General features: G+C 43.8%; 1 long non-coding RNA gene across 1 annotated transcript; it reads left to right on the top strand.

Annotated features, from left to right (window-relative positions):
- Window positions 1-29,271: 29,271 nt before the first annotated feature.
- LOC115080490 lies at window positions 29,272-44,479 on the top strand. The gene is made up of 4 exons (XR_003853577.1): window positions 29,272-29,370; window positions 32,953-33,049; window positions 35,395-35,585; window positions 43,987-44,479. It is a non-coding gene; the product is annotated as an uncharacterized LOC115080490 (long non-coding RNA).
- Window positions 44,480-72,089: the final 27,610 nt, after the last annotated feature.

Here is a 72,089-nt window from a genome sequence, read left to right on the forward strand (position 1 = left end):
TTTACGTAATAAAACGTAGAGCCTGCAATCATATCATTTTGCAACAGTATGAGCTTGTGAAAGAAGGGGATGAAAATGGGCTAGCGCTGGATTTGACCCATTTACTCCCCAAATCCTCTACACACCAAAGAGTAGCAGAGCAATAAGCCAGACAGCTCCATGTTATTAAAATCATATGCCAAAGTCTCTCTTTGTCAGCATGTGTTGAGTGTTTTCACAGATTTCTTTGCTTGATTTTTGAAATTTACAATAAAAATGTTGGGTCTTCTCTTCTACCATCCTTCCTCCCTTCTAGATTTCTTCTTCTTTTCTCTCCATCCCACATTTCCTCTCCTTTGCCACTTCTTGGGCTCTCTCTTCTGTCTTTGCCCTTCTCCCACCCTCTCCCACCCTCTTCCCCTGTTTTCTTCTGGCCTTCCCTAGCAGTTCTCTGCCTTCTCTGTCTTCTGCCCATCTCCTTCCATAAAACTCCCGTCTTCCCCTTTGTACCCCTGCCTGGAGCTCTGCCAACTCACCTGATCTCTTCCTAGCCTTTCTTCCTGCCTCTCTATTTATGATCTAAGATGACTTTATAGTTATATATGTCTACTATCTAATTGTGAAACTGTTGCAAAATGTTTTTAATTGTAATCTGAATTGTTCGAAAAAATTGAAAAATGTGGAGTATAAGCTTATATATAAACACATAAGTAAATACTGCCTCCTTCCCTACAATCCTCCCTGTCTCCCTCCTTAATTTCCTCTTTCTGTCCCTAGCTAGACTTTCATTTTCTTCTTTTCTTCTTTCTTCTTGGCTCCTCCCACTCATGCTTACTGTTGCTAACATTACAGTTTCTTAATCCTAAAAACAAGAGTCTATTACCATATTATATATGTTTTAACACATAATGGAGCCCAATCACTAAAGTTTATTGTGCATGCTAAAGCCATGTTACATGTATGCTAAGTACCATGCTATGCATTAATGTCCTAGAATGCATGCTAAAAAGGTTTCTGAGGACATTAGCAGGTACGCCCTAAAACTAGCACATACACCTTCATTCTCCTCTTTCAGATTCCTCCTCTAATAATCCCCTTTCTTCTCGCCATCCCCCTCCTTCCCTCTCATATTAGTCCCTTCTCGCATATTTTCCACAGTGTCTCTGCCAACACCACTTTCATAGTTTCCATGAGATTTCAGTGTCAATCTCTACCTCTCTTCCCTAGCAATCTCTCACCCACACTTCGCTTTCATTCAGTCTCAATTCCTCCTTCCCCACCAACCTTAATCTGTTCCTCTCCTTCCTCGTCCTCCCTCCTTCACTTCTCTTTGCCTTCTCTTCAATCTCTCCCCTTCTTTTTCTCCTTCTTCATTTCCCCTTCCCCAAAGGGGAAAGACTAAAGAGGTTAGGACTTTTCAGCTTGGAGAAGAGACGGCTGAGGGGGGATATGATAGAGGTGTTTAAAATCATGAGAGGTCTAGAACGGGTAGATGTGAATCGGTTATTTACTTTTTCGGATAGTAGAAAGACTAGGGGGCACTCCATGAAGTTACCATGTAGCACATTTAAAACTAATCAGAGAAAGTTCTTTTTTACTCAACGCACAATTAAACTCTGGAATTTGTTGCCAGAGGATGTGGTTAGTGCAGTTAGTATAGCTGTGTTTAAAAAAGGATTGGATAAGTTCTGGGAGGAGAAGTCCATTACCTGCTATTAAGTTCACTTAGAGAATAGCCACTGCCATTAGCAATGGTTACATGGAATAGACTTAGTTTTTGGGTACTTGCCAGGTTCTTATGGCCTGGATTGGCCACTGTTGGAAACAGGATGCTGGGCTTGATGGACCCTTGGTCTGACCCAGTATGGCATTTTCTTATGTTCTTATGTTCTTAAGTGACTCAGACATCTCTCCACTTCTCCTGGTTTTTCTACTCGAGCTCAAGTTTCAAACATGCAGAATGACAGTTCCCATGCTGGTTTCAGAATATCCACACTGTATGTACGGCTGATGAATTTTGAAACTGCAGATGCCAAGTAGGGGAACCAGGAGAGGTGAACAGTGTCTAGAAACACTCAGATTCGGGAAGTGGAGAAGAGGGTATTGGGGAGATCAAAGGCAGAGGAAGCAGCTGGTTGGGTTTCCGCTGCTCTGATCAGAAAAAAAAAAAAAGGAGCAAAAGTTCTAAGTGGAGGAAGTGGAGGAAGAGAAAGAGTAGGTGGCACCTTGTCAGCCATCACTGGGAGAGAGCAGCTCAAGGCAGGAAAAACATGGTGCATAGACATGAGGCCCCCCTAGGGCTGGAAGACCAAGTTAGTTGGTACAAGGAGACTGGTGGGCCAGGGCAATCCTCTCCAGCACCAGCTGCTGCCAGTTCAGAAATTGGGTCCGAGGCATAGTTCCCTATAAGCTGAGGGTGTGAGTGATTGCTCATACATTTCGGAGCATCGCTTCACAGGTTTTACATGCTTGCTCACACGCTTCTTTTCTTTGTGCTACATGCAGAAATGCAATACTAATACCGGCACTCACAAATTGTTGGTTTAAAAAAATTGTTGCTCACACAAAAATTAGTGTGCACCATCTTGCCAGTCCTTGGAGGGAACGCTGGTCCCAGGGCTAGCGTTCTAACAAGATTTTTACTATGTCTGGTTAATTTTGTAACCTAATTGCCTAATTGCCAGGCGGCCGGCGGGATCCGGGGGGCCGGTGGTCACGTGTTAAATCTAGGCCGCGGGCGGGTGGGCGCCTGTTCCGGGCGGCGGGGGGGGGGGGCGCGGGTGGACGCGCGTTAGTTTCAGACGGCTGCGTGGGTCCAGGCGGCCGGCGGCGGCAGGAGTCGGGTGGTCGCGTGTTAAATCTAGGCCGCGGGCGGGTGGGCGCCTGTTCCAGGCGGCGGCGGCAGCGGCGGCGGGGGGACACGCTTTAGTTCGAGACGGCCGGCGGGCGGTCGCGTGTTAAATCTAGGCCGGGTCCGCACAGGCGCGCATTCATTCACTGCCGGTGGGGGCTGCCGTGACGTCACGCCTTGAGCGCCGAATCGCAGGGGTCGCACAGGCGCACATTCATTCATTCACTGCCGGTGGGGGCTGCCGGAGAGGCAGCCCCCACCGGCAGTGAATGAATTCATTCATCCAGGCGGAGGAGCCGGCTGCTTTCGCCACCGGCTCCTCCGCCTGGATGAATGAATGCGCGCCTGTGCGACCCCTGCGATTCGGCGCTCAAGGCAGTCACATGCCGTGACGTCACGCCTTGAGCGCCGAATCGCAGGGGTCGCACAGGCGCGCATTCGCAGGGGTCGCACAGGCGCCGAATCGCAGGGGTCGCACAGGCGCGCATTCAGACGCGACCACCCGCCGCCCGCCGGCCGTCTCGAACTAACGCGTGTCCCCCCCGCCGCCGCTGCCGCCGCCGCCTGGAACAGGCGCCCACCCGCCCGCAGCCTAGATTTAACACGCGACCACCCGACTCCCGCCACCGCCGGCCGCCTGGACCCACGTGGTCCTCCGACAGGTATTTAAAATTTTTTATTTTTTCTTCTGACAGGTTTTATGTGTCCCACATCATTACATTTTCTCGATCATCTCTGTATCGCTTTTTTTTTAAATTGTGTTTTATTGTTTTTGAGTATCTTAAGCGGTGTCGATGGATTTGTTACTAGACTCACAGTCCTAACTCCTACTAGGGGGAGGCGGTAAACTAACACGTTACGGCCGCGGCAAAACAGTGCGTTACTAATGAGAGAACCTGAGTGCCCGTTACGGTATCGGAGGGGAATAGCTAATTCCTTCATTATACAGCTAATTCGTTCATTTACATGCCGGGTGCGGGAAGGGTTACGCGTCTGTTTTAAGAAGCGCTACGGACGCGCAAAACTGGAGACTGTATCGCTGGTTTGCCTTACGTGTCCGAATTGTGCGCAGCGAGCTCGTTACAGACGAGAAATCTTCAACTGAACTTTACTGTATCGAGCTGAAAGTGGGATAAAAATCCTTCAGGTGAAAATGAGATAGTTGATAACCCTACCTGTGAAAACTCCCTTTCCTGACTCCTCTCTCCCAATGAAGATTGAGCTTTTTGAAGTTAACAGGGAGGCTGGTCATTTTGTTTAGTAGTGATGTTACACATATAACATGCTTTATATTTTTGCTTCTTAAAATGCTCTGTTTTACTCATGAATTATATGTTGCAGGCATAAATAAGTAAAACTGATATTTTAATGGGCTCATACTGAGGTGAGACACAATGAATACAGTAAACAAAATGTTTCCTTGTGAGATTAATTGCATTCTGAAGTGATGCATAAAATTTGAGAACCGTGAAAGAAATGTTTTGTTTGCTAGTACTTTTGCACAAAATCACATGATCTCAGTTTGAGAAGAGAATACACTTTCTTTTAATACATTTGAATATTTCTGATGTTTCTGCTCCCAAATACTGCATGGTCTTCTGAACTTATAGCCAGTTCTATGTCTTCAGTGTGGGCACATGAGTATCCCCAAGAGCTCTGCCAGGTAAGCCTAAAACAAAATGACCTAGAAATACTAGAATGCACTGAAAATTGAGCACCCTGACCATGTCCTGTTAGAAGATAAAGTTGCATCTTCATGATAAACGATCAAATTATTATAATAAGTCCTTGGAACTTAAGTGGCAGGTAGTTGCACAGTAATTAAATGTACCTGTGGATGCTTTAGTAATTATGATTTTTTAGAGCTACAAAAACAAGTATCAAGTATGTCATTAAATACTTAATCCCCCAGAGAAGGTGTGAGTTAGCGAAGACAAGGTTTGTTTGTAAGAAGATGGAACAAAGGTGAGCTAATTGGAAGATGTAAGTAGAAAAGTAAAGCCAGAAGATGAGATCAACATCATTGACCTTTGTCATCCACAAGTTGTTTTTTTTTAAGTTATTTTAAAATACATGAGAAGACAGGTGGAAAAAGAATTAGGAAATAACAACTTATGTGAAGATAATGAACCAGGTTTCCTTCAAAGATGAAAGAACATTCCTTGTCACTTTTTTTTTTTTTAGAACAAAGCAGAATTTTGGGAGAGTTTTGCATTTCAGCCACATAAACAAAATGTTTTGGTCTTACAGAAGCCAATGTTCAGTGAAGTGGTGAGCAGGAAACTGAACACGGGAAAGTTATGCATGTAACTTGCGCTGCATCGTCAGGGGGACTTGCACGTACAAGCCTACCCTTGCAAATACTTGGATAAAGCTACACACAAAACTTTATGTGGGTAAGGTTAGGACTGTTTTTTTCTGACCAGACACTTGTGTGTAACTTTACCTGGGCAATGCTGAATATGCGTGCACCCTGGGTAAGATAAAGCCCTCCCCTGGAATTCCTTTATGTCCAGATAACATTTTGTGCTCATCTAATGTAGATGTTCAGCAGGGGGAAATATTAGAAAAAGCTTTTTTATACTTAACTCCTAAGTAGTGCACACAAAAGCTTTTGAATAATCATTATAGCTGATGTTAGAGGACAGAAGTAGAGTATATTCACCTTACAGCAGAATTCTCCCAGCTACTGTGCTCCTGTCCACAGATTCAGTGAAAACCTTCGTGCAGGTACGTTTTTGAGTTATGCACACAAAATCCAAGTGTTCAATATTTCTCCCGTTGATGGCAAAAGCTTTGTGCACACAAAATGTATGCAGACAAAAAGGGTGGGGGCTAAACTTTAGCTGGTGAGCACACATGTCAAGTGCGCTGCATGTAAAGTCACACACATAAGTCTGGTCAGAGAAATCACAATCCTAAATTTATCCAGGTTAGGTTATGCGCATCACCTTATCCATGGATATCTGGGAACAGTTATGTGTATAACATTACCCAAATACACTTGCTGCTTGCTGGCTTATTGAATATTGGACCTCTATGTATCTCGCTCAGGCTGTGCTGCCATCTATGGCCTTTCTCTCTCACATGCTGTGTTTTCATCCACAATCTCCACTTCAGAAATGCATGTGTGCCAGCGATGCATGTAAGCATTTCTCTCTAATCAAAAGAACTCTCTCATGGTCTCTGCTTCCTTCCACAGTCTCTGACCCGCTGAAAGTGCCCCTAGTGTCAGCCCCAAGTCCTGGAACACAGGATAATCCTACCATGAGTGTGGGTGGCATGGTGAAGGAAAGACAAAAGGGGTGGGGTAAAAGTTGTTTTGTTCATCTCAAAAACATCTGGCTTAGTTGTATGCAACGGTACCTATTGCAATATCCATGCAATTAAATAAAAATAATAAGCTTTCAAAAGTCAAGTATTTTTGGGAAAAAGAAAAAAATGTGAAACATCTTAAAATATTCTAATTATTAAAGATATTTTATGACATCTCTGAGTTCTTCCAAGCCTGATTTTTCATTGTTGGGTTTTCATAGAGTTATCTCTTGGGTGTTCAGATTTAATGAGCTGTGAAAAACTCTTTCATCATATGCAAAGCCAGGCAAACATACATTCTAGCAGCAGTTAACATAAGTATTTCATTCTTAACTCCTAGCTCTCTTTTCTAAGATGTGCCTGGAACATAATTTACATGTGTGATGGGCGCCCTGTGTCAGATTCTGGCAATTAGAAATTTGTTCCTGGAAGGAATGATCAGAGATGTCACTTAACCTCTACTTGTGGGTTAAGGTGATGAGTCTTTGTGGCAAAGGTTTATAAAGGGGATTTGGCATTTTCTGCTAAGTTATGGCGTGAGGGAAATCCTCTAGGAAGAGTGTTATTTGGGTTAGAACAAGGTGGTGGTTAGGGTGGGAATTGTGTTGTTATTGATAGTTCTTTCTGCAGGGTTTTCTTTAGGCGTGGGGAGCTCCACAGCTTCTTGGAGGGCAGCTGGTCTACTCGGTCCAGAAGGGCTAAGGCACGGGAGAACAGGAAGCATTGCTGGACTCATAGGTGGTGTCCAGTGGCAACCTATGAGGGATGTGGACCACAACAGCCTTGTGGAAACTCTATGAGAGGGGACTGAAATGTATTGATGGGATTATAACAGTGAAAAATTCTGTGTGGGAGGTGAATAGTAAACCCTTTGATAAAATGAGGAAAATAGAAAAAAACTGAAAAGTGCAGCTGCAGAGGTTAAAAGTATTCAATAGGCATGGACATTGTTTAAAAATACAATCCTAGAGGCATAGTCCATATGTATTCCACACATTAAGAAAGGTGGAAGGAAGGCAAAACGATTACCGTCATGGTTAAAAGATGAGGTGAAAGAGGCTAATGTAGCCAAAAAAACATCCTTCAAAAATTGGAAGAAGGATCCATCTGAAGAAAATAGGATAAAACATAAGCATTGTCAAGTTAAATGTAAAACATTGATAAGACAGGCGAAGAGAGAATTTGAATTGAAGTTGGCCATAGAGGCAAAACTCATAATAAAAACTTTTAAACATATATCCAAAGCAAGAAACCTGTGAGGGAGTCGGGTGGACCATTAGATGACAGAGGGGATAAATGGGCTCTTAGAGAAGATAAGGTCATTGCAGAAAGTCTAAATGAATTCTTTGCTTCTGTGTTTACTAATGAGGATGTTGGGGAGATACCAGTTCCGGAGATGGTTTTCAGGGGTGATGAGTCAGACGAACTAAATGAAATCACTGTGAACCTGGAAGATGTAGTAGGCCAGATTGACAAACTAAAGAGTAGCAAATCACCTGGACCTGATGGTATGCATCCTAGGGTACTGAAGGAACTAAAAAATGAAATTTCTGATCTAATAGTTAAAATTTGTAACCTATCATTTATTTATTTATTTATTTTTAACTTTTCTATACCGATGCTCCTGTACAGGATACATATCACACCGGTTTACATGGAACTGAAAACTGTCGCCGGAAGGCGTATACAATGAAACATAGGAACCAAGAACGTGCGGGGAAAATAAAACAGATATGTGAAAAACTTTAGCAACATAAGAGAATACACTATCATATAATGTGGTAGATATAACATAATATTAAAATGAGTAACTTTAATAATAATAAGAATGGGAACAAGGCCTAAGCCTCGGGGAAACGAGCCGGTAGGGGGGAAAGGGAGAGAGTTAAGGGAGAAAACCGCAATGAGCAATGGGATGTTTAGCATTGGAAGGATTCAAGGGGGAGAGAGAGCATGGGTGAGGGGATTATCTGTCTGAAAAGGCCTGTCTGAAGAGCCAGGTTTTCAGTTTCTTTTTGAAGACTAAAGGGCAGGGTTCTTGGCGGAGGTCTGGTGGGAGCGAGTTCCAGAGTGGAGGCCCAGCTGTGGAGAGGGCGCGCTTCCTTAAAGAGGTTTTAGCAGGTGGGGTATATAGCATGTCTTTGTATGCTCTTCTAGTGGGTCTGTTTGAGGTGTGTGGCCTTATTTGGAAGGTTAGATTGAGGGGAGAGATATTATGTAAAGTCTTGTGGATCATCATGAGGGTTTTAAAGAGGATCCTGAATTTGATTGGTAACCAGTGCAAGTTTTGAAGGATGGGAGTGATATGTTCTCTTCTGTTGGCATTAGTGAGGATCCTGGCTGTGGCGTTCTGGACCATCTGAAGAGGTTTGATTGAGTTGGCGGGTAGACCCAGCAGGAGGGATTTTTATCATTAAAATCATCCATTGAACCTGAAGACTGGAGGGTGGCCAATGTATCCCCAATATTTAAAAAAAGGCTCCAGGGGTGATCCGGGTAACTATAGACCAGTGAGCCTGACTTCAGTGCTGGGAAAAATAGTGGAAACTATTCTCAAGATTAAAATCGTAGAGCATATAGAAAGACATGGTTTAATGGAACACAGTCAACATGGATTTACCCAAGGGAAGTCTTGCCTAACAAATCTTCTTCATTTTTTTGAAGGGCTTAATAAACATGTGGATAAAGGTGAACCAGTCGATGTACTGTATTTGGATTTTCAGAAGGCATTTGACAAAGTCCCTCATGAGAGGCTTCTACGAAAACTAAAAAGTCATGGGATAGGAGTTGATGCTCTTTCGTGGATTACAAACTGGTTAAAAGACAGGAAACAGAGAGTAGGATTAAATGGTCAATTTTCTCAGTGGAAAAGGGTAAACAGTGGAGTGCCTCAGGGATCTGTACTTGGACCGGTGCTTTTCAATATATATATAAATGATCTGGAAACGAATACGATGAGTGAGGTTATCAAATTTGCGGATGATACAAAATTATTCAGAGTAGTTAAAACACAAGAGGATTGTGATACATTACAGGAGGATCTTGCAAGACTGGAAGATTGGGCATCCAAATGGCAGATGAAATTTAATATGGACAAATGCAAGGTGTTGCATATAGGGAAAAATAACCCTTGCTGTAGTTACATGATGTTAGGGTCCATATTAGGAGCTATCACCCAGGAAAAAGATATAGGCATCATAGTGGATAATACTTTAAAATCATTGGCTCAGTGTGCTGCAGCAGGCAAAAAAGCAAACAGAATGTTAGGAATTATTAGGAAGGGAATGGTTAATAAAACGGAAAATGTCATAATGCCTCTGTATCGCTCCATGGTGAGACCGCACTTGGAATACTGTGTACAATTTTGGTCACCGCATTTCAAAAAAGATATAGTTGCGATAGAGAAGGTACAGAGAAGGGCAACCAAAATGATAAAGGGGATGGAACAGCTCCCCTATGAGGAAAGGCTGAAGAGGTTAAGGCTGTTCAGCTTGGAAAAGAGACAGCTGAGGTGGATTATGATAGAGGTCTTTAAGATCATGAGAGGTCTTGAATGAATAGATGTGAATCGGTTATTTACACTTTCGAATAATAGAAGGACTAGGGGGCATTCCATGAAGTTAGCAAGTAGCACATTTAAAACTAATTGGAGAAAATTCTTTTTCACTCAACGCACAATAAAGCTCTGGAATTTGTTGCCAGAGGATGTGGTTAGTGCAGTTAGTGTAGCTGGGTTCAAAAAAGGTTTGGATAAGTTCCTGGAGGAGAAGTCCATTAATGGCTATTAATCAAGTTTACTTAGGGAATAGCCACTGCTATTAATTGCATCAGTGGCATGGGATCTTCTTAGTGTTTGGGTAATTGCCAGGTTCTTGTGGCCTGGTTTGGCCTCTGTTGGAAACAGGATGCTGGGCTTGATAGACCCTTGGTCTGACCCAGCATGGCAATTTCTTATGTTCTTATGTTCTTAAATGTTTTTTGTTGTTGATGTTGCTGCTAATCGATGCTGTGAACCTGTGAACTCTGATTAGATCAGTGAATTTAATGCTGTTTATCCCTGACTACTGGAAACCCCAGAAAAAAAAACAAACAAAAAAAACTTTTGTTTTGCTGAAGATACCTTATGCGTGAGAACCCTCCATTAGTCCAAGGTGGGGATTTGAAAGAAGCATCTGTTAGTCCATGGAAGAAGGTGGGGTAGAATCAGAGGTGTCAAAAAGGGAAATGAGTGCTTTACGGAGGTTTTCCTATGCAGCTTGAGGCAAACATTCCTTGCCTCTGTGCCAAGCCCACGGAACCCGTCTGCTTGACCATTTTCGGTTTTGTGTGATCCCACAAGAGACTGGGGCTTAGCTCATAAACAGGCATCAGACACTCTCATTTTCTGTGCCCCAAGAGGAGGTTACACATGTAATCTGCCATCTCTAAAACAAAAACAAACAAAAACCCCCCGGAGAAACCCTTTTATTCATGGTCTTACAATAATTTCCAAATAAAGAGAACTGCAAAGATAGCTGTGAATTCAGCATACTTCAAGTGACCGGCCTACAAACATTCCAGCAACACGGGCACAGCCACAAATATGTGAACCAAACTCAAGAATTGGAAAGGGTCTTCATACAAGCTAAAGCATGCTTTAAGGGGGGGGGGGGGAGGTGTCAAATTACCCCCAGGGACTGTAAGTGTAGACTCACAAGTGGAAATAATTTCACATGTGCTTTTACAAGTACTTGAAAGCGGTGCTCTCAGGAATGGAATTGGAGGAGCACACACTTGGTTTTTTATTTTATTTATTTAACAGTTTTTCTATACCGACATTAAAGTACACATCATATCGGTTTACATGGTAACGAAAGGTGGAAAGTACAAATAACAGGGGGAGGGGAGGTGGAGAACTAAGAGAAACTGTGGGTCGGAGAGGGACCCCAACAAATTAGAGAAGGAAGGAGTGAAACGATAGGAACGGTAACACATGGTTAAATATGATTCAAGTGTACAAGCTATATATGGTTAAGTAACATATATGGTGCAAAGGTACAAATTATACAGGGGTGCATGGGTAGAGAAAGATAAAGGTACAGTAAAGTGAAACGATAGGAACGGTAACACATGGTTAGATATGATTCAAGTGTACAAGCTATATATGGTTAAATGAGGTGCAACGGTACAAAATATACAGGTTAAAAATGTTCAAGTGTACAAACTATATATGGTTAAGTAATCTATATGGTGCAAGGGTACAAATTATACAGGGGGTGCACGGGTAGAGAAAGATAAGGTACAAAAGAAAAAGGTTAAATAAGGGGCGGGGGTACAAGATATACAGGATATACAGGAATAAGGTTAAAAAGGAGCGAGGGTACAAGATATACAAGAGGAGTACGAGTACAGAACGGTGGGTTGAGATGGCAATTAAAGAATATGCAAGGGTTATGAAGATTAAAGGGGGGTAAAGAGAAGAGCCGGGGTGGTGAGGATGTTAATCAGGGAAGGCTTGATGAAAGAGCCACGTTTTTAGCTGTTTTCTAAATTTGATCCCAATCTCAACATCACCACAGCCCAACCCTTCATAAGGGACCTTGGAGTTTTTAAAGCATGCGTGTAAATTATTTTATTTATTTATTTAGAAACTTTTATATATCGGTATTAGTAGGGACATCATACCGGTTCACATTTGAACAGCAGGTTTGAAAGTACCTATTAACAGGGAGAAGGAACTGGGAGGGGGATAACACAGGAGCAGCGTAGAAATGTAGCTTAACAACAGGCGAACATAGAGCTTAACAACAGGCGAACATAGAGATCCTTAATATAAGGAAAATAGGATTGTCTATATGGGAGATAATATAGCATCGTAGGAGGGGAGGGGGGAGGGCTAATCCGGATAGGCTTGTTTAAATAACCATGTTTTTACCTTCTTTTTAAATTTGATGGCGCATGGTTCAAGGCGTAAGTTTAGAGGGAGGGAGTTCCAGAGTGAAGGGCCAGCAATTGAGAGGGCACGGTCGCGTGTGGAGGAGAGGTGGGCTGTTTTAAGGGAGGGTACTAGTAGGGTGCCTTTTAGGGGTGTGCATTCGTTTTGAACTTAAATGTAAAACGCAACTTATTTTTTTTTTTAACTTAAAAAAGTGATGAGGCGAAAACGATCGGATTTCCAACGTATTCAACATAGCTATGTTGAATACGTTGGAAATCGCGATTGTTGATCCTAAATAAAAATTTAAACCCCTCACCCTCCTTAATCCCCCCCCCCCAAGACTTACCACAACTCCCTGGTGATCCAGCGGGGAGTCAGGACGCCATTTCTGAACTCCTTTGCGAGGAGCACGTGACGTCGGCGCCACGTCGGAGTGACGCGGCGTCACGTGATTCCCCGCGGGTTCGCTCCGGGACCCTCGTTGGGCCCAAAAGGAGTAAGTTAACCCGTATAAGTTATGCACTCTGAAGAGGAGGTGTATCACTTTACATGAGTTTATCTACACTTGTGCCAGGCCAATTACCAGAGCATGTCAAAGTGAACTTATGTCCAATTGTCCATAAGCTTGCTTTGAAAATGCCAGCTAAAGTCTGCATGTGCATATCACACCCACACTTTAGCCCTACCTGCACAGTTGTAAAATTACCCTCTCCCAGCTTCCATTAAACAGAGGTGTTTTAAATGAAATGTTCTTAATCTGAGGTACTCATTAACGAGAACAAAAATATATGACCAGAGTATGCACACTTCAGTAATAACTTTCACTTTTGGCCCTCATCAACAAAAAAATTAGGTGAGTCCAAATACATCTGGAGGTTAAAAGAAGATAGTATTTCAATGTGAGTGCTTTAGACGTGCTTTGTAGCTGATTTGTCACACAGGATGACAAAGATTGTGTACCTCTATTGTACCCTAAATATTAGAAAGTCATCACTACATCACGTCAAAAGTTCTCAAGCTGCATTTTAACTGGTTGGATTGCAAGATGTCACAATACTGCTTTAGTGCCATAAAACCTATACTACTTATAGAAATTTGTGGTAACATAGACATTGGTAGCTTGTCTAGCCCTCTTTCTCCTTATTACCTATGCCCTTTCCCCCCACCTTCTTTCTCACATCAGATTTACAAGGAAGGGGTTGTCTCTGATGAAATTCTCCCATGCAAATCTATCACAATATCTCTATACAAGAAAGGCTTGCTTCAGTCTGAGGTCACTAGGTGCGGATCGAACAGTGGGAGGTACACTGTGCAAGTACAATATGCTTTGGGGCCGATGCAATAAATTTGCGTAGCAAGCGAGCACTGAACAGTCAGCGCCCACTTTCTTAACGCACCCCAGGCGCCCCCAAGGGGGGGCACCATGCAATATTTAAATTAGGGGGCCGGTTTTCCTAAACGCTGCACAGCCAGGGGGTTCAGGAAACAGACTCATTCAAGTGTCTGTTTCCTGCACCTGACTGCCAGTGGGGTTTTTTTTTTTTGTTCTTTAACTTTCTTTAAGTTTGTTTTTCCTCCTACTTAATATCGCAAGAATATGAAGTAGAGGCAGTACAAAAAAGCAGTTTTTTTCTACTTTTCTGTACTGGTTTAAGGAGCGTTCAGCAATTAACGCCTGTTCCAGCTCTAGATGGGCGTCCTAGCCGCATATTTGTTTTAAAATATATAGCAGAGAGACTGGTGAGGATTTCAATACTTCTATAGCTCTTTTGGCCATGTGGGTAGAGATGTGAATCGTGTCCTCGATCGTCTTAACGATCGATTTCGGCTGGGAGGGGGAGGGAATCGTATTGTTGCCGTTTGGGGGGGGTAAAATATCGTGATAAATCGTTAAAATCGTTAAAACCCGCTAAAATCGTTAAAACCCGCTAAAACCCACCCCCGACCCTTTAAATTAAATCCCCCACCAAATAACTTAAATTACCTGGTGGTCCAGCGGCGGTCCGGAACGGCAGCGGTCCGGAACGGGCTCCTGCTATTGAATCTTGTTGTCTTCAGCCGGCGCCATGTTCCAAAATGGCGCCGAAAAATGGCGGCGGCCATAGACCAACAGGATTCGACGGCAGGAGGTCCTTCCGGACCCCCGCTGGACTTTTGGCAAGTCTTGTGGGGGTCAGGAGGCCCCCCCCAAGCTGGCCAAAAGTTCCTGGAGGTCCAGCGGGGGTCAGGGAGCGATTTCCCGCCGCGAATCGTTTTCCGTACGGAAAATGGCGCCGGCCATACGCGTATGGCCGGTGCCATTTTCCGTACGGAAAATGGCGCCGGCAGGAGATCGACTGCAGGAGGTCGTTCAGCGAGGCGCCGGAACCCTCGCTGAACGACCTCCTGCAGTCGATCTCCTGCCGGCGCCATTTTCCGTACGGAAAACGATTCGCGGCGGGAAATCGCTCCCTGACCCCCGCTGGACCTCCAGGAACTTTTGGCCAGCTTGGGGGGGGGTCTCCTGACCCCCACAAGACTTGCTAAAAGTCCAGCGGGGGTCCGGAAGGACCTCCTGCCGTCGAATCCTGTTGGTCTATGGCCGCCGCCATTTTTCGGCGCCATTTTGGAAAATGGCGCCGGCTGAAGACAACAAGATTCAATAGCAGGAGCCCGTTCCGGACCGCTGCCGTTCCGGACCGCCGCTGGACCACCAGGTAATTTAAGTTATTTGGGGGTGGGGGATTTAATTTAAAGGGTTGGGGGTGGGTTTTAGCGGGTTTTAGTGTGCCGGCTCACGATTCTAACGATTTATAACGATAAATCGTTAGAATCTCTATTGTATTGTGTTTCATAACTGTTTAAGACGATATTAAAATTATCGGACGATAATTTTAATCGTCGTAAAACGATTCACATCCCTACATGTGGGTCCTCTTCATGTCTGCATTGCCTGCTCCATGTCCGCATGCCTTGGGCTTTAAATTGTAATGAGGTGCTGAAAGATATCCAGCGGATAAAAAGAGATATATACACATGGAGGAAAATAACATGATAAAGAAATGAGAGGAAGACCAGAGAAGTTTTAAAATAAACTATGATATGAAGAATAATCTTGTAAATTTTTGTTAAAATGCATAAAGAAAAAAAAAAAAAAAAAAGATATGAGGAGGCAGCGAGGAAACTTGTTGAAGATTTCTGTGCTAGCTGGGCAGGGGGGCAGGTGGTATCAGCCCTTTTCTTACAGCTCTGCGGTCACCAGGGTAAATAAGATTTTATACTAGAAGGAGGAGTAGGTTGTGGTCACAGATGGATTTAGAATTTTGCTGCCCCTAGAAAGGTTTGGTGCTTTCATTCCCCCTCCCCCCACCTCCTGTCCGGGTCTGTTACAGGGGTTAGTTCTCTGCTGACTGAGGTTCAATACAGCTGGAAGGCAGCAAATCTTACCCAGCCTGCTGCTCGTAAATGTTTGCCACCCTAGTAGGCACAGGCATAATGGGTTCCTATTGACAAATCCAGGGCTGGCTATGGTGGCTTGAAATATCATTGGCTCAAAATCTTTCTCTTAAAATTTGACAGCTCCAGTATCTAGATGGGGAATTGAGATGAACATTGTTTCCCTTGTTCAAAAAAGTAAATAAAACATTCCCTTTTATATCCCACAGGAGACAGCAGTTCTCTCTGGGGTTTCCAGATGGAAGGCAGGAAATGCGACTGTGGCCCTGGAGCTGGGGACATACTGACTGCTGAGTTGCTAGGGATCAGGGCATGCAGGTGGTGGAGTGTCTTATGTGGATTCTGGCCTGGAATCTGTGAGTGCTGGGAGGCAGGAGCAATTCCAGAAAAAAAAAAAAAAAGTGCCCCGGGGGGAGTGCAGCAGTGGCGTAGCGAGGGGTGGGCGGCCGCCCCGGGCGCCGGGTCTAAGGGGGCGCCAAAAAGCTATTTAAATAAAAAAAGAAATTAGTATTTTAAGCCCAGATGTAAGTGTTGTTGAATACTGGCAGATGGTCTTTTTTTTTTTTGTTTTGTTATGAGAGATTTATAGTAATGGTCAGGGGCTGATTGACCTATCGGGGGATCGGGCATCCCCTGGTGGGCCGGTCTACCTGGTCATGTGGTCTTGACCGCGTGGCTCTTCTTCAGCCCAGCCTCAACGCCTTCGCCAAGCCGGCAGGGGCCGAAGAAATACAAATCGAGGCCGGCGAGGGCCGAAGAAAAGAAGATCAGCCAGCGGCGCGCGGGCCGAAGAAATGAAGATGGGAACCTCCCAGCCAGCCCCCGCTGGAGAAATTAAAATTGAGGCCGGCGGCGGCTGAAGAAAAGAAGATTGGCGCCTCCCAGCCAGCCTCAAGCGGGGGCTGGCTGGGAGGCACCCATCTTCTTTTCTTCGGCCTCCGCCGGCTTTGATTTTAATTTCTTCGGCCTCCGCCGGAGACAGCCGACCCCCGAAGGCCGGCAGGGGCCGAATAAATTAAAATCGAGGCTGACGGCGGCGGAGGCCGAAGCAAAGAAGATGGGCGCCTCCCAGCCAGCCTCAAGCGGGGGCCGACTGGGCGGCACCCATCTTCTTTGCTTCGGCCCCCGCCGGCCTCGATTTTAATGTCTTCAGCCCCCGCCGGAGACCAAGAGGGCCGAAGACATTAAAATCAAGGCCGGCGGGGGCTGAAGAAAAGAAGATGGGCGCCTCCCAGCCAGCCTCAAGCGGGGGCTGGCTGGGAGGCACCCATCTTCTTTTCTTTGGCCTCCGCCGGCTTTGATTTTAATTTCTTCGGCCTCCGCCGGAGACAGCCGACCCCCGAAGGCCAGCGGGGGCCGAATAAATTAAAATTGAGGCCGGCGGTGGCGGAGGCCGAAGCAAAGAAGATGGGCACCTCCCAGCCAGCCTCAAGCGGGGGCCAACTGGGCGGCACCCATCTTCTTTTCTTCGGCCCCCGCCGGCCTCGATTTTAATGTCTTCGGCCCTCGCCGGAGACCAAGAGGGCCGAAGACATTAAAATCGAGGCCGGCGGGGGCCGATGACATTAAAATCGAGGCCGGCGGGGGCCGAGGAAGTGAACACCGGTCTGCTAACCACCGCCGGAGACCAGCTGTTCAACCTTGGATCGGAAGGGTGCTTCTGTGTGTATGTGAGAAAGGATGCTACCGTCAATTTTTACGCAAGATGCAAATCATTGATGGAGGGAGGGGGCGCCGAAGAAGTCTCTTGCCCCGGGCACCAAATTGTCTAGCTACGCCACTGGAGTGCAGGTCAGGGAAGTGGAGCCTGTGGCGAAGAGGGAATCATAAATTGAAAGTTGAGCTGAGCCCGCCAATGAAGGGAACGCCTAGCATGCTGAGGAGGAGTAGGAATCAATGAAGGGATGGGTGAGCCAAGCCTGCAGAGGAGGGCAGCTGGCCAAGGAGGTGTGAGAAAAAACCTGCTGAGGAGTGGAAGAATGGGAAGAGGAAATGGGATGGGAAGAGAGGGGGGCAGATTAGTGGAAATGGGTAGCAGAGCAGGTTAAGGGGGAAATAGGGAATGGCACGCAAAGAAGGGGCTATTAAACCCCCTCCCAAAAATATAAAATTCAAAGTATTCCCATGCAGGAGGTGGAGAATTAAGAGTGCAGAAGGAGTAAATGAGGGAAGGGAGAAAAGAAGAAAAGATGGGGAGAGGGAGCAGATTAGGAGAATGAGAGAAAAAAGGGGGGGGGGGGTTGAGAGATAGTGGTGGTGACAGGAGAGGGTGGGGGAAGAGACTGTATTGTGGTTGGATCATTGGGGAGAGGGGGGGATGGAGAAAGAAGTAGGAGACTGATGGGGATGAGCTGGGGATAGGGAGAAGAATGACTAGTGGGAAGCTGAGTGCTTCCCTAGCTTTTGTTTTGGCCACATGAGTCTTTTCCATATCCATTTTACCTACTCCTCTCTTGACAATATAGGCTGGTCAGTCACACTCATTGTGTTCTGTGTTTTTTTCTTTTTCTTTTTCTTTTGCTGGGGGCTCTGTAATTTGTATTTAGCTCAGCACCCCTAATCATTTTCAGAAGTTGGCTCCTATGATAATTTGTATCAGCTTTGGTAAATACAGAAAAGAAAACATGCCTTCAAATAGAAGAATCTTGTATTCTGGACATTTGCTGGTAACTATTCCCTGGGTTTCGGAAAAGATAAGACTGTGAAAGGTAGTGGCACTCATTTGCAAATCTTGCAGGAAAACATGGGATGGGTCAACAGGGAAGAATGTGCTTGAGTGGAAATATTTACCTTATGCTTAATAATTTATTGTTTCCCCTTGCAATGAGTTCAACAACTTTTATAAGATGGGGATGAAGAAGTCTGAAATCTATAGGTCAGCTGGCAGCACACGGGGAATTAAAAGATTTATGAAGGAGCATTGTAGACTACTATTATAGAATGTATGTGTACATGCAAATGATGTATTGCATTACACAATGGAAAGTTAGCTCATTGTTGAGGGAACGAAAAGCCTCTTTTGAATCATCAGGCTTTAATAGTCAGCCTACTCCCTGTCTGGTTTCTATTATACAGAATGGAACAAGAACATATTAACGTGATGCAAAGGTCTGTGAAGGACTGGAAAGTGGATTTCATTGTTCTTTGACCGAGGAACAATTGCATTATGCTATATTAAATATAAATGACCTATATGCACCTTGAGATGTGAACGGGTATATATAAATCAATCAATCAATCAATAAATAAATCAATAAATATCACCAACCTGCTAGAGGGATTGTGGGGACCTGTCCTAAAATTGAACAGTACTGAAGCAATGTGCAATAGGAAATTAAACACATTATAGGTAATGATTTACCTTGGGATCCTAAAGTATTCTTTTTTGCAGTTCTCTGTAAACAATACACAAGTACTTAAAAAATGCAGTCATTACACAATTGAAAGTGGGAGCTTGCTATGCTGTAGCAGTTAAATGGGGAAAAAAGCCCATGAGTCACCCTCCAGAGATGACTGGCTTGTTGAAGTATAGGGTTTCATGCTAACAGAGAAGGTTATGGACAAACGGCAGGAATGGAGATTTATCTCTCACAAGGTGTGCTTCTCCTTCTTGCAATTCACTGTAAACCCCAACACGCCTTAAGGATTCTGCTCAATGGCGTTGCTTATTTCCAGTTTGGTATATTTCTATTAGTTGTCAATAATTTTTGTTGTTGAATTATTAATTTGAGATTTCTGTAGCTTATTTGGAAATATTGCATGTAATGACTTACAAATAGCTAGATCTTCTGAGAAGAACTATATATAAACAAACAGAAGCAAACGTTTTAGCAAAAACGTTTTTTTGTGATAAATAATAAATTAGGTGTGGGGGGACTGTGGTTTGTTCATGATTAAAAATAATAACAAGGATTACCTGGATGGTTCCTTGGAAAGTTTATGAAACAACCACTTTCCTCTTAATTAATTTTTTGTGAAAAGGGATTCTTGGTTGCAATGAAGAATTAATGAATTGACTACCTGTTTTTTTTGGGGATTCTTCAATGTTTTAAGACATACAAAGAAAAAAGAAATAAAGAGAAATAATATTTGATGTGGGTTGGTTGATGTGACTTTGGGTTAGTTACCCCATCTGTGGATTTTTGGATTGGTGATTTAATGTATTAAAGCAACAGGGAACTTTAGCAGTTTTCTTGGATGCAAAAGTTAAAGGTATCATCAACAGGAAAGAAGAGGTCATATTGTTGTTAAAAAGGGCACTAGTGAGGCCCCTTCCCCCCTTGAATAACATGTTCAGTTCTGGGGACTTATAAGTACATTGAGAGGATGGAAATGGTTTAGAGAAGATATAAAACAAATACAGAACCTGCAATGCTAACCATAGAGAGAAAGACTTAAGACACATTTGCACCAACTGGACATTTTATTATATCTTCCAATCCTCCACCATGACATTCTTTCCTGCTCCCTTCTTTCACCTTTTCATTCCTCCAACATTCTTCCCTTCCTCTTTTCTCTGCCCCTTGTAGGGTCATATCCCCAAGATGTTGCCTTCTGTACTCCCAGCCTCCTCCTCCTGCAGCCTCGTGGGAACTTTTTTTTTTGGCTATTGTTCAGCACCATAGGGTCCAGGATGGTTACAAAGAGAGTGACGCTGTGAAATGGAATGGAAGAGAGAGAAATCTAGTAGCCAAGGAGTGGGATCTATAAAATAGAGAATGGTATGATGGTGATGCAGCTATGGGTGTATGGAAGGGAGGGATGTATGGAGGTGCAGCAGCCAGGACAAGAATAGAAGAGAAAAGGGAGGAGAGGGGGCTGCGTGTTAGAGGAAAGTGTGGTGGAATGGTGAGGTGAAAGGTGGGTAAAGAAGAAGTACATTAGTGGATAGGATGAAAAGCGTATATGCCAGCCTTGTGGGAAAAGGGGAAGGACAGAGAGAGAGAGACTGGGTCTAGTGTGGAGAGGAGGGGGAAGTGAGTCCAGAAGTCTGGTGCTGACTGGGGAGGAGGGAGAGAGAGTCTAGCTCTAGCAGCATGGGAGTAATGGTTGTTGTTAGATGCAGTGATGATCGGCACCAGCAAGGCTCCTGGTTTTCTGCAATTCTGCAGTGAGTAGCAAATTCTATGGCAGTTGTTGCAGCATTACGGGCAACTAGTGGCTTCCAGTGCATGTATGGTGAGCACATAACTCCATGTCAAGAGGGACAAGCTGAGCCAGGTTTTACCCCATTGCATGCAGAGGGATGTAGTCCTTTTATTTATGGAACACAAAAGGGAACTCAGTACTACATCTTGTGCATGCAATGAGATAAAATCAGGACGGGCTCAATTTGTGTTGCTTATCATGAAGCAGTATGGTTGCCACCCTGTGTATAGCTAACTGTTCATTATACCACATCAAAGAGAGAGAGACAGTTGATTACTGTTTGATCCCTCTTTTTTATATTATGGGGGCAATAATTAAACTGCCAGCATTGCCATAAACACTGCGGCCTCTTTTAACCAGCAGGGTTTGCACCAATAATCAAAGCAAAATTATATGTCATACGTTTGCATTGATTATTGCAGTGGAAAAAAATACCTGCATGAATTTGCGCCTGCTTTTTCTGCAGGCATTTTTTCTGGGGGAAAATAACATGCAGTTTTGAAAATCTCAAATCTCAAACTGGGTTCATTGTTGCCTCCCCTATTGCCTTTTCTTTATGCAGGTAAAAGAAAGCATGTTGTAGAACAACATGTGTAATTTTACCTGTGGAAATTGCTTTGATTATTGATAGAGTACAGGCATCTTTTCAGTTTCATTTTGTTTTGTTTTCGTTTTGTTGTTATATTTTGTGTCTTTAAGACAAGAAAAAACAAACAAAATTAAACAAAGCCAAATACCAAAAACAAAACTAGTCTAAAAAATGTTGAGTCCACAGCCAAAAAACCTCCTACCACTCCCAGGCCCTCCCGTGTTTCTTCACACTGCTGCCATTAGGGATAATGTCACCAGCAGACTGAAGCCCATACCATTGTTAATCTTTGCCATTTTGTCTGCTGGTGTCATTTCCAATAGTGGCAGGGCAGGAGTGACCAGGGATTGCTCCTGCCCCATGAAGAAAATTTCAACCTTGCTTTCCCTGCCAGACCCCGGAGCCAAGCCATCCTCTCTTGCGGTGATGAGAAGATGCCGCTGCTATCCTCCTGGCTGGCCGGCATACCTCCAAATCCGGCCAGGCTGGACGTGACCTAGGCGTGTATCCCACATTGGCTCTTAAAGGAACTGCGGCGGGAAAAGTTCCCATGGTTCCTCCCTGACATCATCCAGCAGGGACTATTTAAACCTAGCCCCTTCTCTTCAGCCTTGCCTCTGCTACAGGTCTCCTGAAGGTGCTGGCTGCGTGATCAATCCTCATCCTGTTTCCTGCTCCTCTCCGTTCCTGCCCTGCTCCCTTACTTCTGGATTGTCTCCTGGCCTCGGACCTCGGATTGTCATCGGATTCTGTTGTCTGCTGCCTGCCTCTGACCTTGGATTGTTATCAGACTCTGCCATTTGCTGCCTGCCTCGAACCTTGGATTGTTACTGGACTCTTCTGCTCGCTGCCTGCTTTGACCCTTGGATTGTTACTGGACTATGCTGCTTGCTGCCTGCCTTGAACCTTGGATTGTTACTGGACTCTGCTGCTCGCTGCCTGCTTTGACCCTTGGATTGTTACTGGACTATGCTGCTTGCTGCCTGCCTCAACCCTTGGATTGTTACTGGACTATGCTGCTTGCTGCCTGCCTCGACCCTTGGATTGTTACTGGACTTGTTGTTCGCTGCCTGCCTCGACTGTTGGAATGTGTACTGGATCCCATTGCTGACTGCTGCCTGAACTGATACTGAGATCTGCCTCCCCAATGACGAGAGCCAGGGATGTCTCTCAGATAGGCCTTGCTCGTTTCGGCTCAGGGGTCCACTATTGCAACAGTAAGTAGGTCTGGGGGTGGAGGGAGGTACAAGGGAGGGCCCGAGAGTGGGGTAGGGGGTGTTGGCAGTGGAGGCAGGTCTTAGTCTTCATTTTAAAAAACAATATGAAGGAAAACAAAATTTTGTTTTTCTTTCATTTTTTGTTTTAAAAAATGAATTGAGATGAAATGGGAAATTTCATTAAAATATCCTGTTTCATTTCAACAAATGCACATCCCTAATTATTGCCCTCCCCATAAACCAGTGTTGAAATAAAGGTTGAACTAAACCATATTCAACCTTCTACTGGTGAATATAAATGGGAAGACCTAGAAAAATAGGAAAAGATTTGTAGGCTCTTCTATCTAGTTAATTAAAGCAGGTAAAAAAGGAGTAATAATTTTAATGTTAAGCTTGAAATATTGATGATTTATATCCAAATGCTGAGTATACCCACAGCTGAATGAAATTTTACTAGAGTAATAGTGGTTTATGTTTTTTCTGTGGTGTTATAAAGATATGAGTAATAGGTATCTCTGTAAGCCTGATTGTAATACACATGTTGAAAGATGTATAGATTGAGATTAATTTTAAGACCTGCATGCATGCGCAAGTATGCACAATTTCCAGCTTGTGCAAATGGATGTGGCAATTTTATAACATATGGGGGCAGATTTTATAAAACTACGCGTGCACGTACTTTTGTTCGCCCACCAGGCGCAAACAAAAGTATGCCGGATTTCAATAGATACACGAGTAGCCGCGCAAATCTGTTAAAATCCGGGGTCGGTGCAAGCAAGGCTGCCTAGAATCGGCAGCCTGCGTGCGCCGAGCCGCGCAGCCTGCCTCCGTTCCCTCCGAGGCCACTCCGAAATCGAAGCGGCCTCAGAGGGAACTTTCCTTCCACCCTCTCGCACCTTCCCCTCCCTTCCTCTCCCTAACCCACCCCCCAGCCCTATCTAACCCCCCCTACCTTTGTTGCACAAGTTATGCCTGCCCGAGGCACGCGTAACTTGTGCGCGCTGGGCCAGCTGCCGGCGCGCCATAGTCTGGTCCGGGGGCTGGTCCGGAGGCCACGTCCACGCCCCTAGAATGCCCCTGATGACGTGCTGGCCATGACACACCCCCGACATGCCCCCGACGCTTCCCCGATGATGCGCCGGCCGCGACACGCCCCCGACAGGCCCCCCAAGAAAGCCCTGGGACTTATGCATGTCCCAGGGCTTTGCACGCACCGGCAGCCTATGCAAGATAGGCTCGGTGTGCGCAGGGGGGGTTTGGGGTAGGTTTTCGGGGGTTACACGCTTAACCTACGCGCATAACCCTTTGAAAATCTACCTCACAGTGTATACATGTGCCTGTTATAAAATTGTCTATATGTGTGTATATGTGTGCACGACTTTACATTGGTGTGCACATGTGCATGCAATTGCTGCCTCCATCGTGTAAGAGGGGGGGATTTTAGTAGATATGCGCACCAACACAATTACCTGTTTCCCAATTTGTCCCTAGTTCACCCCAGTAAATGAGAGGACTTCCTAAACCTCCTAACTTGCCTCCCTTTAAACCTATTAGCCCTGACCATTAAAACCTTGCAGACTATCAACGTTTTTGTTATTTTGTTAATTACATGCTGTCCATAGCAGAAGTAAAGTTACACAGTAGGGGACACTGGCATGTGCTTCTGCACATAAATACTTATACACAGAATTCATGTTACAGACTCAGCCCACCCATGACCTGCCCATGTCCCATCCGTGCCCTGCCCCTTTTTTGAACTTTATGATTTGTGCGCATACCAGAAGATACGCACGTATGTGCATGGTTTTTAAAATCCGCACAGCACACACCAAGAGAAGTCATGTGTGTCAAGATGGCCACCAATTGAGATGGACACCAAGAAGCTCCATGAAGAATTTCCTCTGTTGCCAATTTTTCCTACAAACAGATGCTGCATACTAAACAAAAAGCCAGATTAAGGGAAATTGCTTCTAGTTCTCCCTTATCTGGCTCAATTCATCTAAAATACCAGAGTTTTTGGCATGACACTAGTTCAAAATCCTAAGGCGATGGCCACAGTAGAAAGTGACGCTGGGCGAAGCCCCTCCTTACTGGCCGATGAGATCTCCCTCAGCTCGGGAGCACCATAACACCCTCACCTCTAAAGTTAGGAACTTTGACTTCCAAAATTCCTTTGGTTGATGTCCACGGGAACCTGATAGCTTTGTGTGAGCAACAGGACACTGCAGGGAGAACAGAGGCTGCATCTGAGTCTGAGACTGCGGCCTTGGTGCAGATTACGGAAGGGGCCTTAGGTTCTGCGGGCCATGGTGAGATCACCTCCGTCCCTGCTGATACGGAGCAGATGCCGGCTGCTGAGCTCGATAGGCTCCCTAGTTGGACCGATGGTGAGGCTACAATTGCATGGGTTGGTAACCTAAAATTTTTTAGGCCAGCGGTGATTACCTTAGATGCACTATGGTACGCTTTGGTTAATTTGGAGACCGATATCTTCTCTTACTTCTGTGGTGTTGGAAACAAATAATACCCTGAAGCAGAATTCACATAAACTATAAGCTCAAGAAGTCAAGATTACAAATATAGAATCTAGAGTGGCAACTGTTGAATAAGTACAACAACAGCTAGTACAATCTGCTTTAATTTTTTCAATAAAGATTGAGAATATTGAAAATACCCTACATTTTCTAAATTTGAGGATCATTAATTTTTCTATAATAAAAGACTACACTTCAGTGGAACTTTTTAGGAACTACCTCTTCCAGATTCTCAAAATTCCGGAGACAGCTATGCCAGTGATAGTAAAGGCTTATCTAATGCCAAAACCACAGACAGAGGAAACTCAAGATAGTTTACCCTCTGGGATTCCATTGGATCTATCAGATTTTCTGCAGAACTCTCAAGAGCTTGAAATTAATCAGAGAGGAACATTACTTGTTAAATTCGCATTTCCTGTGGTAACCGCTCCAAATTACTAAGTGGTCAGAAAATTTGGGTATACCCTGATCTATCTAGGTTTACCCAAATTCGGAGGAAAATATTTTTGGAAATGCGTCCTGAAGTACAATCTAAGGGGGGGCTATTTCCTACTTTGTTATCCATGTAAATGTTTGGTCAAATATAACAATGTTAATTATATATTTTTTGAGCCTTCCCAACTACGGGCATTGTTAAACTCCCCATTGTAATCGAACCAATAAACATGATGTAACTGATGGCTCTCACATTTTCTTTTTTCTTGTATTCTAAGATTCCACCTTTCTTTTTTCCCCTTGCTCCTTCCTATTTCCTTTTAAAAATAAGGAGTTGGATATGTATTTTCAACTGTAAAGATTACTTATTTATCTTTTTTCTGTACAATCTCCTTTTTTCAAATCAAGGGGTTTCTTGTAATAGTTATTAAAAGTGTATACAAATAAAATTAAAAAACTAAAAAAAAAAAAAAGAAGAAGTCAGGTGTGTATCTCCCAGCTTTGGCTTGTATAGAGCTTTTAAAATCCACCAGTGAGTACTTACAGTCAATAAAACATGAAAAGTTGCAAAAATAACTAGACTTTTCACATTTAAAGAAAAATCTGAGAAAGATTAGCTTTCTGTTAATTTTTTCACTATACATCTTAATAAGACATTTTTGAGGATAAAGGAAAAACATTTTCTTTCACTATGTAAGCATATTCACAAACATGATGGGGTGAGGGACTGAAGTGCACAGATTGAGAGAGTCCTCAATGTGATAGTGTCTGATGACCTGAAGGTGGTGAAGCAATGTGACAAGGTGATGACTAGGGCCAGATAGGGCTGCATAGAGAGAGGGAAAACCAGCAGGAAAAAAGAAGGTGATTATACCTCTGTATAGGTCATTGATGAGGCCTCACTGGGAATACTGTATTCAGTTCTGGAGACCTCACTATATCTCAAAAAGCATAGAAATAAGATAGAAGCAGTCCAGAGAAAGGCAACCAAAATGGTGAGGGATCTGTACAAAAAGCCATATGAGATGAGACTGAAGTACCTATACAGGTGTACCATAGAGAAGAGGAAGGATAGGGGTGATAAACTGATACATTTAAATACTTGAAAGGCATTAATGGTACATAAGAAGCAAATCCTTTTCAACATAAGGGACGTAGTAGAGCTTGGGGTCATTTGTTATGACCCTGATTGGAATGTGGACACTTGGCCTGTGTTGAGATTGACACTATCTGGGAGGCAGGCCTGCTGCAGGTTCCCAACAACAGGAGGCGAGGATGATGGAAGACAGGGGCCAGCTGGAGCTTCACCAATACCAATCCCATTTCCCGCGGGTTGAGCCTTTGGATGCCGGGACTGGCTGGACTTAGATGGACCCCTGGGATGATGGAAGGCGAGAAGGAAATGATGATAGCCGGTCCAAGGTCAGGAAGCCAGACGAAGAAATGATAGCCAGTCCGAGGTCGGGAAGCCAGAAGAAGATACGATAGCTGGTCTGAGGTCAGGAAGCCAGGAGATCTGTCCGAAGGGAGAAGACCGGGAGAGGAGCAGGCAAGCAGGATCCGGAGCAGGAAAGCAGGAGCTGAAATGGAACAGGAAGCAGGAATGCTGGAATGAAGACCGAAGCAGGAACGCTACGAGAAGAAGACCTGTAGCCAAGTCGTCAGAGGAGTGTTGGTTACAGGTATATATACTGCTGGGGCCTGACATCACCCAGAAGGGCCGGCAGCAATTTTCTGCCGCGGGCCTTTTAAAAGTTCCCCGGAGGTGTGCGCACGCGCCTAAGAGGAAAGCCGGGGGCGTGCTGTGCCGGCAGTGTCCTGCAAGCGGGGAGGCCTCGGGATGGCCCTGGCAGCGTGGGGGGCCCGCCGCCTGTGTCGGCCAGGGCCGGGAGGTGCAAGCTGCACCGGGAGAGTGTCGGAGCCCGAAGAGCTGGCAAGGCCGGCCAGGACGGGCCGCGGCCGTTGAGTCTAACATCATAACATTTTTATTTATTTATCGTTAAGTTAAATAACCATCACAAAGGTTTACAGAAGGGCATGATAAAGAGAAATATGGGTGGTATAGATTACAAATTACTCATGTGCCATCATAGTACGGTAACAATTTAAAATAATAAACTAAGTGTGTAAGTTAATCCTGATTGTTAGGAACAAATTAGGTGGTTTGATTTTAACATTAATATGCTTTTGTAGGTTACTAATAACTTCTAGCTTGGTGCATCCTTATCTATCAACATGAAGCTTTGAGGAAAGGAACAAAGTCAGGAAGTATTTTTTCATAGAAAGGATGGTAGATGCTTGAAATGCTTTTCTTGAGGAGGTGGTGGAGACAAAAACAATGGCAGCATTCAGAAGGTCAGGGGATAAACACAGAGGATCCATAGTGGCTGGGGGAAGGAAATGAAGAACTGAGATAACAGGAGGTAATGTTCATGTAACATTTCTGCACATGGGAAGCCTTCATGGAGTGGCAGTGGAGTGGCAGTGGAGTGGCAGTTACAACCCTAAACAGAAGACATGGGGTAACCTGCACAGAGCAGCAGTTGCAACTCTAAAGAGAAGGCTCAAGTGTAACCTGCCCAGAGCGGCAGTTATAATCTGAAATACCATATAAACGTTCTTTCTTTCTGAAGTTTTAGAATGGATAATTTTTGCCATTTTCCACATCTCCCACTAATAGTTTTGTGGATGAGTTAATTTTAAGGAATATTTGTGAAACTATGCACAGACTGAAGTTGTTAATTAATAGACGTTCTTTATAGGTAGTGTTGCCAATTCCATCCATATCTTTTCTCAACTTCAATGCCTAATTTTCTGTTCCCAGGAATGTTAAGGTGAAACTTTGTGGCATTGGAAGAATAGGCACCTATGCCTACTATATGAGACGCAGCAAGATGACATCTATTTCCACATGTAAGTTCATGTAAGTGCGTATTTTTCATATGCTATGGAACTTATGCATGCAAAGTTTTGAATGTAAATATAAAAAAAAGTCCAACACAAATTGGCAAGTTCATAAACCCTCACAAATACACACATAATCTATTCTCAAAAATACAGTACACTGCCTCCATGTCTCACACACACACACACACACACACACACACACATACACACACATTCACTTTATATGATATACATCACCACACAGATATCCTTTATTTCACACACTCAAACAAGAGCATTTTTGTCACAACACACACAAACACACAAATGCAAATTCAAGCTATCGCTGAAAGCCTCAGTTTCTTATACACATAGAGCTTCCCTCTTTCATACAAGGCCTCTTGTGTACAAATAAGCCCTTAAGACTTTTGCCTCTCTATCACTCACACAAACATACAAAATCAACCTCTCTCTGTCAGACACACATTTTGGAAATTTGTGCTCAATGTAAAGAATGTCTTTGGAAATTTCAGGTACTCCATGGAGTACACTTTTCCAATCTTGTTGTGTATCCATGGTGCCACATATTATTTATAAATAGTTATGACATTCTATTCAGATCAAAGTATTTTTTGGGTAGTGACTGATGACAGTATATAACAGTGTCTCTCCCCTACTTCTAATTTGCATTCCTCACATGTGAAATCATTGTAAAAGTGCCACTTGTTTTTAAAAAAGAAAAAACCCCCAAATATTTTGTTTATAAACTATGGCACATTGGTGATCTTAATAGATTAGGTTTAGTTATATGTCATAGCAACAAAACAAACAAAGCACCAGCCTGCTTTGTTTTATTGCATCGGAATTATCTTGCAAGCTCTGTTTATGACATAAGAGGCTGACAGCCCTGTTGCCTGAAGCACTGACTTGGTGTTCTGCTTCTTCTTGTGTCACAATTACAGACATGAGCTACAGATCTCCACCTGTGCTATAAGACGGATGCATGTTGAACAATTCCTAGGGGAAATCAAGAAAAAGCCAGGAAGACTGGCAACATAAAAAGTGTAAGTGTAAGGACATGCTCATAGTCTTAAAGCAACGAGTGAAGGGGACAAGAATTCTTATTTGATTTATGGCACAGACGTGATTTAAAGTTTAAAAAAACTTCAAATTCATTTTCACTTGAAAAGAGACTAATAGAATGACAAAGAGATATATTGGACACAAAAGATCATACTAAACTAACAATATTTGAGGAATAACCTGCATTTCCTTATTTTTCCCAAGTATTTTTCATGACTCTTTTGCTATGAATTTGAAGGCATTGGTGTATCACATTGCAATAACTGAGTTTTGTTTACAGTTTTAGAAAGTTGGTGAAGATGAGTAGGATGAGTCAAGTTGATTGCTTCAATTTGCATATCTCTGCTGCTGCACAAAGGAGGAAGATGAAATCAAACAAAGCTTGCAAAGGTGATCCAATAAATGTAAATATTTTGAATAACACATATAAGTTACTTAAATTGCTGTTCATATGCTGAGTATAAATGGAACTTCATAGCTGATGCCTTTGTTTGATTTTCAATTTTTCTCTTTGGGTCCTTAGCAAAGATATGTAAATTGATGAAATACGAGTGGCCAGTTCTGCTGAGTCAATTTCTAATGGCCTACAGCTGAGGGTATTTTAAATTTCAATTTACATATCTTTGCTAGGGATGTGAATGCAACATAATTTGGTTTGGTCGGGTTGCCATTTTCTGACATTTTGTTTATTTCATTTCTCAAGTTTGTTATTTTGTTTAATTTGTTTCCATTAATGCCAATGGACGAAATAGTGTATTCTGTTTTGGACTCTTAACATTAGGGTTTTCTATCCAACTTTAATGAAACTTGCAGGCAGGCATCAGCAGCAGAGGGAACAGCTGTCCAAGACAATAAGGCCCGGATTTTGAAAGCCCTACGCGTGTAAATCCAGAGGATTTACGCGTGTAGGTCGGGTTACGCACGCTGGGCCTATTTTAGAAAGGCCCGGCAATGCGCGTAAAGCCCCGGGACGTGCAGGGAGGGGGTGGGGAGGGAGTGGGCGGTCCAGGGGGTGGGGCGGGGCCAGAGACCTCTGGCACAGCAACCATTTGCCGCTGTGTTGGAGGATCGCGTGCCGGCAGGCTGCCGGTGTGCGCAAGAGGTAAAATAAAGGTCAGTGGGGGTTTTAGGATAGGGCTAGGGGGTGGGAGGGTTAGGGGAAGGGGAAGGGAGGTTAGGTTAGGAAGTTCTCTCCAAGGCTGCTCCGAAATCGGAGCGGCCTGGGAGGGAACGGGGGAAAGCCATGGGCGTCGGTACACGCAAGGTGCACATGTTATAAAATCGGTCGTCCATGTGCACGAGCGGTGTAGCGCACGCACATGGACGCCCGCGCGTATGTTTTAAAATCTACTCCTAAGCGTGGACAATGTGGCACCAACAGTGGCAGGAACACTTCAAGGGTAGATGAGTAATATAAGGCAGCATCAACAGTGGCATGAACTGTAATGCCCCAAGGCCTCTTGAGAGGGGAAAACATCCCAGAGCCTTGGGATGTTCCTTGGGATGCAGGAACATCCCAAGGCTCTGGGAAAGGGGCAAAGCAGCTTAGACAGAGTCATGAACCTTTAAGGCACTAAAAGAGGGGCAAGGGCACTAATAATAGTGGCATGAACAGACCAGGACATCATGAGAAGGGCAAAGTGAACCAACAACAGTGGCTTAGTGGCTGTTCATCCAGAGAAATAAGGTTTTGAATTATTTAATAAAGAACAGAATATTTCAAGGTTTCAAGGTTTATCGTATGAATTTGGACCGAAGACTTGAAAAACGTTTTTTGTAGAAGATATCCTACAAGGTTTTGCATACAGGATCTTCATGTGAGATAAATAAAAACTTTTTGTAGAATGGTTTTGGACAATTAGTCTTATTGCACAAAAAATATCAAAAATAGTAAACTGAAGTGTGATTAAAATCTTGGTGAGACACGGCCTAATATACTAAATATAGTGCTGTGTATATTGAGCCTGGTATGGACTACTGTGAGTCTAGTAACCATTTAGCTCATTTCTAATTCACTATTTATGACACCAGTTTTCTAGGATATTGTTCGGTTTTTAAGGTGGTTTTGTTGTATTATTTTTTCCAGGGATATGTATTCTTTGAAAGTCACTGTTCTTTTTCTTTAATGCATTATTTCTTTGAACCAGTGGATGGGTTCTTTTGTGGGTTATTAAATAGTTTTTCAAGAAATACAAAGACTAGGGGACATGCAATGAAGTTGCTATTTAATAAATTTAAGAAGAAAATATTTTTATACTCAATGCATAATTAAACTTTAGAATTTGTTGCAAGAAGATGTGGAAAAAGCCTTTAGTATAGCTGGGTTTAAAAAAAGTCTGGAAGAAAAGCTCATAGACCATTATTAAGGTGGACTTGCGGAAATCCACTGCTTATCCCTGGGACAAGCAGCATGGAATCTATCATCCTTTTGGGGTACATTTTAAAAAAAAGTGCGAGCACGTACTTTTGTTCGCGCTCCAGGCGCAAACAAAAGTACACCAGATTTCAATAGATATGCACGTAGCCGCGCGTATCTTTTAAAATCCGGGGTTGGCGCGCACAAGGGGGTGCACATTTGTGCACCTTGCGTGCGCCGAGTCCTGCGTGCACTGCCTGTTCCCTCTGCCTCCCCCCAACTTCCCCTCCCTTCCCCTATCTAACCCACCCCCCAGCCCTACCTAAATACCCCTCCTAACCTTTATCCAGGAAGTTACGCCTGCCTCCGGGCAGTTGTAACTTGCGCGCGCCGAATGTCTGCTGGCGCGGTAGGTCCCGACACAGGCCGCTGTGTCGGGGCACTCGGCCACGCCCCGAGTGCCGCCCCTTTTGCAAGTCCTGGGACATACCGAACTGCCGTCACGCCCCCGAACACGCCCCCGAGCCAACACCATGCCCCCTGGCCATGCCCCTGAACCGCCCCTTTTGCAAGTCCTGGGACATACGCACGACCCGGGGCTTGTGCGCGCCGCCGAGCCTATGCAAAATAGGCTCGGCGTATGCAGGGGCAGATTTCCTCAGGTTACGCGCGTATGTTACATGCGTAGCCTTTGAAAATCTGCCCAATTTTGTTTTGTTAGATTTTAGTTTTTTTATTTCATTTTGTTTCTTTTTTATTTCATTTTTTTAGTGCATGCTCTTTGCAAACATTGCAAAATAAATACATCTAGTGCATCCTCTTTGCAAATAACATGGGTAAACTGAACAGAACAAAACCCCCAAAAAGTTTGTTTATTTTTTCTGTCATTTTGTTGCAAAATGACACCACATTCCCGTATGTCATAGATCAAACACTGACATTTCTCATAAGGTATACAGTACAACCTTTCCTGAACGCAAAAGAAATAGAGCAAGTGTTCAACTCTACTGGACAGCATTTTAGTAGAAAAAAAGACAGATATGAACTTATTTAGTAATTGAAAAGCAGGAAGAAATGGACCTTATTTTGTAGACTGGACATTTTTACCAACAAAATATCTTCTTTTATTCATTATTTAGTTATATTCTAGTGTTACAGCCTAAGTTCAGTTTAATTATATGGGATTTTTTTTTTTTTTTTACTTCAGGAGACCCAAAAAGAATATGGGGAGACCAAATGCCCTCACTAGGAAGTAGATGTTATTGGATTAAAATCAAACTCTGTCTTCCCAGGACCGAGAGTATGTGAGTAAGAAACTCCTTAAGATCCATAACCAAAATGCTGTTAGGAGACTTTACTAAGGATGCTTGCTTTTTTCTTTAATGTTTTAGCTTACTTCTTAAGAAATACATTTTTTAATGTTTACCATCTTTTTATTTTCTATTTTGCCTTCTTTCATAATTTTACTAAGCACATGTTAAAAAGATTCACATTTAATAAGTTATAAGTGCTAGGTATACTCTTAAGAGTTATTACTGTGAAACGCTTTAATGACGATGAGCATTATTTCTGGACTGGGCGGAATATAAGAATTTGATAAATAAAAAAATAACAAAATTAATAGAACTTACTCCCAAACTGATGTTTTCTGACATCTGTCCTAAAATTATCTGGGGAGACTGCTGACGGTATTTGTGAGCCGGTCTGATGAGAGGGGGCAAGGAGGCTACAGTTGTACCAGTGCCCCAGCTTGGGTGGGGAAAAATAAATATCATTGTGAAATAATAATTGTAAGGAAAATCAATATAAGTTACCTTTGTATCTCTGGAATCTGATTTCAAAATTTAATAGCTTTGACAAATGTATACAAATCTTAATAGTCTATGATAAAGAGAGTCTACAATAGACAACTGTTGGACTTTGACAATAAAGGATTCAGTACGGAAACCAGGACAATAAAAGAATTATTCATATGATTTGTGTTAAGATTTGTATTTAGTGAGTTCTCAAGTTTCCTTTTCCAAAATCTACTAATGTTGTGTTGTATACCATCAGTGAGAGGGGTCAAGAAGACCCTGTGGGTTGGTCTTCAAATTTTTTGGGAGTGAACAGTAACTTTAGATTCAGATAACTTTATTGGCATGACAATTATGTCAAGGTTGCCAAAGTAATACATTAAATCATAAATATCATAAAGGGAACAAGTAACAAAAAATAGTAATAACTATAAGATAAAATTACAAAGGTCAATTTTCATAGAAACAGAGAAACATGACAACAGAAAAAGATCATATGGCCCATCTAGTCTGCCCATCCATCCAATTTATCAAGCCCTTACAATACCCACCACTCCCTCAGAGGTTCCCCACCACTCCCTCAGAGATTCCCTACATTTATCCTATGCTTTCTTGAATTTACATACAGTTTTTGCCTCCATCAGCTACAGAAAGGCCAGAGTTTTGCCCTGTTGGAGCACCACCTCTATGATCTCATAGAGACACATTCAGCTAGTGTCCCTGCATTCGTAAAGTTGACATTTTTTTCATTCTTCTGTTTTTTTAACTTGGTAGGGGCTGCTCTGCAAGTCAGCCCATCACTGCATGGAATAGTCACTGTTCAGCAGGTGTTGGTTCCCCTTACTAACTTTAACTCTGTCTTTGCAGCCATACACAAGATATAGTTGTAGTATAAGCTTATGATGGGTGGGATTTTAGGGGTTTTTTTTCTTTCTGAAGCCTTCTCAGTTCTCACACATATAAGTCTGCTTTGAAAATTCCCCAGTTGTGATGGTATGCTGCTGAATATATGTCCAGGATGTTAGATTTGTTCCTAAACATATGTAACTTTCTGCATGTACATTTATGAGTTATGACTTCAATTACCAGAGTATTGATTGGGTAAGTGTCGTTTCAGGACATGCAAGAGAGGTAAAGTTTCTAGATGCCATCAATGACTGCTTCATGTAGCAATTGGTCATAGAACCAATGAGACGAAGAGAGGGGGAACTATATTAAATCTAGTTCTCAGTGGATCATAGGACCTGATGCAAAAAATAAAGGTGGTGAATCTGCTTGGAAAAAGTGATCATAATATAATAAAATTTGACATAATCACTGGAGGACTAATACTAAAGATAATTACTGCAGTAGCATTTAACTATAAAAAGGGAGACTAATGATAAAGTGAGAAATGTTATTGGAGAAAAACTTTTGCAGGAGGCATGGACACTGTTTAAAATTACCAATCTTGAGGCCCAGATTACCATCCATGAGGCCCCAAAATGTGTTCTGTGCATTAAAAAAAAGTTGAAAGAAAACCAAATGACTGCCAGCGTAGCTTAATAGTGAGGTGAAAGAGGCAATTAAGGTTATAAAGGTATCCTTCAAAATATGGAAAGCAGACCCAAATGAGGAAAATAGGCAAGAGCATAAGCACTAGCATGTTAGAGGTAAAAAAGTAATTAAGTAGACTAAGAGAGAATTTGAAAAAAAGCTTGTCATAGAGGTAAAAACAACTTTTCAAGTACATTCAAAGCAAAAAACCTGTGAGGAATAAGTTGGGCTGCTAGATGACAGAGGGGTGGTCAGGGAGGACAAGGAAATTGCAGAAAAACTAAATGAATTTTTTGCTTCTGTCTTTACTGAGGAAGGTGTCGGAGTCATATCCACACTGGAAACATTTTTTGATGGTGATGATTCTGAGTGACTAGATGAAATTATTGTGAAACAGGACGACATAACAACTCAAATAGAAAGACTAGAGAACAACAAATCCTGGAACCAGATGGTATTCACCCGAGTTCTGAAGGAACTAAAAAATGAAATTGCAGACCTGTTTCTGGTAATTTGCAACCTATTATTTATTTATTTATTTATTTATTTTATATACCGGCATTAGTATGCAAACATCATGCCGGTTTACATCATAACTAACAGACTGAAAATACAATTAACAGGGCAGGGTAAAACAGGGCGCATAAATACAAGTGCAGACAGTGAGGAGGAAGAGAGCAAACATCAACTTTGAACGGTGACAGGAAGGCAAACGAGAGTCTATATACAATTTAGGTACTATTTACAGGATATACAATTTAGGTACTACTTACAGGATTAAAGGAGAGGAAGAAAATGGAGTCAGTTATTCTGGGTAGGCCTGTTGGAAGAGCCAAGTCTTTAGTTTAGTTGAGTAGCATGGCTCAAGTCTTAGTTTAGTTGAGTAGCATGGCTCAAGTCTAAACAGCCACAGTACCAGAAGACTGGAGGTTGGCCAATGTGAGGCCAATATTTTAAAAGGGCTCCAGGGCAAATCAAGGAAACTATGAACTGATGAGCATGTCATTCATGCTGGGCAAAATGGTTGAAGCTATTTTTAACAACAAAATTACTTACCACATAAATAGATATGGTTTAATGGGGGAGAGTTAATATGAATTTTGCAATTGGAAGTTTTGCCTTCCTGAGTTACTAGATTTTTTTAGGGTGTAAATAGACATGCAGACAAAGGTGAGCCAGTTGAGATAGTGTATTTGGATTTTCAGAAGGCATTTGATAAAGTTCCTCATGAGAGACTCCTCAGGAAATTTGGGAGATCATGGGGTTGGTAGTATCCTATTGTGGATTGGTAACTGGATAAAAGACAGAAAACACTCAGATGGTAGGGCTAAATGGTCAGTTTTCTGAATGGAGTAAGGAGAATCATGTTGTAGTTGCATCAAAAGCATCATTGTTTTTCGCTTCAGTGGGGCGGGAGGGAAGGAAGGGGAATTGGATTTGATTCACATGACAGCCAACGCTGGGCCCTGACTTTTACAGTCCGGGGTACTGACATGCCGGAATTAGGGAAAAAGCACAGGACGGCTTCTATGCCAGGTCCAAATGCAAAGCACATTCAAGCAGCATCATCTGAATTATCAAGAGCCCTGCTTACCCAGTAATTTTGTTATGGGTTTGACAGTTGCTTTTCACCAACTCACAGCCAGTCCCATGGAGAGCTGGCTCAGTACCCTCTAGGGATGTGCAGAGGGACCGCATACATTGCATTCAGTATTTGTATTCGTCGGGGGGCAGATACGTTGCATTCGGCAAGGGGGACCCCCGATAAGTTCATGCGTTCATTCTTATTCGTTCCCCAGCTAAAATTTAATTAACTACAAACCCCCACTCTCCTGAACCCCCCAAGACTTACCAAAACTCCCTGGTGGTCCAGCGGGGGGTCCGGGAGCCATCTCCTGCACTCATGCCGACGGCTGCCAGTATTCAAAATGGCGCCGATAGCTGACCTTACTATGTCACAGGGGCTACCAGTGCCATTGGTCAGCCCCTGTCACATGGTAGGAGCACAAGAAGGTGCTGGCTGTCCATTGCTCCTACCATGTGACAGGGGCCGACCAATGGTACCGGTAGCCCCTGTGACATAGTAAGGTCAGAGGCTATCGGCGCCATTTTGAATACCGGCAGCCGATGACGTGAGTGCAGGAGATGGCTTCCAGACCCCCCGCTGGACCACCAGGGAGTTTTGGTAAGTCTTGGGGCGGTCAGGAGGGAGGGGGGTTTGTTTAAATTCACTCCTTTAGACGGCCGAATAATTCGGTGAAGATTCGTTATATTCGTGGGGAATCGTGATACGTTTTGCTTCCCCACGAATACAACTAATATGGCCCTATACGTTGCGGATTGCCAATATGTTGCAAACGAATGCACACCCCTAGTACCCTCCTTCCTACTGCTACCAGCCCTGCAGACAGTCAGCTCTGTCACTTCTCTTCCTGTTGCCAGTGGCCATGCTCGGAGCTGATCCTGTCACTGTTCATCTGTTCTGCTGCTGCTGCTGGCCCTGCAGAGAGCCTGCTTTGCTCCCTTCCTCCTCATCTTCTGCCCTCCTGAAAGAGGTGCTGCAGAGAGAGGCTCTCATTCCTCCTCCATCAGAAGCCAGCCTCCATTTGGCTGGCCTATATTTAGGTCCGTGCAGGTGGTGTTACTGTCACAGGGCCCAGTGTATTCACATCATTCAAACTGACTTAAAGATAGGTCAGGTTGGCAGCAAATGTTTGTGTGGGGCCTTCCTTAGGACTTTTGCAGCAGGAAAGGCAGAGGAGAAGGAGTCAAGGGAAAGCAATAGGGAGGGATGAGAAAGAAAGATGATCGCATTTACTTATACATGTTTAGAAACAGAAAAAGTATCCCCAACAAAGTATGTAACAATAATAATAGTTTATTAGTATAAGCCCACCATAAAATGATGAGAAAGATCTGTCCCTATTGATAAGGGCCAGACCCTCAAATTTGTTTAGTGGGTTCAGAAATTGGGTCCTGCAGATGGTGAAGTGAACCCTGTTAGGAACAGAGCTAGCTCACTTTCTCTTGATTTGTCAAGGAGAGCATTGGCCATGAACATGGTCCCTATATTTCTATAGTAGTGTTGGCAATAATAAAGTCTCATGAAACAGAGTCACACCACTCCAAGGTACAAGCAAATACCCACAGCAGGCTATCTTTCTCTCACCAGTCACTACCCCAAGAAGTCTCTCTCACCTGTCACCCCCATACAGTCACCCCAGTTACTCCCTCTCTTGCTAGTCACCCCCCACATACCAGGCTGACTCTTTCTCACCAGTCTCCACCCCATCCATTCTCTCTCATATCTGTCACTCCATTCACCTCCTCTTACCACTCACCACTCCAATCAGTCTCTCTCCCACCTGTTACCCCATATAGCCACCCCAATCACTCCCCCTTTCACCAGTCACCCCCACATATTAGGCTGTCTCTCTTTCTCCAGTCACCACCCCAACCAATCTCTCTCTTCTCTGTCACCCCATTCACCCCCTCTCACCACTCTAATCAGCCTCTCTCCCACCTGTCACCCCCATCTTGCCACCCCAGTCACTCCCCCTCTCACCAGGCTGCCTCTCTCACCAGTCACCACCCCAACCAGACTCTCTCCCACCCACCACCCCACACATTCACCCCAGTCACTTCCCCTCTAACCAGTTACCCCCTCCCTACCCAAACACAGAGACAGACATCAGGGGAATTAAAAATATGCAAGTACCAAAATGCCAGGGCCCTTTTCCTAAAATACAAAGGGATTGGCAAATTCAAAATATGCATTTGCAGTACATGCTTTTGCATTTGCTGACTAGAAACTTGTTGGTATAAAATATTTATTATATCAATCGTTTGCTTTTGTTTGTTACCAGGCACTGGCCATCCCCCCACAAATACCACCTTGCAACCTTGGCAACACAACAAGTAACTATGGGAATGCATAACCATAACTCTAGCTAACAAACTGCTTCCCCAATTGACACTTTTTAACAGATCGTTAAAATCTGGTTAGTGCGCACTAAGTCCCATTAGTGCGCACTAACACGAAGTACTAATTTTTATGAAATTTCGTTATTTTTTTTTCATTTCGTGGCGCTTTCAAAAAGAGACGAAATAGACAATTTCATTGCCATTATCTATTTCTTTTAAAACGAATGCACATCTCTAATTCCTAACATTCTGTGTGCTTTTTTGACTGCCGCAGCACATTGAGCTGATGATTTCAATGTATTATCCACTAGGGATGTGAATTTTCCTTCGTGCGGTCCGATCGGGTTTTTTTTTTATCGCTGCGCCCGAGCTGATAAAAAAAACAAACCCACCCCGACCCTTTAAAACTGCTCCCTTAGCTTCCCTCACCCTTCCGACCCCCCCCAAAACATTTTAAAATTACCTGGTGGTCCAGTGTGGGTCCCGGGAGCGATCTCCCGCTCTCGGGCCGTCGGCTGCCACTAATAAAAATGGCACCGATGGCCCTTTGCCCTTACCATGTGACAGGGTATCTGTGCCATTGGCCGGCCCCTGTCACAAGGTAGGAGTAATGGATGGCCGGCGCTATACACTCTCCCATTTTACTTCTTAGACTTCTGGAATTTGCATTCAGACATTTTAATGTATTTTTTGTTTGTATTAAAAACCTGCTTTTCAGTTGATAGGGATAATTTAGAATTCTTTAGCTCAGGTGATTTCTTACTACTTTTGCCTTTATTGGAACCTCTCTTTTGTGATGCCCTAACTCTCCTGTTTCATTAGTATCCTTCAAAGATACATTCTTCTGAATCATGCACTGGCGTTCCCCCATATTCTAGTTTAAAAGCTGCTCTATCTTCTTTGTAAAAGTTAGCACCAGCAGTCAGGTTCCACTCTGGTTAAGGTGGAGTCTGCCCTTTCGGAAAAGTCTCCCCCTTCCCCAAAAGGTTCCCCAGTTCCTTATAAAACTAAATCCCTCTCTTCTACACCATTGTCTCATCCATGCATTGAGACTCCAGAGCTCTGCCTGCCTCTGGGGACTTACATGTGAAACAGGGAACATTTAAGAGAATGCCACCCTGGAGGTTCTGGATTTCAACTTTCTAGCTAAAATCCTAAATTTGGCTTCCAGAACTTCCCTCCCACATTTTCCTATGTCATTGGTGCCCACATGTACCATGACAGCTCTCTCCTTCCAAGTACTGTCTATAATCCTATCTAGGTTACATGTGAGGTCCACCACCTTCGCACTAGGCAGGCAAGTTATCAGGCAGTCCTCACTTCCTCCAGCCACCCAGCTATCTACATTTCTAATGATCAAATCACCAACTATGATGGCCGACCTAACCCTTTCCTCCTGGGCAGTAGTCCTGGGAGACTTGTCCTCAGTGTGAGAGGACAATACATCTCCTGGAGAGCAGGTCTTTGCTACAGGATCACTTCCTGCTACACCAGTGTGATGCTCTCCAATCAGGAGAACTTTCTGATCCAAGGCAACACCAGGGCTGAAAGACTGGATTTGGGACTTGGATAATATATTCCTGAAGATCTCAGCAATGTACCTCTCTGTCTGCCTCAGCTCCTCCATATCTGCAACTCTAGCCTCCAGAGATCGGACTCGTTCTCTGAGACCCAGGATCTCTTTGCACTGGATACAATCTCTCACCAGCGGGTAAAAAATCATACATGTGACACTTGATGCAAAATACTGAAAAGCCCCCCTCTTGCTGCTGGATTGCTGCTTTATCTTAATTTTGTTGAGTTCCTAGTTAGGTTTAGGTTGCTAAGGGAGTTGGAATTAGAGTACTTTAAATTTATAGGTGTATTCACTAATTAATCTGCTAGTGACCTACAATGGGATGATTAAACTCTCAATAAGGACTGGTGCAAAATATGATTTAGATAAGAGCCTGATTGATTTTTAATGAGAAAGTTTCTCATGCCTAAATATGCTGGGGCAGATTTTATAAATCTGCGCACACGCGTACTTTTGTTCGCACACCAGGCGCGAACAAGAGTACGCGGGATTTCAATAGATACGCGCGTAGCCGCGCATATCCATTAAAATCTGGGGTCGGCGTGCGCAAGACTGCCCAAAATCGGCAGCCTGTGCACGCCGAGCCGCGCTGCCTGCCTCCGTTCCCTCCGAGGCCGCTCCGAAATCGGAGCGGCCTCGGAGGGAACTTTCCTTCCACCCCCCCGCACCTTCCCTTCCCCTACCTAACCCACCCCCCCAGCCCTATCTAACCCCCCCACCTTTGTCGGCAAAGTTACACCTGCTTCCAGCAGGCATAAGTTTGCGCGCGCCGGGCCGGCTGCTGCGCTCCATGTTCCGGTCCGGGGGCTGGTCCGGAGGCCATGGCCACACCCCCGGAACGCCCCCAGGCCCAAACCACGCCCGCAGCGCCGCCCCTGAAACGCCGCGTCATTCACGACACGCCCCCGAAACGCCACGTCACTACCGGCACGCCCCCGACACGCCCCCCGACACCCCCCCCCCCCATGCAAGCCCCGAGACTTACGCACATCCCAGGGCTTGCACGTGCCGCCGAGCCTATGCAAAATAGGCTCGGCGCGCGCAGGGGGGGTTTGGGGTAGGTTTTCGGGGGGTACGCACGTATCTTACGCGCGTACCCCTTTGAAAATCTACCCCCAAGTGTTGAGCTAGGGATGGGTGGGAGGGAAAGACAGACACTAGAATTAACTCCTTCTGGCTTGCTTATTATCTCAGCCACATACTAACTGTAAAGAGTATATCTCACTATTTCACCTAATAAGAACATAAGAACATAAGAAATTGCCATGCTGGGTCAGACCAAGGGTCCATCAAGCCCAGCATCCTGTTTCCAACAGAGGCCAAACCAGGCCACAAGAACCTGGCAATTACCCAAACACTAAGAAGATCACATGCTACTGATACAATTAATAGCAGTGGCTATTTCCTAAGTAAACTTGATAAATAGCAGTTAATGGACTTCTCCTCCAAGAACTTATCCAAACCTTTTTTGAACCCAGCTACACTAATTGCACTAACCACATTCTCTGGCAACAAATTCCAGAGCTTAATTGTGCGTTGAGTGAAAAAGAATTTTCTCCGATTAGTCTCTCTCCAAACTTTTTTAAGTCATAAGATTTCCCAAAGCTTTACTTATACATCCTCTTCAATGACCATTAAGTTGACCGTCTCTCAAAGGATTGAGAGGTTTGAGATTAGGCGCCTAATGCCACACGCTTTTGGTCCTCTTCTACTGCAAAGGGTGTGGGGCCTCTGGAAGCTGGGGCTGTGGAGTTCGAAGCCTGGATCACTTGCTGAACCTCTATAGTCCTCTCCCAGGGGATGCTGGGAACAATATGCAGATGAGACTTCCAGTCCTCTTCTACTGCCATGAGCCATTTCCCTATTGCCATTTCCCTATTGCCTTGAGCCATTTCCCTATTGCCAGGTTCTTATGGCCTGGATTGGCCACTGTTGGAAACAGGATGCTGGGCTTGATGGACCCTTGGTCTGACCCAGTATGGCATTTTCTTATGTTCTTATGTTCTTATAGGGCTCCCACTCATACTGGAGGCATCCCAGGTCCCACCATACCAGGGATGAGTACTCCAGAACACTACATTATAGAGATCCCTTTCTTCTCCAGTTCCATCCTGAAAAGGGGAAATCCTGCCAGTTTGACCCAGATTTATACCTTCCTGGGACTATGATTGCCAACTGACTCCAGATTTTCAGGACGTTGATCCAGATCTGGTTTTACCCTGTTGCATGCTGGGACTTATTCTGATTTACCTATTGCATTCCAAAAGAAAAGCAAGATTATATGTATCTGAATGCAGTGAAGTAAAACCAGGACTGGTTCATTCTGTCCTGAAAATATGGAGCCAATTGGCAACCCTACCTGGGACAAACTCCAAGCCAATCTAAACTTCCCATACACTTATGGGGACACCACATCACCCAAAACACTATAACTCAGATACCTTTAAACATAGCAATAACCACAACTCAGTAATCCAGTATCACCCCAAGTGCCATTTAGTGGTCACTCCGAAGTTGTGCAGGTTCACACATTTGTCAATTTTCATAACACTTCAGACAAATTGTTGGGTCTCCCCCACCCAAATTAACTGTGTTTTACACAATGCACTTTACCTATGTACGTGGGCTTTTGAAAATTGCTACAATATATGCTATTGAATTGTTCATAGGATTTATTCACGGAATTGCACATTATGCCTGTAAATGGCTTTTGAAAATTGCTACAATAGTATGTTACATTTACAGGCTTAACTCCTTTGAAAATTACCTCCAATATTGGGAGTCCCCGCACATTAGGCATCTGGTGGTTTTTACAAACTATTTGCCTTTCACCTTCATGATTTATACTGTCTCACGAAAAGACCCCACTGTTATTGTTGCCTTATTAAGGGTAATTTTATGATATTGTGCATATGTTAGCCAGCAAATATGTGCATTAAGTTACATTAATTTTTAAAGCAGGCTTATGCACCTAAGTCCGCCTTGAAAATTATCCTGTCAAACCTAGGCGCACACAATTGCACATGCATTGGGTGCACATAGTTATACTCAGAGAATTTACATGCATATTTTTAAAAATCAAAAGTATGCTCTTAAGTGCCAGCCGTATCCAGACTCCATCCTGTAGAACACCCTCACCCTATGAGCATAAAAGTATATGCGTACAGTGTGTGTGTGTGTGTGCTCATAAATTTACATATGTATCGCTCACACAACTCTCCAAACTGCCATTTCTGCTGGTAAAGCACTGCTTCCCCTGCAGTCGTCCCTTTGAAAATGACCCTCCTTATGGACTGTTAAGGATACAGAGCTCCATAGTGTTATGTGCACTTATGAACAGCCCTGTATGTCAGATAATAGACTTCCATAGAATCTGGGTGACCTTCTTACCTCTCTTTGTACTTTTCAGGCCCAGCTCCTAGAAGGGTTCATTTGTCAGAGCCTGTGACCAGCAGCAGGGCCACAGCTGCACAATGGATGACTTTTGCCTTCTGGAGTGGATTCTGGACATGTTCTGTTACTTCATTCTTCTCTTAATAGCTTTGCGCTTTGTTGTGTTTCTGATCTTTGTGTTCCAAATCCTGTGGAATGCATACTTAATCCTAATTGTAACATTCTGTGCACTTGTGGACAGGCTTTGACAGTCACAGTTCAGTAAACAGTGAGCTGAAAGTACTTTATACACGTCTCCTGATAGAAAAACCAGGAGTAAGCTGGGATAGGGCATGTCTCACCTAGAGTTAGGATGCTGGCACTCTTACTAGAACACAGTGGGCCAGATTTTAAGGGCTGGTTAAAAAACAAAACAAAACTGATAAAACTAGTAAATCTGTATTTGTGGGAGCAATAAGAGCTTTGCTCCCAAGAGGAAAACTTGCTCATGGATTTGTGAATAAATAATAAAGCGACGGTCAAATATGTTGACTTATTTGGATTTTTCTGAATTATTGTAACTGTTGTGTGAGGGGATATTCATTGTCCAGAAGATACCTGTTGCAGCTCAAAATAAGATATCTAGGGCACAAGAAGAAGGAGCCACTACTGATGCTCCATTAATTCTCTGTACTTCATCCATTAATTATGCTGGGGACTATGGCACAGCACTAAGAATGAAATTGGGTAGGTTATAGTCTCTGTTTCCATATTTCATACTTTATGAATTGGCCTACAAAGCATGGGTCATCTCTGGACATACATTGCTTTTTATTCACCCCTCCCCCCCAGATCCTTTTTACCCAAATATATTTACCCTTTGCCTGGGGCTGGTCCATTTTTGGAAGATCTCTTGTAGCTCCCACTATAGTGAATGGGAGGAATTTGGCACTTTTATTTTTTTTGTTCCTCTCATGGGAAACATATGTAACAGGAAACATATGTACAACAATCTGTGCTGTTTTCCTCTATCACATGCCATGAGAAGAAAATGTTAAAAAAATGCCATCTCTGTAAAAAACATAAAAAACACACACCCTGGCTGCTCTTTTGTGTGGCTGAAGTCACTTTTAAAGAGATATATCACTTTTTCTGTAGGAGATCATTGAACATGCTTCTTTAAAATGAATTGTCTAGATCTTACTCCCATGCAGTCCTATAAAAAGAGACAGCCATTATCTCCTGCTTCATATTACCCTCTCTTACCTTGCAACCTTTTACATTCTCACACATAAGCAAAACAACAGGCATGGATTTAGGCACAAGCAGCATAGGCAGTTGCCTTGCTATAGTACAGACACACACACACACACACACACACAAACAAAATCTCTTGCAAGCAAACCCTGCAATCATGATCACACACAGCCTTACAGAAAGCATGGCTCCAAGGATTCCTTGGTCCTTAAGCAGAAGCTATCAAAGCAAACACTCAGTGCAGCCACCCATGACTATTCCAGTCATGCTCAGAAGTCAATCACAATCACACATTGTAGCATTATTAGATACTTATATACTGTACATGTACTTACACACATACTTAGCTCTCACACATCCATTTTAACACATACAAGCCTACGCTCACTTCCTCTGCATCATACACATCATCTCACACACAGCTATACCTAGAAGAAATGACTGCACAATATATATACATGGTATATATCCATAACAAAATGGAACATTTACTTGAGAATCAAAAGATTTGTAAATAAAATTATGTTTTCCATTTTTTCCTCTATTCTGGGTGTGGGAGCTGCTAGGTTCCTGTTTTCAACTTTTGGGTCTGCTGGGAGTGAATATTTTCCTTGAGTAACTGTAGCCTGGACCCCTCTCTGCTGTAGAACCCACACAATATGGAGCAGCTGAAAGGGAAAAAGGCAATTAAGAAATCATCCTCAGACTTTGATTGCAAAATCATTACACTGAAAAAGGAAAGCAAGACTGGAGGCAGTGCATCTACTAATAATCATGAATTCGGCTAGAGAGCCCTCTATATGGCCATACATATGAATATTAGGGATGTGAATCGTTTTTTGACGATTTAAAATATCGTCCGATATATTTTAAATCGTCAAAAATCGTTAGAGGCGATATTTAATAGGAATTCCCCCGATTTATTGTCAAAAATCGTAAATAGGGGGAAGGGGGAGGGGAAGGGGGAGGGCGGGAAAACCGGCACACTAAAACAACCCTAAAACCCACCCGACCCTTTAAAATAAATCCCCCACCCTCCCGAACCCCCCCCCAAAATGCCATAAATTACCTGGGGTCCAGTGGGGGGGGGGGGGGTCCCGGTGTGATCTTTTACTCTCGGGCCTCCGGTGCGTTGTAGAAATGGCGCCGGCGCTACCTTTGCCCTGTCATATGACAGGGCAAAGGTAGCGCTGGCGCCATTTTGTTTTTTGTCCCCCGACGTCAGGAGCGTAGGAAATCGCTCCTGGACCCCCGCTGGACCTCCAGGGACTTTTGGCCAGCTTGGGGGGGGCCTCCTGACCCCCACAAGACTTGCCAAAAGTCCAGCAGAGGTCCGGGAACGACCTCCTGCACTCGAATCGTTTTGCCGTACAAAATGGCGCCGGCCATACTGTGGTTGAGCACTGTATATGCTGTCTTGGAAGAACAGATTGCTTGGGATATTGGATTCCCAGAGGCTGTCATGGGCAGCTGTTTCTTCCATACATACCTCATTGATAGTTTTACAAACAATGGGGTAGATTTTAAAAGCCCTGCGCGCATAAGTCCCAGGGCTTGCTAAAATGGGCAGTCCGGGGTGTGTCTGCGGTCCGGGAGCATGTCCGGGAGCGTGTCTGCGGTCAGGGGCGGTCCGGGGGCGTGGCCGAGTGCTCCAACACAGCGGCCTGTGTCGGGGCCTGGCCAGCCGGTGCACGCAAGTTGCGGCAGGCGTAACTCCATCGAACAAGATGGGGGGGGGATTTAGGTAGGGCCGGGGGGGGGGGGGGTTAGATAGGGGAAAGGAGGGAAAGGTGGGGGGAGGACAAAAAAAAAAGTTCCCTCCGAGGCCGCTCTGATTTCGGAGTGGCCTCGGAGGAAACAGAGGCAGGCTGCGTGGCTCGGCGCACGCAGGCTGCCGATTTTGCGCAGTCTTGCGCGGCGCGCGCCGACCCCGGATTTTAAAAGATACGCGCGTAAAATCCGACGTCCTACGCACGTGCGCTGTTTTTTAAAATGTACCCCAGTGCATTTACCATGACATTATTAAGCAAAATTCAGTACATGATCTACCTTTGCAATAAGCTACTCCAATATATCCAAAGACATTTTTGATTCTCTTCAATAGTAGTTGAACTAGAATTCTGACCTACAAAAAGTGCCATGGCACTTTGGTGCAATCTTTAAATCTCTCAATGTCTATATCCAAATTGTGGCAGGATAAAATGAGTAGGGGGTCTCAGTGGATGGATTTATCTGTACTAGAGAATTCTACTGCCAGATTACAAGATTAAATCTTTCTCAAATAGGTAGTGAACAACAGCTAGCACTATTTAAAATCCATGGAGTGGAGGAGTAGCCTAGTGGTTAGTGCAGTGGAGACCAGGGTTTGAGTCCCACTGTCACTCCTTGTGACCTTGGGCAAGTCACGTTACCCTCCATTGCCTCAGGTTCAAATTTAGATTGTACGTCCTCTGGGAATAGGGAAAATACCTGCTAGTACCTGAGTGTAATCCACTTTGAAGAGAGGTGTGAAAGGTAGAATATAAAAATCTAAATAAATCAAAAAAACATTCATGTGAAGGGAATGGAAGATATCAGTCTGGTTCACAATGGTATCAAATGAGATCCTAGCTGTCAGCCTCAGAGAAGTCTAATTCTATACACCACTTTGGGATCATCAAGCCTAGGAAAGTAGGCTGTAGCATTACTAGGTATGACATTTTGGTTAAGAGAGAGAGTAGGAGTGTTTATCTTGAGTTGTTCCCCTACTTGGGTACTAGGTTTCACAGCCTGGGCCAATAATACCCCAGGGCCTGCCTGGCTGATGGTTCTATTTTTGATTATGATTTGCTGATGTTTTTAACTTTTTGGGTTTTCTTCTGTGAAAGCCCTGGTACTTCTGGCTAGAGGAATTTGGGGACTCCGCCAGCTACATTAGTTCAGAGGTAGGGAAGATTTTAAATGGTGACCCGCTACAGGAGGATTCCAGAGTTTTTGGCCACCTTTTCTGCCTGAAAAGGGATATCTGTAGAGAGCTGCTGTAGTCCCTGCTACTAGACATTTCCTAAGAAAATTCCTATTGCGTCAACTGAAGAAAACTGTGAGTAAGACTAAATTTCTATTCTGGGCAGAGCACTTTGCTTGTTAAAACCATTCGGGCGGATTTTAAATGCCCTGCTCGAGTAAATCCGCCTGGATTTACGCGAGCAGTGCCCTCGTGCGCCGGCGTGCCTATTTTGCATAGGCCGCCGGTGCGCGCAGAGCCCCGGGACGCGCGTAAGTCCCGGGTTTTTTTTAAGGGGGCGTGCCGGGGGCGTGTCGGGGTGGGGCCGAATGACACGGCATTTCGGGGGCGGGACCGGGGGCGTGGCACCGGCCCGGGGTGTGGTCGAGGCCTCCGGACCAGCCCCCGGGTCGGATGACGGCGCGCCAGCAGTCTGCTGGCGCGCGTAGATTTACATCTACTTCTAGCAGGCGTAAATCGAGGGACAAAGGTAAGGGGGGGAGGGTTTTAGATAGGGCCGGGGGGGGGGGGGGGGTTAGGTAGGGGAAGGGAGGGGAAGGGAGCGGCCTCGGAGCGGCCTCGGAGGGAACGGAGGCAGGCTGCGCGGCTCGGCGCGCGCAGGCTGCCCAAAATTGGCAGCCTTGCGCGCGCCGATCCGGGATTTTATAAGATACGTGCGGCTATGCGCATATCTTATAAAATCCAGCGTACTTTTGTTTGCGCCTGCTGTGTGAACAAAAGTACGCGATCGCGCTCTTTTTTAAAATCTACCCCATAGAGTTTTCCTGCCTAATACTGAGAGACACCTGCACAGATAAACTGGAGAACTGTAAAGTTCATCTTATTAAGCAAAGAACTGCTGTTTAAGTGCCATTTCTAACATTTAAGAAATCTGACAGTAAAGATGTAATTTTGGACATTTAATCTGAGCATCCAGAGTCTTTTGTAGCACTTATATCCTTTAAAGTGAATAGAGACCTGATACCCCCCCAGGACAACAAATTGAGTCACTCCAGCCATCTTGAGCCTTGGAGGATTAGTCCTCCCCACTATTGGAAAAAAGAACTCTGTCCCGGGGCCACTGGACTGTGTCAGAGTGGAATAAAATTAAAGGATTGGACACGGAGCCCTCATGAGCCACTACCCTCCTGGCCCCTACACCAGAGAGGGGATTACACTAAATAAAGCAGACTCTGAAGAAACTGTTGGTGGATTTGGAGGAATTATTTCAAAGAAGCTGCTATGTTAGCTTTTATTTATCTAATATAGCTACTAGGGAGCTTGCAGCTTATCTGCATACTTGTTCCAGCTGCCTCAGTTGTGGACATCTGAGGATGCCATGCCTCACCAGGACTATCCTGAAATTCTTCAACCAATGGGCCAGGTATTGGGGAAGTTGCAGGTCTTTTACATATTTCTCCCAGCTGTCTCAGCTGTGGGTTCCACCCCATGCTCCTCTGGCCATGGTCCAGAAGAACTACATCAACTCTCCAACAAGATATTCTGGCTACCTCATGTCAGCACCGTTTCTTCTTCTAGAGACTTATTATTTTAAAACTCCTATTTTCCACTTTTTGTGAAGCTTATCATTCTAAGAGGATTATAATGAGAACAACATAGATCAAAAAAATATCAAGACAACATTGACAATACAATTACAAAATCCAACATAATAATAATAATAAATGATGACTGCAGTCTTTAGGCCTTCACACCAATATAAATACTTCTCAGTATAGGCAAAAGCCTCTTGGAAATGAAATGCCTTAAATTTGTTTCTGAAAAGTTGATCATTATCAAGTTCCTGAAGATCCTTGGGAAGACAGTTCCATAATGTTGGCCTTATGATTGAGAATGAATGTCTGCAAATTTCTTGTTAAATGGGCATCCTTAGTATAATGAACAGTTAAAAGATATGTATTTTCCCAGTGAAATGGTAGTCTGGATATATACCTTTCCAATAAGTCAACTGAATAACTGGGACTGTAGGAAAATGAGGGTATTCTGCAACCTGTGGATTTCCACCCATTTCCTCCCCCCTCTTGTCTCTCCCTGTCTCTAGGGGAGTGGCACCACTACAAAAACTGACCACTTATTTCCTCTTATATATGCAATTTGAGTAGCTCAGAAAGGACACTGTTGGTCTCAGAGTTAGAATTTTATTGATCAGACATTTCATGCTTACCAGTTTGAATAAGACAGACAATGCATGCCTCTACAGTCCTTAACACAGCATAGGTTTATACTGACAAAAACTTTGCATCATTAGTGAAGTTAGGGCAAACATATCAGAAGCTTTGACTTGCTTATGGTGTATTAATAAATGTAACTGGCTAACTACCCCCCCTAACTTTAGGAGATTACCTTCAGTCTCACCCTGGAGCAGTCTCTGTGGCTGGAGTTCTCAAAGGCAGTCTCTGCCAAAAGAAGCATGTGGTCTTGGTCCCTTGCAGCTAAGGAGGTTTGTCTGAGTCCTGGAGAAGAAAAGGCAGATTCTACATAAACATCCAGGTAACAGGCAGGGCTTCTAGTGACTTATTATTTTAAAACTCATATTTTCCACTTTTTGAGAAGCTTATCATTCTAAGAGGATTATAATGAGCGTAAGTCCCGGGGTTTTTTTGTGCGTAAGTCCCGGGGTTTTTTTTAAGGGGGCATGTCGGGGGCGGGGCCGAATGACGCGACGTTTCGGGGGCGGGACGCAGTGTTTCGGGGGCAGGACCGGGGGCGTGGCACCGGCCCGGGGGCGTGGTCGAGGCCTCCGGACCAGCCCCCGGGTTGGATGATGGCGCGCCAGCAGTCTGCTGGCACGCGTAGATTTACGTCTGCTTCTAGCAGGCATAAATCGAAGGACAAAGGTAAGGGGGGGGGGGTTTAGATAGGGCCGGGGGGGGGGGGGGGGTGGGTTAGGTAGGGGAAGGGAGGGGAAGGGAGGGGAAGGTGAGGGGAGGGCAAAAGAAAGTTCCACCCAAGGCCGCTCCGATTTCGGAGCGGCCTCGGAGGGAACAGAGGCAGGCTGTGTGGCTCGACGCACGCAGGCTGCCCAAAATCGGCAGCCTTGCATACGCCGATCCAGGATTTTATAAGATACGCGCGGCTATGCGTGTATCTTATAAAATCCAGCGTACTTTTGTTTGCGCCTGCTGCGCGAACAAAAGTACGCGATCGCGCTCTTTTTTAAAATCTACCCCATAATCTAATAGCTAACATCTATCGATGTCAACTCTGGAGGTCCTTCTTTCTTGATCCATTGTCTCTTTTCCTTATTCCTGGGGACTAACTTTCATGCTCATGATCCCTCTGGCTCTTATGCCTCACACCTCCTTGCCTTAACCTCCTCATTTGAGCTCCACATATTCTACCATCACTCATCTGGAAAGGTCATTGTCTTTATCTAGTTATTTCTTTGGATTTCTTTCTCTTTGGCTTCTCCATCTATGTTCTTTTCTTATCATTTGATAATCTTTACCCTTAGCCATCATCTCCAACAGCCTTGTCTAGTCACCACCAATAGCTTTAGGAATCTCCTGACGATTGACCCTTGATTTATCTCCACTATGTTCTTATTTCTTCTTTTATGCACTACCTTATTGGAGTCTGATGGGACAGTTTCTTGTTACAATGCTATCTTCTCATCTGCTTTGGACACTTTCTCCCCACCCTGCCCATCCCCCTTCCTGTAAGGTATATCAATTCTTGGCCGTACTCACCTCCAAAATTAGTTTCCTATGTTCCTGTGCTTGCCCTGCAAATTGTCTGTGGTTAATTCCATTCCCATGATGAGTGCCTACATTTCAAATTCAGTCTCACCTCCTCCCAGCCTGCTACTGCATTCACAAAGCAAGTTACTGTGACCATCTGACAGATACCTATACTTGCCCCCAATCCCCGCTGTCTCTTCATCATACTCACTTCCCTCCTCAGATTTCCCCCTCCTCTCAACCCCCTTCATTGTCTGCTCAGAACTCAGATTAATCCAGTTTTCCAAGTTTCAGCCTGCTTGTCCAAAATTGTTAACTGGATGTCCTACCATCAACTTAAATTTAACATGGCCAAGACAAATTTTCTTATCTTTCTTTCCAAATTTCCCACCTTCCTTCATCCTCTTTCTATCTCTTTGGATAACACTGTCAACCTCCTAGTCCTCTCTGTCTGTAACCTTGGAGTCATCTTTGACTCCTCTTTCTCTGGACACATCCAAAACACTGCTAAAAGGCTTTGCTATCCTCTCTGTAACACCACCAAAATTCACAGTACCAAAACCTAATGCTGAATCATTGCGGAATTTCGAAAAGAAAAATTAAAAGGTGAATTTTCAAAAGATGCGCACATTAAAAAATATCACATGCACGTGAAAAATGGCACATACGCCAGAATATGGTATTTCAAAACCACAATATACGCACATATATTGGGGACTGCATCTAAATTGCATGTGAAAAAAAAGGGGTGGGCCAGGGGTGTTCCAGAGAGGGGCCAACCATTATGTGCATAAGTTATTTTACAACCTGCCAAAGTGACACGCATAAATATTTTATTTGCCTATATTTACTCCTGCTCAGTTTCTAGTGTAAGTGATCATAAATATCTCAAAAGTGAAAAAATGACCGGGTGGGGGTCCTGGGTAAAATGGGGAGACTTCAGGCTGAAGAACCAGGAGGGTCTTCACGAGTTGCGGTTGGACTGGGTGAACTGATAGACGTTGGTGAAACTGGGAATTTCATTGCTGCATGCATGTTATAAAATCCCCTAACTTACGCATGTAAAAGCCAACTTATAGGGGTTAAATGTGTCCAATTAACGCAAGTTAAATCAATTCACTTAGCCCCTTAAAATTAAAATTTGAAGTACAAATACACGTGTTTATCATTTTCACACACTTATCTGACTATCTTCTGATTTATCCAGCTAAATAGCACCTTTGCTGCCACTTAGATGGACAAATCTGAACTTGTCCGGATAAATAACGCTTTTGTTTTAGACTTATCTGGCTATCATGCAAGTCAGAAAAAGTGCTAGTTAGACAGACAAGTAGCACTTTTCAAATTTATCAGCAAATTGCCACTACTTAGCCGCATAAATGGAAATTTATCCGGATAAGTACTGCTACTTTTCTGAATAAGCCCAAACTTATCCTGATCTGCGAGCATATATGCATACATTTGTACTCATATTTTATAATCTGCACATCTCATTTGCATGCATTATTAAGTTATGTGTATATGGGCGCACATGAGCAGAATTGAAAATTACCCTCTAAGTTTTTCCATTATTAGACACTGCTGTTCTTTATTTCAGATGATGTGATATTTTTGATACAAAGCCAGCACCAGATTAAATTTAAATAATTCTCTAAGGGGCCAATGAAATAAAGATTGTTGACATTAGTGCTGGTTTTTACTCCTGTGACAGAGTGCATTGTCCTCTGCTAAATTAATCCTGGCATTTAACAGGGATTTTAGGCTGAAAACTTGCATTCTAAAACAGGAGTAAAAACTAGCATTAAAATTATCCCCTTGTCAGGGACCTCCTGGAATGCAGGGGCACACGGTAGTCCCTGGGGCCACTATTATTCCAGTTCTCCTGTCTTCTCCAGTTCACACAAACACAGACCCAATAGGCCACCAGGGTAACAGGGTTCTTTCTGGCATGGAGGAGGATGCACCATCGGGGCCTTAAGGCTCACAGGGTTGGGAACCGGGTCAAACAGTCTCTCACTTTCTCTTTAATTGCAGATTACACTATACTCGTGCTTGGGATGTCCTTGCTTGAGAGCATTTTTACCCTGAAGAAATGCAGTGGACACTCTGGTGGGTGTTCAACAAAAATTTACTGCAACCAAAAATACTCAAAGTCCAATTCATGAACGAAATTCTTCAGAAAATCGTCATGCAAAAATAAACAGTCCAAAAATGCTGGGCCCAGATAAAGGGGCGGTCCGGGGGGGGGGGGGGGAGGGGGGTGGGGGGGGGGGCGGGCTTGAGGCGGCTGGGTCAGCGGCCATTTGCCTCTGTGCCGGGGGGCACACGCATATTGCTACTGCTCCTGTTGAGGAGCAAAAGGTAAAAAAAAATAAATGGGGATTAGATAGGATAGGGATAGGGGGTGGGGAGGAGAGGGGAAGGGGACGGAAGGTTAGATGGGGGGTAGGGAATTGGGGAAGGCCAGAATGCGTTGCCATGCAGGAATTGTGTAAGTCCTCCCCCCCCCTTGGGTACGCCGCCCACACATGCGCGCGCAGATTACAAAATCCGGCTTGCATGTGTGCGCGGCCCAACGATTTTATAACATGCACGCGCCGGCGTGCCCCTAGCGCCTCCTTGCTAACAAGAACCCGATCGGTTTTCCTAACTTGGCCGTCTGCCGGCTAGGAAAACCGACTCCGGGGGTTCAGGAAATGGACGCTTGTCAGTTGAGCGTCCATTTCCTGCACCCAACTGTCAAGTGTTTGTTTTTTTTTTAAACTTGTTTCTTTAAGTTTTTCCTCCTACTTAATGTCACAATGATATTAAGTAGAAGGAAGGATAGTTTTTTCTGCTTTTCTGTACTTGTTTTGAATGTGCTCAGCTATTAAAGCCTGCTCTAGGCAAGCATTAATAGTTGATCGCTAAATGTGCGTCTGAGACACACATTGTTTTTTTGCATGGGGAGTGAATGCCTAATAGCCTCATTCACGTGCATTTGCATGTGATGATCGCTATTAGATTCACTCCGCATTGGACATGCGTTGAATATGTGCTAATCCCCTTATTGCATTAGGGGATTGATTATCGTCTATTCAACCCATGTCCGACTGCGAGTTATAGGGTACTGTATTGCATTGGCCACATAGTGATATAAATAGTTGAATATTGTGAAGGTCTCCCCAGAGGTGCTCTCTCTCTCTCACTCTCTCAGCATTAAAACTATGAATAGCATGCATTATGCTATCGCACAGTGCAATATTGCCCCTCATGTTAATTAATCCCACCCCTTCTAAACATTTGCATTCGTGCTAAGCAGTAACACATTTATCGCATGTGTTAACACCATAATGCATTTTGATGAATGACCCTACAAGTATGCAAAACCAGTCTCAGTGAGTCCCTCTATGTAAGTGCTCCAGATGGTGATAGGCTCCTACTAGGGTCACTGGGTCTCCTATCTCTTCTCTGATGTCTTCAAGTTCTATCTGGCAGAGAGTCCCACACAGCAACTAACAATGTCCTCCTCAGCTACTTCTCTCAGACAGGAATGATGGGACAAAGTTCCTCCCAAACAAAAGAAACAAAATTATTTTCCAATTCAGCATGCTTCAATGGAGCCAAGTCACTGCTGTCCCTCCTCTCTCTCTGACCTCCTCCAGGCAGAAGGAAAAATCCTTCCAGAGATTCTCCACCAGAACAAAAAAACTCTACAACAATTCCTCACTCCCACTGAAACAAACCCTTCCAGTCTGGTCTGGTATTGGGCTTGGATAGGAATATGACTCTTCCCCTCCCCCAGGTATCAGCATACCTGGGAACTCTCTGGATTTGGCCCAGAGATTCTGGAATTCTAAAGGAATTGCCATGTCTCTGAGCCAACATTAATAAACTATGGGTCCTGCTGCAGAAGCAGACCCCTGGATAAAAAAGTCACTGGGCATGCGGCTGAAGGGAGATCTATTGGGGCTGCACAGTTGGAAGGAGGAGGAGCATGGGCTTCATGCCGGAATTAAAATGGGTTGCGAGTGAACACATGCAGGAAAAGGAACATCTCCCTTCCCTCCACACCCCTGAGAAAGGAAAAGATTCATTGCCTGTGCATCTGCAAGGAGGAGCCGCGTGTAGGAAAGAGGAGGAGCTATGTTAGGCCAATGCAAGGGAAATTGCTTGAAGGAGATCTGTCCACCCTGAAAGGGGAAGCTGCTGTCAATGGTAGATTTAGGATGAGGATTATGTGTGGAAGGAGAGGAGTTGTTGCGTCCGTCAGTGCTAGACGGCTTCGCCCTGTTTGCCTCACCTTGTTCACGGCTCCTACCACATCCCTAGGGAAAATGGCTGCCGCCGCATCTACAAGCCAACCTCTCTGGCGTCCCCGGAACGGCTATGGTGCTGCCTCCCGCCATGCTTCTCCCATGGGCCTACTAGGGTGTGCGCGTGCACGCCACCCACGTCTTTATTCCAGCAATGGCGCGAACCTCGGGGGCGTTCCCCTCTACTGACGTCATGCCATCCGGGTATATAGCCTGTACTAAGTTGCTAGCTCGTTGAGTTAGCAAAGGATTGGTTTCGGCTGGTTCTAAGCTACTCTGCCACTTCCGTGCTGCCACTGGAAGCTCTCTCTCTCTGCCCTTAGGGATATTGCTAACCTGGGTACCCGCTCCTCGGGGGCCATCTGCTTTATTTCAGGTGCCTTACAGGGATCAGGTACTCGCTCCTCGAGGGCCTGCTCTCCCTGCCTCGGTATCGCTACCTAACTTCTTCAACCTGGTGGAATCGCATACTAACAGCAACCATCTAGTGAGTAATCTAACCTTCAGTCTATCTCATCCACAGTAATACCTTGCTGGGAAACCTGCACCGGAATTCCCCTATACCAACGGGGTGAGAAGGGTCCCCTCTGCCGAGGGTCCTGAGACTGCTACTTCCAGACTACCTCACTACTGCCACCTCTGGTGGTACACTACAAGCTGTTTAATAAAAGAACTAAACTCTGTGTTTTTGCGTCTGCGTTTAGTCAGTACTGTGGCGCCTCACGGGACTCCTCCCCGTGGGCGTGGTCACCTGCCACAATACCCAAGAATCCACCCAAACATCGCTTAACCATAACAGGAGTGAGTGTATATGTGTGTGAGTGCATGTATGCATATGATAGATGGAGAGAAATTTGTATGTGTGTGAAAAATGGAGAGGAGTGAGTGCATGTGTGTGTGGGTGCATGTATGTGTGAGGAAGAAGGAGAGAAGTTAGAGTATGTAAAAAAAGAGAGAGGAATGAGTGTGCATGTGTGCGAGTGCATGTGTATGATAGAGGGAGAGAAGTATGTGTGTATGTGAGAAAGTGCATATGTATGTATGTGTGGGTGTGTGTGAGAATGAGCGTATATGTGTGTGAGTGAACATGTGTGTGTGTGTGCGCTATTGTGAGAAAGTTTGTGTACTTGCTGCCACTCCCCCCTCCCCGACAATCTCAGGGTGACAGGAAATCAAAAGTTGCCAGGTATGGGTATCAGGCTGTGGGACCTAATGCTGGAGAATGGGGAACTCCAAACTGCATCTTCCTCCTTCTTCAAAACGAGCTCAGAGTACTCACTGATTTCTGCTCTGCCTGCTGTTAAACAGGCTGGCTGATCAATCCAAACAGCCTCAACAGAAGTGCTAGCCAGGGATGGTCCACTCCTCCTCCTCCTTCCATCATCCTAACTCAGGGCTTGAGCTAGAGACATATCGTGAAGTCCTAGGCTGTCCCTACATAACTTCTGGGTCAGAGCAGGCGTAAAAGTTTACACACATTTCTGGTGGCTATGTTGTACTATTGCTGTGCCCACGTGGAAATGACTAGCTGCTTCTACCACAATAGGCACTGCAAAATTATAGCATTGGCCATGGCCATTAGAAATGTGAGTATACTCTACCTCAGGCCCAGGAATTAAATTTCCAGTTGCGTCCCATCTTTGATATACCGTTCAGCTTTGGTGCCCACCCAAGAGAACTCATGCTTTGATTTTACTTGCCATGCCTTGCCAAAATTACGTTATACAGGTATTATACATCCTGATCTTTGGGTATATTCTTGCATCTAAGGAAATTTTGCACGGCAATGCAAGTAAAATCAAAAGTGCAAGCTCTCTGGGGTAAGCATGAACAGCTGAACAAAATGTAAGCTCTCTGGGGCGGGCATCTACAGCTAAACAGTAAGCACACTGATGCTGTGCAAAGTGCTTACCTTCTAGCTGTTGAGGAAAAGCAAGAAAATCTGTGACTGGTGCCTGACCCTAAATGCTTACACTAGTAATTTAACTCAGTGGTCTGAGGTGGAGAAAACTCACATTTCTGGTGGTTAATGCTATGCCCGAGTAGTAGTGTCTAACTGCTTCTATCACACCAGGCATAGCAAACAGAATAACATTGGCCACCAGAAATGTGAGTAAAATTTCCAGCATTGTGCTGGCCTAACTAATTACAATTCCCCCCTGTCATACACACACACACACACACACACATCCTGACACTCTCCCACCCTGCACTGATAACACCTCCACCCTCAACACACCCCACTTACTATACTAACCTCCCCCCTTATAAACACACACACACACACACACACACACGTGATCTTTTTGATTTTTTTTGTCTCAGTATTATTGCCACATTGCTTAGTGGTGAGGGATGGATGGATTTAGGCAGCTTAGGGTTCAAGCCTATGCCTTCAGAGCCTTAAATATGGGGCATACTAGCTGGGCCTCCCAGGTTTTGTCTACCATCATATTCTCTGTTTTATAAAGTCTGTTTTTTGCTGTGGATGGGGGCAACAAAGAATGGATTTTGGCACTTGTATGGAAGTGTTAGACAAGCTTAGTAAAAGCTTTTTAACTGCAAAAAAATAAAAAAATAAATAAAAATCCCTAGATCAATTAACTCCAGAGAATTCAATGCAATTAAAAACAAAGTAGGACTATTTAACGACTTTTAACAAGAAACGTCTAATTAAGATTTGTAGGGTGACGCCACTCATTTATGATTAATCACTAAATATTATAATATGGACACAATTCATAATGAATTATTCTATGGTGCCTAATTACTGTAGGGGTGTGTCAGTGGTGCCAAAGAGTCAGCAAAACTGAAATGATCCCAAGAATTAGCCATTCCTTGTGGATATCGATTACCTATTTGCCTCAGAAAATCCTAAAAAGGAGAGCAGAGAAGTTTTTGATTTTAATTAACTTTCTTCCTCTGTCAATTTGTTATTCCCACTACTTGTCGTGCGTTGCATATTTTTTGCATCCATAATTTAACAGTGAAAAAAGAGGGACAGTAAAAGCTTCCTAACTTTCTGTTACAGTAATCTGTGCTGCCCAGTGACTATTGCAGAGTATGAAACAGAATTACTGCCCTTCTTCAAGGCAGCTAGAAGTAAGTGTGCTGACCCGCGGAATTAAGAGGCAGTATTCTCGGGTGCATGCTTTGGTCAGGGAAGAGAATCAACTCATGTGGATTTGGAAAAAAAGTATCCACAAAAGAAGCAGGTGCACATATCCACAGGTACTCTGAACCTGCCATAAGTTACAAAATGACAGTACGTGCGTACTTTCCCTTTGAAAATTGCAGCAAAGTTTGTGGGTAAAAAAAAAAATAGATAAACACAGATTTACCCATGTGAAAACTGCTTTTTGAAAATTGCCTCACTCCCCACCTCCCAAATCAAAAGGTTAAAAGTATACATTTTGTTTAATAATGCATGTGTTTTTAACGGTAGGAAAGAGGATGAACATAAGAACATAAAAATTGTCATACTGGGTCAGAACAAAGACCCATCAAGTCCAGTATCCTGTTTCCAACAGTGGCCAATCCAAATCATAAGTACCTGGCAGCATTCCAAGGGATAGAGAGATTCCAAGCCTCTTATCCCAAGAATAAGCAGTGGATTTCTGCAACTTTACCTTAATAATGGTTAATGGACCCATCCGCCAGGAACTTGTCCAAACCTTTTTCAAACACAGCTACATTAATAGCTTTCACCACATCCTCTGTCAATGAATTCCAGAGCTTAGTTATGCATTGAGTTAAAAATATTTTCATTTATTAGTTTTAAATGTATTACCCAGTAACTTCATTGTGTGTCCCCTGGTCTTTGTACTTTTCGAAAAAGAGTAAACAACTGTTTGACATTTACTTGTTCCATTCCATTCATTATTTTATAGATCTCTATCCTATCTCCCCTCAGCCATCTCTTCTCCAAGCTGAAGAATCCTAACCTCTTTAGCCTTTCTTCTTAGGGGAATCGTTCCAGGCCCTTTATCATCTTAGTCTCCCTTCTCTGTACGTTTTAAAATTCTCCTATATCTTTTTTGAGATATGGTGACCAGAATTGCACACAATACTCAAGATGAGGTCACACCGTGGAGCGATCCATAGGTATTATGATATTCTCTGTTTTATTCTCTATTCCTTTCCAAATAATCCCTAGCATTCTATTTGCTTTTTTGGCTACTGCTGCACACTGAGCAGAAGATTTCAATGAATTGTCAAGGATGCCTCCTAGATCCTTTTCCTGAATAGTGACTCGGAATGTGGAACCTTGCATTGTGTAGCTATAATTTGGGTTACTCTTCCTTAAGTGCATCACTTTGTACTTGTCCACATTAAATTTCATTTGCCATTTGCATGCCCAGTCTCCCAGTTTTGCAAGGTCCTCTTGAAACTTCTCACAATCTTATTGTGATTTAACAGCTTTGAATAATTTTCTGTCATCAGCAAATTTGATCACCTCACTTGTTGTCCCATTTCCAGGTCATTTATAAATATATTAAAAAGCAGTGGTCCCAGAATAGATCCCTGGGGTGCTCCACTATTCACCTTTCTCCACTGGGGAAGTTTACCATTTAGCCCTACTCTCTGTTTTCTATCTTTAATCAGTTGGCAATCCACAACAGGATACTGTCCCCTATCCCATGACTTTTTAATTTCCTAAGAAGTCTCTTGTGAGGGTCTTTGTTAAATGCTTTCTGGAAATCCAGATACTCTCTATCAACTGGCTCACCTTTATCCACATATATAATTTATGCCCTTAAAAAAATGTAGGAAGTTTGTAAGGCAAGACTTTCTTTGGTTACATCCATGTTGGTGTTGTCCAATTAAACTATGCCTATCTATATGTTCAACAATTTTGTTCTTTATGATAGTTTTTACCATTTTGCCTGGTACTGATGTCAGACTCAATGATTTGTAGTTTCCTGGATCATGCCTGGATTTCTTTTTAAAAACTGGCATTACATTGGCAACTCTCCAGTCTTCAGGTACCATAGATGTTGTTATTGATAGTTTACAGTTTTCCAATAGCAGGTCCACAATTTCATTTCTCAGTTCTTTCAGCACTCTGGGATGTATGCCATTTGGTCCAGGTGATTTGCTACTCTTTAGTTTGTCTTCCAGGTTCACTGAGATTTTAGGGGGGGGGGGAGGAAAAGTATATTCTGTGATTTCATTTTGAAATCACTGTGCATTTTTTGGTGCATACTTTGTACCCACAATGGGCATGCAAGCTCAGAATTTTGAAGGGAATTGCAGGGAGAGAGAGGGGGTGTGAGTGGGGGTGGGTAGAGGATTCTTTTTGCCAATAACCTTGCAGTCCCATGGATACAAGATCCCAGAACTGTCTGAACCCAGCAAACCATGGATGGACTGCACACCTGCCAATGTTTGCACCCAGTGGCATACACACTGTGAGAATGTGATGTGTTCTGTGAAGACCAATAACTGAGCACTGTCAGAAAGTACCCATGGACCCTCAGCCTCTGCTGGGAGTCTGAAAATTGTTCCTACAATGCATTCTTATATACAGTGCAATTTAATATTAGTGCAAACATGAAAGTAATGCAAATAAAGCAATCCAATGAGTGCATTCTTACAGCAAATAACTGATATGCAACAGTATTTCCTACTACTCTATTTACCTTGTCTGATGAAGAATGCTGGAAAATAAGGTCATTTGAGAAAATGTCTCCATCTCCGGAGATTTGCTTCATAGACATGTTAGATTCTGTAGTTAATTAAACTGGATTGTATTCTTCTATAGTTCTGGCTTGGCATTACACAAGAGCCTCCTGACGATAAGGATGACCTCATCACTGTGTAAAAAATATCTCTGACTGGCATGGTCACTGAGCAAGTGGCCAGCGATTGTAACTCACCTCAACTTTCCTCCACTCATACCTGTCCACCCCCATGATGAAGTTTAGATAGGATAATGTCCAACAATTTGTCCTGCAGAGGGTAATTGTCAAAAGGCCTGAGGAAATTAAGCCCAAATTTTCAAAGTGGATTTATGCGCATAAGTCTGCTGTGAAAATCCATGGGTTGGCCAGGTGTGCATGTGCACAGACGTGTGGGGAAATTTCACCTGGACCGGAGCTGGTGTGCTTGTCTACATGTACATTTACATGCATAGGTTTGAAAATCAAAAGTATGTGTGGAAATGCTTTGCCTGCCCCCCCCCCCCCCCCCGAGTGCCTACCGCAAGTGTGAGTGACGCATTCATGTTTCTCCGCACACCCCCCTGGGTAATTTACAAAAGCTAATTTACACGCATAACCTGGGGTTTCTGCGTATAAATCCTTTCAAAAATTGCTCCCCCCCCCCCCCCTTAACCACTGCAGGGAATCTCTTTATTGGACCCAATACAGAATCTGGCCAAAGTCACATGTCCTGCTCCTTTTTCTCTCCCTTTGCTATTATTTTGCTTTGGAAATTCAGTGACTCAACAGTAGCTCAATTTTACTGTTAACCACAATGGGCAAGTGTTAAACCACTATCACTTGTTCAACAGCACAGTTTCCTAGCTCCAGGCTACAAAGCCTGGGGTGCTTCACACATTGTTTCATGCTACAGTCTGAGCACATTTTAAAGGTGTGAGCTACCAAGCAAAACTGAGGGGTCCCCTCCCCATGGGAAAGAAAACACAGCAAGATCTCTGTAATCTAGTTTTGTATTGAGCAAGGGTTACTGAAAATTATGATTAAAAAAAAACAAAACAAAACCCTAGAAAGGGGAGAATTGCTCTAAATCTGATCTGCCAATTCAGAGAGTTTAGATATTTTCTGATTATGGTTTAAACTGAAATACCAAGCTTATGGCCTCTTTTTGGTCACTCTCTTGGTATTTCAGCTGCTATGCTGTTCTGAGCAAGCCCTGCCTGACTTCCTCCATTACAATTTTTGAACTACTTTTGGCCAGCAAGGCCCAGATGAGAAATTCTCCGAGGGCCTGGTGTAATAATAAAGGTGCACTCAGCAGAGCACAGTTTTATTTGCAGTTGTCCACACATTTTTTCTGTATGCAAACATTCCTCCTGATGCAGCAAGAAGTTTTGTGCAGAAAAGAAGTGTGCAGAACTGTGTGCACTGTTTGCCCTTGCATGGAAATTCCATGCAAATACTATAAATAAAAGCAATAGTTATTACCCCCAATGCAGAGACGTGCGCTGGCTTAACTCCTGCTGTCTTAATGCTGGAAATTTTACTCCCTGTCAGTGGTGAAGTAGTTTCCAGCATTAGTGTTAAACTGTTGGTTATTTTAGGCAGAGAAAACATGCTTTTCTGTTCAGAAAGGATATTTTGTGCATAGATCACATTTTACATGCAGAAAACATGATTTCTACACATAAACCATGTTTCCATGCAGAAAATATGATTTATGCATATAAATCATGTTTTGCTGTGCGCTATGCTGTCTGGTTTTTGCGCACTTTTTAACTTCCAGTAAATTAGCATAACATTAGCTCACTGCTTCATGAATTAAAAAAAAAAAATAGCTCGCGTGTTAAGAAACTGTGTGCTGAATTTCAGCACACAGTTTTAATGGCTCAGCTAATTGCATTGGGCCCTGAGTGCTGGGAGTGATCTGGGAACAGAAAAAAAAAGCCAGAGAGACAGGCAAGAAAGTGAGGGAAAGGCAAACACGGTCCGAATATGAGAAAAGGAGGCGCGGAGGAGTTTAAGATACGGTTTCAAGAGAAATCAGAAATAAAGTACAGAAAGGGAGAAGAGGTGGCCGGATAAAGCCGTAGGAGCCAGAACCATGCACGCAATACATGTAAGGCTGCACCTTGTAGAGAGACTGCTGCCAGTCCCTGAAGCAATTATTTTTATTTGTCCTAGTAGGTTGCTGCTAGCACTGTGTGTGCAGCAGTATTACCATTATTATTACTATTAATACTAGCTGAAACCTGTTGAAATTCTCCAGAGGCACCTATTCACTGTCCTTCTCCCCAGTCTGAATGCAGCTCTCCCTCCTACCCTTCTCTGCCCCTCCCCAGCGCTTCCTACTCTTCTCCTCAGTTCATCCCAAACACACTCTGGTCCCCCTCCCCAGGTGTACCCCAGCACCAGCACTCTTTGATCCCCCTCCCTAGGTCCCACCCCAAGACCCCTTTTCCCCCTGCTCCTCTCAAGGGCCCGACCCCAGCACTCTCTGATCCCTCTTGCACCCCCAGCTCAGCACACTTTGACCCCCATTCCCTAATTTGACCCTCCTCAGCTCGACCTTCACACACGTCACACCCCCTCACCCCCCACCCCCTCACCCCCCCCCCCCCCAAGTTCAACCCTCGCACACTCTGACCTGCCTTCCCCAACAACCCCCGGCACACTGTGCACTCCCTCGCTGGCCTGATCCCAGCACACTCTGCTCCTTCTCATCAGTCCAACTCCCAACACAATTTGTCCCCCCATCACACTCTGACCCTCCTCCCATTATCCAAAAAGAAATAAAAGGAAAAAAACAAATCCCAAACCCCTGAAAATTAAAAAAAAAAACCCCAAAGAAAATTCCCCTTTCCCCATAAAACCCGCTTAAATAAAGCCACCCCCCCCATGGAATTCCTCCCACCCTAGCCCTTCCCCCATCATGAGTCCATGGATGTGCTGGACCCCCAAACCTCAGCAGACACTAAGCATCACTGTCTTTAAAAAAAAAAAACGTCCAATTCCAGTCCCAGTTCCAGTCCCCGCCATTGCCAACCAAACCTACTTAAATAGGCCTTGCTAGCTGGTGTGTGCATGCACTCTCCACCAGTCACTGGCATCGACAGACAATATCTGGCACCAAGTGCATTATATATATATATATATATATATATATATATACAGAGAGAGAGCGAGAGAGAGAGAGAGATTATTAATCATTTGTGTAGTGCCTACTAAATGTATGCAGCACTGTTCAGAGACACATAATAGACAGTTCCTACTTCTTGGATCTTACAGTCTAGTCAAGACAGACAGACAAGCCACACAACAAAAACCAAATAAGAGGCTTCGAGTTAAGACAGCAAGGCCATGACTGAGAAGACTTATAGGTTGGGCTAAACTGAGGAATTTAATTATCCAATTAATGCTGGGGGGTTGTAATTATTAAAAGTAGAGCTCTGGTTAAATATGTTGTTATTGATCAGTCTACTCTTATTTAGTGTACTGACAACCATGAGAGTCAGTCAGTCGGCACCACAGACCCTCCATCGTAGCTACCAGCGAGGTAGAGATCATGTGAAAAAAGGGCATCAACAAATATATTTGGCAGGAGAAGCAACCAACCAGACAGTAAGAACTAGCAAAAGAAGGCTTCACCAATGTGTGAGAACCTTTTGCATCATTTAAATTTCTGAGGTCTTTCCGATTGATAAAAATGAATAACAATAACAAAATATATTGCAAAGTTAAGTAAAGTCACAAAGGTTTTTGGTTACGTTTGAGGTTCTCACACATTAACTACTGGTGAAGCCTACTTTTGGTAGTTTTTTCCATCAAGGGGGGGAGGGAGACACATACCAACGAGGCAGAGATAATGTGAAAGAGGAGGGCTGGGGAAGTGACACACCTGACCCCTCACTCTCAAATACATAATGAAGTCCATATGTAGTGATGAAGCGAGTAGGAATTTAGCCAGTTAAGTGGCTAACTTTCACTGGGATATTCAGCAGGACTTAACTGCTTAACTCTGCAGCTGAATATACCTGACTAAAGTTAGCTGGTTAACTTTAACCGGCAAAGTTTAGGACAGCCCTTGACTACAATCAAACTTAACTGATTAAGCATAGCCGAACGTCACTCAATATCAGCACTACCTGTCTAAAGTTAAGCCCTACCTCTTTTAAGCTGATTAAGTTTTGCCTGGGTAATGACATATTCAGTTGAAATGTAACTGGAAGAGAGGGACAGGAAATTCAAAACTCAATACTTCTTGCTTCCATGCGTAAGGTCCATAGCCTTGTTAGGTTAATAACTGTTAATGAAACCCAGGCCCTTGCAAAGGGATGGGACGGGCCATCAGGATAAGCAATAAACAAAAGAAATAAGAGGAACTGACTCCAAGATGTAGTGGAGGGAAAAGGGAGAACTACTTATCTCGAGAGAGAAAAGGTATGAAAAATCTTTAACCCCCAACCAAGGAAAGGTGTGAGGATCGAAAATCTTTTAAAATATGGAGTATCCGCTAAAAAGCACAGGTGCTCTTAACAAAACCAAACTTCTTCTTTTATTAGCAATACATTTTTAATGTAGATCCATCGGATATCCGCATAAATAAGTGTATCAAGCATCAGAAGCAATGCTTCAAAGCATTAAATTCATCACTGTGCTTGGTAAAAGTCCTTTTTCTCAAGCAATATGGTCCCCCAACCTTTAACACCCCCTAATTCTGAGAGAAGAAACATACATAGATACCTGTATTGAACAACAAGGAGAGTGGGAGCAACTGAGACCCATGGCTGATGAGATGTCTAGGATACTATTTGTTAGGAGGAAATATCCAGAAGCTTCCAGTAAAAATGCAGTTTTGGGAGAGAGGAGAAAATTCCCTGAATGATCCATGGAAGACCAGGTAGTAGTCATCTTCTTGATTTAACAGAGTGAACCAATGTGATTTATTTACTTTATTTAGTTAGATTTTATTACTTGCCCTAATCTTGTGGCCCAGAGCGAGTTAAAAACATATCTGCCAATATGAATTATTTATCAAATAATATTACAATTTAAAAAAAATCCTAAATAAAGCATTAAGAACACTCTCCAGCATAATAACCCAACCACCATCCCAACCAGTTCTCAATCAAGTCCGAGTCAATCAACCTCCAAATACTTCCACAAAAAGCCACAACTGCAGCTTTTTGGGGAAGGATAGATAGTTCAGTTCAACTTGCAGATTCAATGGCACCAAATTCTACAACTATAGCCCAAAGTCACTATATGCCCTCTGCCTAGTAACAGTTATCTTAATTTGAGTCAAGCCAGGCAAAGTCAATAAGGCTTGTTATGAAGAATGAAGTTGTCTAGAAGGAGTATACTCGACAAGCAGATCAGCTGGATATTTAAGCATGCCATGGCGAAACACTAGTGGGTCTTGAAGACAATTCTGTTTTTGATTGGTATTTGGTAACCAATGCAGCTTTGATAAAAGAGGCATGACATAATCAGACCACACTTTACCAGGTAATAACCTTGTAGCAGTGTTTTGCATGATCTGTAAATGCTTAAAATTCCTTTTTGGTAGTCCATGATAAAGTATGTTCCAATAATCAAGCCTGCTGGTCAGTGAGAAATGAATTGCAGTCACCACATGAATGTGCCTCATATCACTGCGCTGATTTCATCATGCATTGATAATGCAGAGTCTAAACAGAACCCCCAGTTTTTAAACAGCACCTTAAGTTGCACAACCAATTCATGAACACAAGTCAAAACCTCTAATTCTCCCCCCAGACTATGTAGCCATAACATCTCAGTTTTTTTCAGGGTTAAATTTCAACTTGTTTGATTTTAACAAAGCAGCCACAGCTAAAAAAAACAGCTATTCAAATTGTTCACTGCCAAATCTTGACTCCTCTCCACTGTTAACTGCAAATGCACATCATCTTCACATGGATGACAATCAACTTTAAACCTTAAAGAGAGGTAGAATGTATTCAGTATTATCAAGGACTAAGATAGGCATTGATCATAGTCATTCTAACATTTGTGAACAATAATAGTAATGAACTGTGAGAGTTTCTCTGGGCAATAGATCATTGGATGGACTGCAAATAAACTGTACTATTTTTTGAAACTCTATTTCTGATTTTTAGGATAAAGTAGAAATAGGTTTTTGGATCAAATCAACCTGTGTTGATGTGAGGGAAGTCAGAATTTCTTATTCCCTGTTCCTAGCAGCACAGCCTTGAAGTACAAGCTTCCCAGACCAGGAAGAAGATGGTAATGCTTACCAGTTTTTTTTTCCCCGCTCATCAACAGAGTAATGCACAATGTCTTCTCCTCATGTAGCTATTCTTAGCAAGTCAGCTGCTAATGATGCTGCTCATCCTCTTTCAGCTCATCTAGTATGATTGACTTTTCTTTTTCATTTGAATCCAATTTAAATAAAGGGGCGCTGTGGGCATTGATTATGCAGCTATAGCAAGAAAACTACTACTGGACATGTGGTATCAATGTGGCCCCAGGAATATTGCTACAATCCCAAAAAGTATAGCAATGATATTTTCACTTTGTATTATAGTGAAATAATGTTGCTGTGTGCAGTATTAATATAAGAAATAACTACAACAATCAATGTAGTGTACAGTGTGCAGGTGATGTCAACAGTGTACAAACGATTTGGAAGAGTGTCCCAAATAACAGGGAGAGGCAAGACTCTTGCTCCCATCCTCAGTACCCACCCCCCCCCCCCTCACAAATGACAAAACAACTTTTCTTTTGGTTAACAAAAAGGCCGCAGTTTATTTCCATCACTGAACCCGAGCCAATCAATTTTATACACAATGCAGACAAGCAGAACCCACCCCACCACATGCATCACGAAGTGCCCACCACCACGTCCAGTGGCGGACTCACGATGTCGGACCGGCCCAGGTATTCGCCGCCCAGGCCGGCCCGGGACACGTCATGTGGTCTGCCGAGCGCAGCTCTGTCACAGCCGTGCACAGCAGACCACGTGACTGGAGCGATCGGCCCACCGGGGGATGCCCGATCCCCCGGTGGGCCAATCCGCCCCTGACCACGTCCCAGTGGTAGAGCCACTCAAATGTCCTTTCCTCGTCTTACCCCACCTCTTCCTAGTGTGGGTAAGCGAATGGCCTTGAGCATCGGCCCCCCCCCCTCTTGCTCATTGGCCAACTCATGTAGCAGCCCCCCACACTACACAAGATTATTCTCTCCAGGATCTGCGGTTGCTGTAGAAAATTACATATACATATATATATATATATATGTATATATATATATATATATATATATATATATATACATATACATATATATATACATATACATATATATATATATATATATATGTATATGTATATATATATATGTATACATATATATATATGTATATGTATATATATATGTATATGTATATATATATATATATACATATTATATATATATGTATATATATATGTATATATATGTATATATATATATATATGTATATATATATATATATATATATATATACATATACATATATATATATATATATATATATATATATATATATATATATATATATATACACACACACACACAAAGACCGTGAGCAGTGAGGGTATATTAGTAGTTTTAGAGGCAGGAAGATATTGTTAGTCTGAGAGTACCAGTAATATTATTTAATTAGCTCTTTACACAGCACAGCACTAATAATAGGAACGGTAACTTATTAAAACACCGTGTGGGCACACATGAGCATGCGTTCATCGGCTCCCGCTCAGGGATGCGGTCATTTTATAACATACATGCATATAAATAACATACATGCATATAAATATAAAATAACATTGCTGCTGTGTACAATGTGCTCTCAATTTTCAGTGCTCACAAACCCCGCTTCTACCGCACAAGTGGGGAAATTTCAAAAGGGACGCATGCCGACTAGAGATGTGAATCGGAACCGGAATCGGTTCTGATTCCGGTTCCGATTCACATCGTGTTTTTTTTTTCGTCCGGTCCAATTGCGGTTTTGTTTATCGGCTGCGCCTGAGCCGATAAACAAAAAACCCACCCCGACCCTTTAAAACTAATCCATTAGCTTCCCCCACCCATTTTTAAAGATGGCGCTGGCCATCCAGTGCTCTCTCCATGTGACAGGGGCCGGCCAATGGCACGGATACCCTGTCACATGGTAAGGGCAAAGGGCCATCGGCGCCATTTTGATTAGTGGCAGCATACGGCCCGGGAGCAGGAGATCGCTCCCGGGACCCCCACTGGACCACCAGGTACCTGTAAAAAGTTTTTTTGGGGGGGTCGGGAGGGTGGGGGAAGCTAAGGGATTAGTTTTAAAGGGTCGGGGTGGGTTTAGGGGTTATTTTTGTGTGCCGTTTTTCCCGCCCTCCCCCAAAATGATAAGGGAACACCCACGAACAATTTCGTGGGGTTTTCCTATCGCTTTGGGGGAGCCCTTGATTTCTGACGATTTTGAAAATATCGTACAATATTTTCAATCATCCGAAGCCCGATTCACATCCCTAATGCCGACGCCATTGATAGGTTTCTGAGTTCATTCGCATTTCGGCCAGTTAATGAAAGGATTTCCAAACTCCCCTAGTTTAATAGCCTTCCTTCCCCCCTGTCATCCAGTGCCACGACCCTTGAAAACCCACTGCTCTGTCTAGTTTTTTAAGTTTTATTTCTTACATGTCATCCATAACCTAAGTAAAGTTACGTGGCTGGGGACCACTTCGCTTCCAGCATGATTATTGCTGTTATGGACTGTTTGTGATTATCAGTGCTGTTTACCAAGAGACTAAAAGGGCAATATAATTGTTGAACAATGCAAAAGGGCCTTGACGTCAGCTTCCCCCCATAGGGAGCCCTGGATACTCAGATTTATTGAACATCTTGGAAAACTGCAAATAGGGACTGACATTTTATTGTATGTCTTTGGGTCTATTATCTGGGTTTTCCCACTGAGGGATTACATAATTTGGCATCTGAGCAGGGACCCTATCTTGCATTGCACAAGTGCCTTCTTGTGAGGAAATTGCAATCTGGACTGTTTATGACTTGTTTCACTGCGTTTCGCAATGAAACTGCTGGGTTTTGTGAATTGCAACATTGTTCAAAGATGGCCACCGTTCCTGCTGCAGGAACATCTTGGAAGAGCTAAGCGCACAAAAGTGGCATGAGGTCTACCTTACTGCATACTCTGGAGTGTCATCATGCAGCAGCAGCATCACTTGCCAACCAAGTCAAAGGGATATTATCAAAGGTAACCGCGTCATCATGCTCCTTACGTTAGTGACATAAGCCCAGGAACTTGTGAAAAGCACAAGGAGCAGGGCATGGTACAGACAGAGAGAGGAAGCCAGTCTGAAATTGTGCTGAGCTCCATTTTCAGAAAAAAGACTTTCTTGCATAAACCAGTCTTTATCAGCAAGTGACTCTTGTGGAATCATTTGAGATCGCAAAAGCAGTTTTGCAAAGCAGTTTTGCAATCCCTGCACCGAAATTGGCCCATTGTGAATCCAGGATTGGGTCCGCTGAGTTCGTACCACAGAGACTAAAGCAGCTAAGGCCCATCCAGGATGGGAGGTGTCATTGGACGCTGTGTTGCAAAGGTCTCATTGCCACTCACAGTTGCTGTGAGTGTGCTGCTGACAAGTAGGATGCATGAACATCAAATTGAATATACAAATGCTTACCGAGTGCCCAGACCGGTGTGAATAGGACTTGATAGAGCAGTGCCCCATAGGAGCAGAGAATGTACATGTTGCCACATGCGACAACAGTGGATGCTGGTTCTACTTAATTGTGAGGGGTGTCAGGCCACCTTATTTATTGATGAGAATAAACCCCCTCCTTCCCCAATTTTCAGTGTGCTATTATTTCCTATTTTCCAAGGGCCTTACCTTCTGGTGGGAATGCTGGAACTACTGCTACTGAGTCAGAAGGACCATCCATCTGCATTTTCTGGGAGTGATAGTGCACCCAGTAAGTCAGAAGGGGGCTGGATTTGTGTGCCTCTGCAGCCATGGAATAGGAAGTGACTTTCTTCCCATTTGCTTATGATCTTCCAGCCCCAATGGTGTCAGATTGAAACCGACCCTGCTGAAGGTTGGTGAAAAGCCTTCTGTTGATGTTGTTAGTTAAGTTGCAAGACCAAAGGAGAAGACGTCCACTGAAGGGCCTTCAGCAGCCATCCAACTCTAAAGGCAACTCCTGGCAGGTGAGATCAT

Source organism: Rhinatrema bivittatum, chromosome 1, assembly GCF_901001135.1.
Source record: "Rhinatrema bivittatum chromosome 1, aRhiBiv1.1, whole genome shotgun sequence".
NCBI classification, from domain to species: Eukaryota; Metazoa; Chordata; class Amphibia; order Gymnophiona; family Rhinatrematidae; genus Rhinatrema; species Rhinatrema bivittatum.